The 64,188-nt window shown below is 63.4% G+C and overlaps 8 protein-coding genes across 14 annotated transcripts; 5 read left to right on the top strand and 3 right to left on the bottom strand.

Annotated features, from left to right (window-relative positions):
* Window positions 1–6,930: 6,930 nt before the first annotated feature.
* Window positions 6,931–10,493, bottom strand: ARL13A (ARF like GTPase 13A; the record flags this gene model as incomplete). Its single annotated transcript, XM_075162697.1, has 5 exons — window positions 9,127–10,493; window positions 8,067–8,137; window positions 7,556–7,805; window positions 7,115–7,220; window positions 6,931–7,044 (listed from the first exon to the last, which is right to left on the bottom strand). Coding segments are annotated over exons 1-5 (600 nt in total), but the record flags the coding sequence as incomplete, so codon positions are not given.
* A 7,248-nt stretch (window positions 10,494–17,741) lies between these two features.
* Window positions 17,742–24,716, top strand: XKRX (XK related X-linked). The gene is made up of 3 exons (XM_075161985.1): window positions 17,742–18,082; window positions 20,256–20,515; window positions 21,988–24,716. Exons 1-3 carry the CDS (start codon window positions 17,784–17,786, stop codon window positions 22,731–22,733), a joined length of 1,305 nt encoding a protein of 434 aa, XP_075018086.1. The 5' UTR covers window positions 17,742–17,783; the 3' UTR covers window positions 22,734–24,716.
* On the top strand, window positions 24,239–28,948 carry NOX1 (NADPH oxidase 1). Of its 4 annotated transcripts, none has more exons than XM_075161981.1 (13): window positions 24,239–24,283; window positions 25,303–25,398; window positions 26,004–26,114; window positions 26,198–26,282; window positions 26,360–26,505; window positions 26,584–26,765; window positions 26,995–27,127; window positions 27,187–27,321; window positions 27,491–27,726; window positions 27,807–27,969; window positions 28,097–28,243; window positions 28,457–28,581; window positions 28,765–28,948. In XM_075161981.1, exons 1-13 carry the CDS (start codon window positions 24,239–24,241, stop codon window positions 28,889–28,891), a joined length of 1,731 nt encoding a protein of 576 aa, XP_075018082.1. In that variant the 3' UTR covers window positions 28,892–28,948. The 4 variants fall into 4 exon arrangements, with proteins under 4 accessions (XP_075018082.1, XP_075018083.1, XP_075018084.1 ...); XM_075161982.1 differs by having other exon boundaries at window positions 26,995–27,133; window positions 27,229–27,321; XM_075161983.1 differs by lacking the exon at window positions 26,004–26,114 and having other exon boundaries at window positions 26,995–27,133; window positions 27,229–27,321.
* Window positions 28,949–29,913: 965 nt separating this feature from the next.
* Window positions 29,914–37,156, bottom strand: CSTF2 (cleavage stimulation factor subunit 2). Of its 3 annotated transcripts, XM_075161978.1 has the most exons (15): window positions 37,032–37,140; window positions 36,812–36,890; window positions 35,870–36,039; window positions 35,424–35,560; window positions 35,187–35,306; window positions 34,929–35,084; window positions 34,677–34,800; window positions 34,298–34,360; window positions 32,917–32,976; window positions 32,158–32,299; window positions 31,641–31,792; window positions 31,064–31,341; window positions 30,512–30,637; window positions 30,242–30,367; window positions 29,914–30,118 (listed from the first exon to the last, which is right to left on the bottom strand). In XM_075161978.1, the coding sequence occupies exons 1-14, from the start codon at window positions 37,087–37,089 to the stop codon at window positions 30,245–30,247; spliced, it is 1,788 nt and encodes a 595-aa protein (XP_075018079.1). In that variant the 5' UTR covers window positions 37,090–37,140; the 3' UTR covers window positions 29,914–30,118; window positions 30,242–30,244. The 3 variants fall into 3 exon arrangements, with proteins under 3 accessions (XP_075018079.1, XP_075018080.1, XP_075018081.1); XM_075161979.1 differs by lacking the exon at window positions 32,917–32,976 and having other exon boundaries at window positions 37,032–37,156; XM_075161980.1 differs by lacking the exons at window positions 31,641–31,792; window positions 32,158–32,299; window positions 32,917–32,976.
* A 175-nt stretch (window positions 37,157–37,331) lies between these two features.
* TYW2 (tRNA wybutosine-synthesizing protein 2) lies at window positions 37,332–40,958 on the top strand. Its single transcript, XM_075161977.1, is given in 8 exon segments — window positions 37,332–37,823; window positions 37,826–37,931; window positions 38,121–38,268; window positions 38,347–38,536; window positions 38,625–38,775; window positions 38,853–38,962; window positions 39,812–39,969; window positions 40,041–40,958. Coding segments are annotated over 8 exon segments (1,395 nt in total). The 5' UTR covers window positions 37,332–37,738; the 3' UTR covers window positions 40,488–40,958.
* On the top strand, window positions 39,882–50,200 carry SYTL4 (synaptotagmin like 4). Of its 2 annotated transcripts, none has more exons than XM_075161974.1 (17): window positions 39,882–39,969; window positions 42,984–43,145; window positions 43,308–43,523; window positions 44,042–44,151; window positions 44,313–44,427; window positions 44,592–44,699; window positions 44,984–45,107; window positions 45,215–45,305; window positions 45,498–45,601; window positions 45,711–45,797; window positions 46,142–46,320; window positions 46,521–46,623; window positions 47,536–47,697; window positions 48,448–48,553; window positions 48,943–49,042; window positions 49,556–49,764; window positions 49,885–50,200. In XM_075161974.1, the coding sequence occupies exons 2-17, from the start codon at window positions 43,036–43,038 to the stop codon at window positions 50,025–50,027; spliced, it is 2,067 nt and encodes a 688-aa protein (XP_075018075.1). In that variant the 5' UTR covers window positions 39,882–39,969; window positions 42,984–43,035; the 3' UTR covers window positions 50,028–50,200. The 2 variants fall into 2 exon arrangements, with proteins under 2 accessions (XP_075018075.1, XP_075018076.1); XM_075161975.1 differs by lacking the exon at window positions 39,882–39,969 and adding an exon at window positions 42,010–42,044.
* Window positions 50,201–50,558: 358 nt separating this feature from the next.
* On the bottom strand, window positions 50,559–55,849 carry SRPX2 (sushi repeat containing protein X-linked 2). Its single transcript, XM_075161801.1, has 10 exons — window positions 55,780–55,849; window positions 53,802–53,888; window positions 53,517–53,708; window positions 53,212–53,388; window positions 52,723–52,849; window positions 52,500–52,621; window positions 52,203–52,382; window positions 51,928–52,061; window positions 51,730–51,851; window positions 50,559–51,399 (listed from the first exon to the last, which is right to left on the bottom strand). The coding sequence occupies exons 1-10, from the start codon at window positions 55,847–55,849 to the stop codon at window positions 51,219–51,221; spliced, it is 1,392 nt and encodes a 463-aa protein (XP_075017902.1). The 3' UTR covers window positions 50,559–51,218.
* A 1,531-nt stretch (window positions 55,850–57,380) lies between these two features.
* On the top strand, window positions 57,381–62,882 carry TSPAN6 (tetraspanin 6). The gene is made up of 8 exons (XM_075161800.1): window positions 57,381–57,533; window positions 57,638–57,826; window positions 58,023–58,097; window positions 58,688–58,786; window positions 59,061–59,216; window positions 59,919–60,002; window positions 61,830–61,929; window positions 62,130–62,882. Exons 1-7 carry the CDS (start codon window positions 57,447–57,449, stop codon window positions 61,896–61,898), a joined length of 759 nt encoding a protein of 252 aa, XP_075017901.1. The 5' UTR covers window positions 57,381–57,446; the 3' UTR covers window positions 61,899–61,929; window positions 62,130–62,882.
* The last annotated feature ends 1,306 nt before the right edge of the window (window positions 62,883–64,188 follow it).

Below are 64,188 nucleotides of genomic sequence, written 5' to 3'. Positions count from 1 at the left end.
CCCTATTCAAATATGCAGTGACTTACAGAGTGATAATTTATGAAAGAGAAAGACTACCAATTTTAGTTAACAGAATTTCCTTTTTTTAAAACAAGCTTTTTATAAGAGGGGGGAAAAAAAAGCAAGTATATTTGGTACATGATGTGACAAATCTATATACCTCAGATTCCAGCACGTTCCCTTGCGCCCTGAGAAAAATACATCCATTAAATAAATTTTATTACATCCTTCCTCCTCCTGCCAGCAACAGTGTCTTCAACAAGGCTCATTTAACCTAGAAATGGGAAGTTTTCATATTTTCTTAATTTCAAATCCTCGTTATCTTCTCTTTCCCTGCAAAATCTTAATAGCCTCTTTCATAAAAATCAAAAGAAGCTTGGGGAGTTACTCTCACCTAATAAAGCCTTGTTTTTTCTAACAATTCTGAAGAATACATGACAGCAAACACTCCAGCTCTCATTTTTAATGTAATACAACAGAGGATCTACAACTGATAACAAAAACCCAAAAGAAACCCTGTGCATGGTTATTCATTATTCAATGTGCGCAGCCTCTGAGAGCTGGAGGGGAGTGAAAGCTGCCTGATATCACATGCTGGCATTTTTAAGCTCTATATTTTGAATGATCTCAAGGAAATCAGCTGTGCCTTAGTGTGCTTACCCAGAAAAAATGAAAGTATTTCCCAACAATTCCTTTTTCTGACTGAGCTAGGAAACTGCCATAGGAGCATGCTGGCACCCAGCCCACCTGGGTCAGAGGGTAGGAGCTGCAAGCATGAGAAAGTGTACATAACAATCAGCTCCTCAAGCTCAAAAAAGCCATCCACTCCAGGCTTTTATCAACCCAAACACCCATTCCAAGGTTTCAAATCCACTAACCTTACTCATGTATGTTTATTTAACTATATACATGCTGTAACCAGCTTTCAGCAAGAGTGTAACCTGAGAAAGAGCCCCACACCTCAGCACTGCCTGATTATCACATTTGTGGGACTTCCAGCCCTATCCCGAGGGATGGCAAAGCCAGGGCGCAAAGGCTGCTCACCTCCCCACCAGCCACCGCTGTTGTGAGGCAAGAAATTTTTTATTAAATTTTTTACCTTTGGTCCAAAACACAGAGAGGAGACCTGCATGTGAAAGACCTTCAGCACCCCAAGCCCCAGACTCTGTCTCCAGGAAAGCTCTGGGCTCCCCATGGCTGTATATATGCCCTACAGCACGTGATGGAATTTACAGGGAGGCTGGCGGGGAATAAGGAGCACCTGCAGGCACTCCGCAGGATGCGACCCGTTGCATTTGCCTTGCAAAACACCCGTTAGTAAGGATCACTCGCACTTGCACTTAATTGCCTCTACAGCCCTAGATCAATGTTCAAATGCCAGTGTCTGGGATGCTCTCTCAAAAACCGCTTCCTGGCTCCTTCTTCTGTAATTTGGGGTTAGTGAAGGAGTGGACAAAGAACCATCATGTTTTTCACACAATCACAAATCTCTGTCTCTTTGTTAAGTTGTTTTCCCTTGTCAGGCCCAGCCCTGCTGGGTCATACCACCCCATGGCTCCCCAATATGTGGAGCACCCCAGGGCCGGGCTCACCTTCCCCGTCCTGCCCCTTGGAGCGTGGCACATCCTCGCTGCAGGCATGAGGAAGGCTGACTCCCAAAGGATCTCTGCATCCGAAAGCTGGAAATGATGGTGAGACCCACAATGGTTCACACTCCCCTGGAAAGGCTTATATAGGGGAAAAAAATACACAATCGAATTTTTATTAATAAAATATGACAGTGGGTGTACAGCAGGAGAAATACCCGTGCATCTTAACGCCAGCTTGCTGTGGGGGGACCTCCTGCCTTGTCCACACTTGTGGGACAAGTCAAGGGCTCTCAGAGAAGCTCTCAGAGTCAACGTCGCCTTCCCCATCCCCTCCTGGGGGTAGAGAGGAGCAAGGAGGGATTAAAAAATAAGTGTAATTGCTGGCTAAGCCCAGCCAGTTGGCAGAAAGCAAAGCGTAAAGAAGTGGGAGAAAGCACAGCAGGGCCGTGGGTGCAGCCGGAGGGGCCGGCAGCCTCGCCACATAGTCCCATCTGCCAGGATCTCCTCCAGGTCTTCCCGCTGCCTGGAAAGCCCGGTGATGTGCTGTACCCGGGAGGGCTCGGCAGCTCTTTTAGCACTGACCAAGCAATGTTCTTTCCACCCCTCTTCTCAAAAGAGCAGTAGTCTCTCTCCTACCCTCCAAATTTCAGCCCACGCAGTTAGATTTTGATAGCGATAACAGGCACAGGAAAAAATCCGATTGCGCAAAGCAATGTCGGTATGAGGAGGTGGGACCAGCCGTGCCCCGGTGTAGGTGTATGCCCACAGGCACTCGCTGAAACATCTCTTAATCTCCTCCTGGCACTGTACAAACCATCATCAACTTTTGCAAAGCTCAGACAAGCATAGCCTCCCTCCCTCCTTCCATCCTTCAGGTTTAGAAGGACACCTGCCACGGAGAGAGCTGCTGGTGGGAATGCCGGCAGCCGCAGTTCCCCGAACGAGCACCATCAAGGTGAAGCGGGCTGCAGACATGCAAAACTCACACACGCTTCCGTGTCACCAGTTTGCAACAAATGCAGCTGCAGCCCAGGCTGAGGCACCACAAAAACACTCGTGGAAGCAGGAACCAGGTTTTGCCTAACCCGGTCCTCCTAAGACAGCTCCTCTGGAAACTTGAAAAGAAGGACATGTTAGAAAGTACAAAAACTACTTAAATACAAAGTATAGTTGTATCACCCAGCTGGCTCCAGTCCTCCGCGCAGACAATGCTATTGATACCGTTGACTTTCTGCATCAGTAGGCAGGAGATGGGTCTCCCCGGGGTGGTTGCTGTTGCATCGCTTTGTGCTTCTCAGCACATTTGGAGCTCCATGCTTTCCAACAAACCCAAGATTCATGGGAGGGTGCCACTCACCACCACCTCATTTTTGGGGACGTCTCCTCAAGGCAAGCACCGGTGCTGGGCACCATGCCTGGCCTCGGCTCACCCGCCAGCAGATTGGATGCACCGGGACCGACCTGGGCAGAGCTGCACCTCATCCCACTGGCAGCAGGCAGTGCCACCGAGGACCATACCTCCCAGAGACCTCCTTCCCTTGCTGGTTATTCAGCTATCGGGCTGTAAGATGAACAGCAGCAGGAGAATGATGGAAAAAGGAGCCCTGCCCACCCTGCCTGCCCCAGGCGTGCACCCCCTGCTACAGCCACTGCTTTTCACGCATGGCAGGAGCAGCCCAGCCCGTTACCCCATGGCATGGAGTAGCCATTAATTAATATATTTCAGTTTATCTTTAATCACATAGATCTCAAGATTCATTTCTGAGAAGTTTCTGGCTTTGAGATAGACCATTTTTAACACAGAGTTGTCTCTGCTCATCTTCTAATGAAGATAAAAGTCATATTCCTGGTTGGTGCAGACCAGGATTGTCTCCTGGCTGTAGTAGGGATTAGCTGCTCTACAGCCATGGAAACACCAGGATAAGGGGGTTCGATTTTGAAATATGTTTGAACCGCCTGTCTGCACCACTCCCTTGAGATCATTAGGTTAGGGGAAAGTGCGTTGGATCAACCTCACTGGTTTCTTACAGCTGGCTCCCAGGGAAAGTTTCATTCAGCTGCCCAGCAGCACCAGCAGGGCCAGTTCTGCTTTTGGACTTGTCTCGCTGGCTGTCTTCTCTGGCTTTGGGTGTCACACAGGGGACACTGTGTCCCCGCGTGGCTGCCGGTGCCCGTGCCGAGGAGCTGCACCGCTGGGAGCACCAGAGGGAGCTGGCTGCCGGCCGGCCATGCCGGATGCTCCCAAACCCGCTCAGCTCCCGCTCCCCACACAATTTCGGAGCTGCGGCGAGCGAGGCTCAGCCCCTGCACGGCCGTGGGCTGGTTTGGGGTGCCGGCTGTTTGGGAGGGCTTGGCCTCCTCCTAGATCTGGTGGGCGTGCGAGAAGTGGCCGTTAGAGAGGATAAACTTTTAACGTTTCTCTCCCCGTGGCCCCGCGCACATCCGTGACCCCGGCGGAAGGAGCCTGGCTGGCAGCCCGGACCAGCCCCCGCGGGGGCACGCGTGGCCCCGACCCACCCCAGGCGAAGGGGCTCCTCCGCAGGAACAGGTCCCCGCTTTGCCCTCCCACATCGCCCACAGGACCGGCACCGCAGGGATCTCCACCAGACAGAGTCAAGGGTTTACTAAAAGTGCTGTATTTACAGGCCAGTATTAATTTGTGCTCTTGTTATTTACAATTTATTTATAATTAATCCCTATAGTCACTGACAGTTGAATCTGGCAGAGTTAGGCAGAACTTTACAGCAGACTGGCAAGGCAGAGTAGCCAGAGTTTCTCTTCTTTTCCCTTTTCAGCCCTGCCGAGGGAAGGGCTTTAGTGATTTTTCTTCCCCTGGACAACAAAGGCATTGCCTGTTAATCAGTAATCACGGGAGCAGAAGTGATTCACGCTCTGCTGCTGAGCGCGGTGCAAGTCCTAACGCTGTTGCAGCCGTGAAGGGAAAACTGCTGCGCTCCTGATTTCATGTGAAGTGTTTCCAGGGCTGACGGTTGGTTTCCCTGCACGTGCACCCAGCCGGAGCCGGGCAGCACGAGCCCTCCAGCACGGCCCAGTCCCCGCCACAGCGCGGCTCTGCCAGACACGGTGCGTGTCGCAGGGCGGTTGTGTTGGGATGCGGATGGTGCTCATTCTCCCGTCTCAGAGCTGAGCTGAGCACAGATCAGGGACCGCCCGGGGCTGCAGGGTGCCAGGCTGGCAGTGACACAGGAGGATTTTGTGTCACCTGCAGGTCACCGCTGTCCCTCCTGGGAGGATGGCAGGATGAGGAGGAACGCTCCTGGGGAAGGAGCCTCCAGCAGCCTCCACCACCAGCTGCCATTGAACTAAGCCTTCACTAACGGGCTGCAAGGACGCACAGACAACATGGGCATCACCTTCCTCCACCATGCAAGGGGACTCCTGACAGCCCTGCCAGGTGTGGCTGGGGGCCGGGTGAAGTTCTTCCGCAGACCACCCGTGACTGGCCTCCCGCCTTCACCAGCAGGAAATTAGACTTGTCCAGGCAGCAGCCAGGGACTGAATGAGGGGCCGAGTCAGCCCCTGGCCTGTGAAGACAGCTTTGCCTGGGCATAGGTCAATCCCAGGCTTTTCCCCTGGGATATTTGCTGCGATCTTCCTCTCTTCCACAGACTCGGTCGGATTCAGACCAAGTCTTCCACAGAATACTAACACGGGGTCGGCAAGTGGCCGCTGTTCCCTTTTCAGACGGGTTTGCAGCCCAGCTGCCAGAGAGGCATCTTACAAAGGGGCTTTTGGCTCGCTCCTGCAGATCCCTGGTTTTCAAGCCATGCAGAGGACAATGATGCTGTTCATGCCCCAGGACCCATTGCCCAGGACTGCCAGCCCTGGCCAAGCACCCCAGAAGCCCTGCACGAGCGTGGGTCCCACCTGCCACAGCAGTCTGGGGTCTCCTGGGACGACACATCCCTTGGGATGTGCCTTCCTGCTCAGGGGACGATGGCGGACTGCTGCTTCCTCTGCTCCTGCCTCTTCTTCAGAGCCAGCATTGCCCGGCGGTACAAGTCTGGGGAGGAAGGGAAGCGGTCAGGCACTAACACAGGGGCTAAGCTCTGGGGTCCAGCCTGGCAGCCGGCACGGAGCGAGGGCTGCAAGGACACCCCAGCCTCCAGCACAGTGCACTCGCGTGGCCTCCCCGCATCCCACCCAAGGCAGAGGCAGCAGCATCTGCCTCCACAGCAGCCCCCACCTTGCCCTGCAGCAGCACTTGGTTGTGCCCGTGTTCCCACGCCAAGCACCCCATGGCCAAGGGCTCCTGCACAACTCATGCCCCGCTGCCAGCAGGCCAGACCCCCCGATGCTTTTCAGCAAAATCTGTCCTGGGAAATACCAACCAAAGGTGCTTGAGACCTCCTCACACTGCTGTTCCATGGCAGGTTCCTGCGACTTGATTTTATTCTTGATTTTCTTCTTCTTTTTCTTTTTCATGCCCTGCGCTGGGTGGAGAAATACAAAATTTCAGGCACCACATCTGAGCAAGGATGCAATTGTCACCAAACCAGCTGAGAGGACTGCTGCTGGCGGATCCGCAGTCCTCCATCACCTCCGTGCACCCTGAGGAGATGCTCAGAGATGTCTCTCCTCTTCCCTGGTCGGAATCCTGTGACCCCGCTCTGTGCTCAGCTGATCTGCAAGCAAAGCTAATGGAGGTGACGGGGACCGGCGGTCCAGCACACTGCCGTGTTGCAGGGTCCCAAAACCGCCCCGTAGGGTGGCTCTGGGGGTCCTGATGTGCTGGTGCTGGCAGTGCTGGCAGCCCCTCGCAGCCTCCTCTCACCTGGGCGGAGGGTGGCCATCCCGGTGGGCACAGGCTCCTCCTGCCCGACCTTGTTGGGGGGCAGCAGCCCCCCGGTAGCCCCCGCTCGGCTGTCGCCCCCTCCTCCTGGTTCCTCCGGCTCCTCGGCTGGGCTTGGCTGCCCCGAGCCCTTCTTCCTCACCTTCACCTTCCTCTTCCTCCTCCCGGGGCCCTTTGTGCTCTCCTCCTGGGCAGGGTAAGGGGGATGAGGGGAAGATGGCAGGAGCCCCCTTCCATCCCATCCCGTCCCATCCCTTCCCATCTCGGGGCGGCTCACTCACCAGGGGGAGGAGGCGGTGGATGGGCCGCAGCGGCCGGTGCTCCCCCATCTTCCCCGCGCCGCCTCGGGCATCCTCCCCGGGGGACGGCGGGTCCCTGTCGGGGCGAGAGCACGGCGGTGTTGGGGGCGACCGCCACGGGGGGGGACGGGGGACGGGGATGGGGATACGCACAGCCGGAGCTCCGCACCCACCTGCGGGCGGCCGGCCGGCCGCCGGCTGCCCTGGGGCCGGGGCCGGGTGACGGAGCGGCGGCGGGCGGCGGTAGCGGGGCGGCGGTGGCGGCGCGGAGGAGCCAGCGCAGCCCCTGCAGGGTGGCGCGGGCCGGGCCGGCGGGGAGTCCCCGCTTGGCAGCGCAGGGCTCCTGCGGGCGGAGGGGAGGTCAGCCCCGGAGCGGGGAGCGGGGAGCGGGGAGCGGGGAGCCCCGCACTCACGATGCGGCAGGGCGAGCGGTTCTCGTTGACCAGCCGCTCCAGGGACAGGTGCTCGATCAGCTCGCAGGGCAGCAGGGCGGCCGCCGCGTCTTGCTTGTTGGCCAGCCTGGGGCGCGGGGAGAGCGGAGCGCGGCCGTCACCCCGGCCTCCGGGCGCCGCGCCGTACCACGGCGGGGTAGGCTGGATGCTTTCCCCCGGTTTGGCTGCCATTAGGCAAAGCATTGCCCCGGCCTGTACCCGGCGCTGGAGCCCCTTCCCCAGCCCCTCTCCAGGGATGCTCCCAGCTCCCAAGCACCGCTGGGGTCCCCATGTCCCCCGACAGCCCCCTGGGCACCACATTCCCGCAGAAGCCCGGCCACGCTCCCCACAACCCCAGCAACAGGTTCCCACTCCCTCCCCACCCCAAACCCTACAGGTCACATCCCAGGGACTCGGCCTTACAGTAAGATGGGCTTCCCGGAGATGTCAGGATGGCTCAGGACACGGTTCAGGACCTTGCGGGCCTCCTCCATCCGCGCCAGGTCACTGGAGTCCAGGACGAAGAGGAGGCCGTGGGCCGCGCTGTAGTGGCTGCGCCAGGCGCTGCGGGAGCGCTGGCCCCCGGGCAGGTCCACCAGCGTCACCTCGAACCTGTCCACCCGCAGGCAGGTCTGGCCGGGCTGTGCCGCGGGCAGCACCTCGCCAGCCAGCGCTGCGTGTGGGGAGAGGGCAGAGAGCTGGCACAGCGAGCCTGGGAGCATCCCTGCAGCATGTGCCTCCTCCTCCGCCGGCCACATCCCCGCTCCCGCTCCCAGGGCTGCCCAGGGCACAGCACAAGCCCCGCACGCTTCCCCCAGCCCAGCAGCTGTATTTCAAGTGTCTCGGTCCTTCAAGGCTCAGGCACTTGGTTGCAAAGGACTGTAAAGCTGCTGCCTCCAGCCAACGCCAGCTCTGGGGCTGTGCTGCTCCTCACCTCTCTCTATGTCCATGATGACAGAGGTTTTCCCCGCGTTGTCCAGCCCCACGACAAGGAGGGTCACCTTTCTGGGGAGCAACAACAGCGGGTGAGCATCCCAGAGAAAGGCTGTGCTCCCTGGGGATCACTGACCACTGCTGGCCCCGGGGCTCCCAGGCGAGGGACCCTGTGCACAGCGGCTGTGCTTCGGCCAGGAGAGGGGCAGGATGGTGACACAGGCTCTGGCTGAGCTGGGGACAAGGGCAGGGCCAGTCCCTGATGTCCAAGAGAGGGTGAGGGCAGGCACAGGCACCGTGGGGCAGCTGCACTGCGGAGCCTTCAATGCACTTCCTATGGCAATGCTTCCTTTTCAGATCATACAGGATTAAGCAATGATATGCACAGGCTAAAATGATTGTTCCTTATATGCAAACAGTTAATGATTGCTCTTGTGGTCCTTCCACGTCAGTGAGTTCTGTGTATACATGGCTAGGGAGAGGTAGCGAGGACATTTTATGAGCTTCTGCCTGGACTCAGGAGGTTTTTCCTGTTGCTAAACAGTCCTGTTTGGTCTCCAGCGACATGCTCCACCAGAGCCACGCGCAGAATGTTTTCCCTGTGGTTGACAAGCCACAGTAGTCATTCACAGTGTCATTTTCTTCCTTAAACATATAGACCAGGCTGCGTGGGCGACGCAGCTCCACCTCCAGCATTATGGCAACGTGTCCTTGTCAGCAGGAGAGGACCATAAACCCCCTCACTGCCTGCAGTGCCTGCCCAGGCTGGTGCAGTGCCGTCCCCAGGGAATTAACCCGGGTCTCCTGACACACGCAAACACGGTAGGTGTTTCAGTTCATCCTCCCCAGCTTTCTTGGAGATGCAGAGAGGAAATCCAGCTGGGAGCGTCCCCCCCATGTGCACCGCTGCCTGCCCTGCTCCCCTCCCTGCCTGGTTTGAGGATGGTTCCTGCAACGGGCACCGCTCTCGCAGTGTTAACACACCAGTGCCCTCACCGGTAAACATGCGGGTAAATGTTGTGCCCTCCGGGGACCCCCGAGGAGCGGGCACGGAGACCTACCTGACGGGCTCCTGTATGGCCTGCAGCCACGACCAGCAGTGGGAGAAGAGGTGGAACATGCTCGGCAGCCCCGCGCGGAGGGATGGCCTCTCTTCAGCACCTACAAAGCGAGCAGCCCGGTGTGTCTCCGTGCTTCATCCTCCTGCCCGTGCCTAGTTCCCATGGCGGGGAGCATCTCACCCAGGGGTGCCCCAGCCCAGCACTGCTGCTTCCAGCCTGATGCGCACAAGCCAAGCCGGGGGACAAAAACCAGCCCCCCAGACAATACCCCACGCACGTGGAACCCCCGGCCAGACCCTGCTCTGGCAGCCCCTTCTTGCATCGCCAGAGCGTCAGGCTCTCACCCGCTCGTCCCCGCCATGCGGCCCCTGCTCACATCCCCTTTGCATAGCAGCTGCTTAAATCTAATCTGGATTTAAATTACTTACTCCTCGCAGCCTCCTTAATCCTGGTGGGTCAGCCCAGGCCGGTGGCCGCTGGGACATGGAGTGCCGTGGTGCTGCTCGCCGCACCGGGCGGCACAGCACGGCACTGCATTACCCAGCCGGCTGCACCCACGCATCGCTGGGCAGCCTCGCACCTCCGTCGCTGGCTTAAATGGCTTGTGGTGGGGACATCGCCTGACAGCCCACGTGGGGCTTGCAGCTGAATTAGTGTCTCCTCTAACGAATGGCGTCCCTGGCTCCTCGCTGCCTAATCCCTGCGCAGACGTTTCTCCGCAGCCCCTGCAAGAAGCAGCCCCTGCACGGTGTGCACGGCTCTGCTGCCTGCCCAGGCGTCCCCTCTGCGTCGGGCTGGGGGACATTGCCGCTCACTGCTGGTATTTCGTGCCCTAATGAGGTACCCCCTGAGCAGCAGCAGGTCCTGTGCTGCTCGGAATACAAATACCAACCAGCCCGGGCAGGTGCCTGGCCGGGAGCAGGGGGGCGGTGGGGGCCCTTGGACAGCAGGGCATGGAGCGGAGCCAAAAGAGCCCCAACTCCTTGATCTGCAGTCCCGAAGCTCTTATCTTGCTCCTCAGGTTTCCTGCTGCTTCCCCCAGCCGGGGCTGCCCTCCCTGGCACGCTGCCGCTGTTGTGCGCAGAGGAGAGGCCGCATGGGGATGTCTGAGCCGCAGGAGCTTTGGGTGAGGGAAGTGGGATCCAGAGGGATGAGGACATGAGACCCACCAAAAGCCACACTGGGGAGCAAACAGGGATCCTGCTGGTTCACATCGGTCCGTGCTAAATCACCCAGCGCCAGCAGCATTACCTCGACCAGCCAAGCCCCAGCCATGAGCCAAGGATGCCGAGATGCTGCCAGGCATCCCACATCTCCGGGGTGGCCCTGGGGGTGCAAGCCCGGGCTGGGCACGGCCCCTCGCTCCAGTCCTGCACGCTGCTGGGAAGCTCGGGGCACCCGCCCCTGGGCAAGGGAACTGCGCCGGAGCCACGCCATGGGCAGGGAACCACGCGTGGTTAATGATTGATGGAGCGAGTTTCCGTATCGATATCACGGCCACATGCAACAATATTTGGGGTGACTGTTCACCCCCACACCTCTGACGGTGGGGCAGTGGCTGCACCCCAGCTCCCTTAGCCTGGCCCAGGGACAGAGCCCTGTCCCCAGCCTGACGGCCTTTCCCGGTTGCTCCTGTGCCAGCAGCGTGCTGGGACCAGCAGCAGTGCCAGGTTTGCAAGCAGCACGGGGCTGGGAAGCCTTTTGCAGAGGTAGCCACACCAGAGCCGAAAGGACTTGCCGGAAGCATCAGCGCCTGCCTCTGTGCCTGGGGGTGGCACTGCCAGGGGACGGCTGGGCAGGGGACAGGAGGAGGCACGACCACGGGTGCAATAAACAGGGAAGTGCCATGTGGCAGGCAGCCCTGGAGGCAGCGGCACAGCCTCCCCGAGGGGCAGCGAGAGCCGGTCTCCCTCCGGCACCGATGGATGTCCAGAGGTCTCCGAGCACTTGGGGCCCTGCCGCTTTTAACACAAGTGTCCAAAATGCCAGGTCAAACCGGCACCAGGGACCGGGAAACCCCCCGGCAGCCTGAGACAGCTCCAGGTCACCCCTCCCAATGCACACAGACAAGGCTCGACAGCCAGAAAATCCTCAAAATCCACCCCAAATCTGGTGAAAGCCACACTCGACTCCGGAGAGCGGACGCGCGGGCCAAGCCCGGATTGATGGGTGTTTTGCCGGGCCTGGGCTCGGGTTACTGCACGGGCGGCTGGCCCCTCGCCCGCACAGCCAGCCAGCCGGGGTGCAGCCGGAGCCCCTCTGCCAGCACCACAGGGACCCCCCGGGCAGTGCCAGCGGGGACCCGCAGCAGCCGCCCGGGTTTCCTTGGTGACTGTTGCCAGGTGAGAAACTCTAAGGCAGAATTTATTATCTTGGCGGATAACCGGAGATGTTCCTTACCGGAGCTGTTACCGGACCGTGCCCCGGCACCGTGCCGGGCTGGACCCTCTAGTGCCACCGGTGCCAGCGGGAGCCCCCGAGGGAGGGCTGTGCCAGGGGCGCCGGGGCTGCTTGGCCCCTGGCATCGCTTCCTGGAAGGCGGCACGTGTTTTGGGGCTATTTCTGCCCGCTGGAGTGTCGCAGGCGAGGGAAGGAGGCGAAACCACAGGGACCGCGGAGAAGTGCAGATGGACGTGGGCTGGCGGGCTGCCCTGCCTTGGCTTCCCTAGACCCTGTGAGTATGTGCCCAAGCTGGCATCAGGCACACCGGGACCCCCTGCCCGGGACCCCTGGGATGAGGAGCAGACTGGGGGGGGACGGCAGTGGCAGGGCTGGGGGAGTTTGCACATGGGGAATGACAGCTTGCAAGGGAAAGAGAGCTATAGGGGCTGCCTATAGCATTTACTGAGAGCCTTGAGCCGGAAGGGCACCAAAACCGAGGTGATGGCAAGGACCAAGAAGTCCCAGCAGGAATATTTAAAAGTCCCTGCTTTGCTTGGGACCTCATTGTCCCTGCCCAAAAAAGCATCTGCGGCAGGGAGAGGACATGCACAGGCTTTGAGGAGGGACTCATCTTTCTATTTAATGCATCGGATGATGGCGGCAGCACGGTAGATATGCAAATAGCCGCATCGTCCCTTTAAATCCCAGCACGGCTCTGTTGGCTAACGATAACCCCAGATCATACGAGCTCCTAAATCCCAAGAGCTAATTACAGGCGAACGCCCTGCGGTCAGGCTGGAAATGCAAGATAATTACAGCCTCTGCCGTGTAGACCTGTTGGTGATGAATGGGGGCACTGGGAATGTTTGCTGGCCGGCTGGTGTGGCGGCAGGGAGTGCGGCTGGTTTGCACCGCGGCCTCCGCGGTGCAAACCGGCCGTGCTCCCCGCTGCCAGGCCAGCAACCATTTTGCAAGCTATTTTGGGTATGGGAGATTGTTTTTCTGGAGCGCTCTTTGCCCTCCCGCCGCCGGTACCACCACCCTGCGGTGAACACAGAAGCAGGGAAGGAAGCATGCAGGGAGCTGGTTGCTTTTCAGCCAATTTCTGGCTGGCTGCTTCCCAGCCAGAGCATACACAAATTCATGGGAGAGGCTTGGATTTCAGCACAAAGTCCTGTGCCGGGGTTTGCTCTGCTCCCTGTTGCACGGGGAAGCTGCCAGCTCACTCCTGCGCCATGCACGCAGCTCGGTGATGCCCCTGCGATGGCTACAAGCCCTCCCCAGGCTCCTACAGTGGTTTTGCTGAGAGCATTACGGTGCTCCTGCTGCTTTCCTGCAGCAAAGCATGGGGGAAAGGAGAATGTAAACCATCCCTCCTGCCTGCCAGAATGCCCGGGCACGCGCAGTCGCAGCCTGGCTGGGTTAGCACGCTGCCAGGGCTGTATACTCTTACAGCAGGTGGGACCGGGGGAATCAGTTAATTAAAAGTAATTTTAACCCTTCCTGCCTGGTTTAGTGTTACAGCATCACCTGCTGTCTGAGCTGGGACTGTAGCCAAAGAGGCATGACTTCAAAATGTATAATTATGACAAAGACCTATAAATGCACCCAAAGAAGGTAACTGCGTTTTCTTGTTAAAGAATTTAAGCCGTGAGGCAGCAGTGGCATGGCCCATGCCAGAGGAGGAGCACCCTGGCTCTGGCAGCACCGAGCCTGGCGGTGGGCTCAGCGCAGCCTCCAGCCTGCAGTGAGATTTAGAGGAATGAGGTGCTCAGGGTAGACACGAGTTTTTTTCCCAGCAGGATAAGGGAGCGAAGCTGGACAAGGAAACGGAGCGGCAAAAGCAGTCGCACGATGAAGCAAATGGAAAAAACATTTCCCCAACCAGAAACTATTCCACAGGCTGCTGGAGCAGGAAAAAACACAGCTGAGTTATTGAGAAAGCAATGCAAAATCCAAACAGTTCAGGCTGTGAAAACGAGTCATTTGCAAAGCTGTTTCCAAACTAAGTAAAAAGTTCCCGGCTCACAGATTCCTGGGAACTCCCCAGCTGTCAGCCCTGCCGGTCGGGGCAGCGCGGCTCCCCGAGTCCCCTGCTCACTGCACATCGAGCTGGGGAACACTTTGTGATTTCCATTTTATCCAGCACACGGGGTCTTTTGGGGATCGACACATCCCCACCATCGCTCCGTGCGGCTGAATATTTAATCCTCAGCACAAAGCGGGGAGGTTTCAGCCCCGAAGGGGCAGCGGGGGGGGGAGCACGGCCGTCCCCGCACCCCGAGCAGCTGCCTCCAGCTCTGTGTGCAGGGCTATATTTGGGAAGCCGGCAGCGTGCGCTTGGCATGTCCCATTGGCATGTCCCAGCCAGCGCTCTGGGTGCGATGTCTGCTCCGGGTCCTAGTGCAGTGGCAGCACCCTGGGGAGAGGAGAGCTTGCGGGAGCGTGCAGGCAGTTCTCCCCACCTGGGCTCTTTAAGGGCTTTGGCACGGAGCTCCCTGCCATCTCCAAACAGCTTTTCTCTTCTCCTTTTACAGGAGCCGAGCCGCCAGGCGGGCATGTGTAAAGCAGACATGGCTATTTTCAGAGTGAGAGCCGGTGAGGGAGCCTGCTCCCACCCCACGTACAGCCCGGGCTCTCACACACAAATGCGCGTCTGCGGGCATGCAAGGGGCTGGAAAAACTGCACGGCAAATCCTGCGTTTCCCACGGTGGGCAGCTACCACTGCCATGGCCCTGTGCTCAAAACGCATTGTGTGAATACTGGGATTAAAAAAATAATGAAGGCTGGGATTAAGAAAATAATGTAGCTGGGATGCCCTCCGGGATGGGGCAGACATTTGTGGGAACAGGAGAACTGACATCTGCACGTGGTAGCAGGACTCGGGCCGGTGCCTTGGGCATCCCTGGGTGGGGGTAGACTCCTGAATGCTCTGGTGCCTGCAGCAAGGCATGGACTCAAGCGGCACCGTGCCACCCTTGTGCAGGGAAAACTGTGTTTTCTCCTTCCCTCTGCCTTGCTCTCCTATTCCAGCTCCTGACAGTGAGGTCTGCAAAACACGTGAGCTTCTGGGTGCTGCTGTAACATAAATAACCCGCCACTCGTCTAAACCCCCTCACTTTCCTAAGTGGTCCCCCTCCGTCTGGCACCTTGGGTTATATCCTGACGGGCACTTCCATGGCAATTTTGCATTGTATTGGAGGTCACTTCACCCCACCCAGCCCAAGGGCTGTTCTGCTCCGGGAGGGCTCAGTGCGAGGGCCGGCCAGCAGCTGCCCGCTCTGCTGGCCCAGGATCGGGCCACTGCACATGGGAACACCCGGGTGGGATGTCCCCAGCGCCCGGGCAGTCCCTCCCGGCTTGCCGCAGCTCTGGGTCAGCCGGCGCTCTGTGACAGCAGTGTCACAGGGTGTCTGTGCAGCCCAGGCCACGCTGGGTTTGCAGGCGGAGGCAGGCGCTGAGCCGGCAGGGAGCGGCGGAGGCAGCGGGGGCAGGATTCTGGCTGATGCTATCTGTGAGCAGATCGCTTTTATGGCCCGGTGTTTATAGCGCTGGGCTGCGGACAGGTAGGGTTAGGCTCGAGAGGTGACTCACAGCGTGAACCAGAAAACAGCCCGTTGCCTTTCCATGCTTGGGTCAGACAATGGGATAATAACTGATGTGGGAAGCGCTGGGAGGCTTCGTCCCTCCATTCCCCTGACGGTTGCCGGGGCTCCCGGACGCAGGACTGGAATTCTTGACTGCTTAAACAATTGCTCTTAAGTATTTCATCATAAAGCAGGGCAAGATGAAATTAAAAATATGATGAGTCGGAGCCCAGGCATTGCTCAGCCGAGGGCTTGGTGACCTGCCAGGCTCCTGGGGGATGCTTTTAATTTGGATAAATGGAAGTTGCATAAATGGTATAAATTGCACGTTGCTCTTGCTGCTAATACAGAGGTGTGGGCGCAGTTGGCAGCCCCACACGATGTGCCATCACCGGCTGAGTGCCCAGCCAGGCTGCGTGCTGGGACCGGCGTAGCCATTGCCCATGCACAGCTCCCACTCCGGGTGTCTGCAGGAGCCACCCGGCTGGTGGACAGGCTCCTTCACTTGGACGCTATTCCCTTCGCCCTTTGCCCTGCTGGGTTTTTTTTGGGAGAGGCTGTTTTCCAAAAACAGCTTGAAAATATGTAACTATCATACCAGAGCTGAGCGGTCACACGTAGGTCTCCCATCCCCACTGGTCAGGCCAGTCCTTATGAGCTCATGGTGTTTGTGGTTTCCCAAAGCAGCTGTTCCGTGTTGGAAGGAAAAGCGCTGAGCAGCTGCAGACACTGCGATTGCTTCTGTGCGGCAGCTGCCGTCGGGGAGACGCGGCCTCCAAGGTCTCAGGCAGTTTTATTCCCAGCTCTGCTGCTGATAAGCCCGATAGCCCTGGTAACGCTTCCAGCCTGGTAAAATGGGGGAAAGAGGGGTTTGGGGGGGTTTCATGCTTTTGGCTTGCACGGGGCCAGGCAAGCGATGGACACAGCGTCCCTGCTGTTAGTGTGGGCACCTCCTTGCGAGCTGGCCTGGCTGCCAAGGGATGAACACTGAGTGCCTTTTAAAAGTTACCTAAGACTTCCCGGTCTGCCTAAACCAAGGAAAACTGGCTGACCTCAAACACTCCCTGCCTTGTCCCATCTCTCCCAGCCAGCCGGCATGTGCCCAGGCCGGACTGAGTAATCTGGCAGGCAGCGTGCGCGCGGGCGAGACGGCTCGCGTGCATCGCCGCGCCGGCAGCTGCCTGCGCTCACACCGCGGCTTGTGGGGGAAAGGCAGGCAGGGCTGGTGCTGGGGCCCACCGCGTGTGGGCAGAGCAGGGAGCCCCACGACCATCGATGCGGGGAGCAGCCCAGCCAGCCTTGTGTTCCCACCGCCATGCTGGTGACCGAGGTGTGGGGCTGAGCTGGCCTCCCCGGGCCTGGACCAGGGGTGGGACAGGCAGGAGGGGACGTGGGGCTGAGCAGCGGGCTCAGCGATGTGAGGTCTGGCTCTGGCAGCGAGTTCATATGTCCCATCACCTTGAATGTGGGTCCTTGAAGGCGATGGGAAAAGCACGCTGTTGCTCAGCTGTGAGCCAAGGAGGTTTTCACTACCTCCTACCCAGGTGCAGGAGCATCCAGGATGCAGCCACATCTCCCCTGTGACGTTCTACCCAATTCTTGAGGCCAGCCCTGCACACACACACCAGCCGCCCGCCGGAGCCGAAGGGGTGCCCCTGCTGCAGCTCGGCTTGCGAGATACCAAAATGCTCCCTGCCTTGGCACCACCCTTCCTCCCACACGCTGCCCCACAAAGCTCAGGGCCAAGGGCTGGTGGGTGTCCTGGCCCAGCCCCACGCACCCTTCCCTGGGGCTGGAGCTCGGGGCCAGCCCTGGAGCTGGGGCGGCAGTGGGTGCAGGCAGCGCTCTGGCAGATGGCTGGTAAAAGCCACCGGCCTGGCTGTGGGCAGGGCTGGCACCCACACTGCATCCCCTCCTGCCCCATGGCGGGACCCCAATGTCCCTGGGGCTGCCTGACACCTCTCCCCTGGGGGGACCCCCCACGTTGCTGTACCTTGGGGTACTTGTAGCTGCCAGGGCCCAATTGGGCCGGGACTTGGCGGAGGGGTCCTAGGGAGGACCCCAGAGGCTCGGGGGCACACAGGGTGTAGCATGGGGGCTGGCAGGGCGACGGCTGGGGGAGTGGGGGGTCCTGGGGTGGGTGCTGCAGGGAGGTCCTGGGCTGGCAGGGGAGTCTTGGAATGTGGGTTCTGGCCATGTTGGGGGTGTCCTGAGGCATGGGTTCCCGGCAGAGACGGGGAGTCCTGGGGTGGAGGATGCTGGGCAAAGACAGGGGTGTTGGGGCAGGGGTGCAGGTGGGGTGTCCTGGGGCAGGAGGCCCCACGCCTGGTGGGGACTGGGCACAGCAGCGGGGGGGTCCCGGGGCAGGGGGGTGGCGGGCACGGCGGGGATGCCCGGCCGGGGGACCCCGGGATGGAGGGCCGGGGCCCGGCGGGGAGTCCCGCCCCCTCTACCTGCCGGGGCGGGCCCGGAGCGCTGCCGACGCGGCCCGCCCCCGCCCCGCCGGGGGACGGCACGGCACGGCAGGGCTCGGCGCGGCGCGGCGGGGCCGGGCCAGCGCTGCCCGTCGGGGCGCCGTGCGGCGGGGGCGCCCCGCCCCGCCCCGCCCCGCAGCGCGGCTCTTCTCTCCGCTGCAGCCCGGGATGGCGCCGCGGCGGGGCTGAGCGGGCGGGCCGGGCCGGGCCGGGATGGACGGCCCGAGCGGGGGCTGCCCGCCCGCCGCCACCGCCGCCCCGTCGCGGGCGAAGCTGCCGCTCGGCATCGTCTTCTCGACGGCGCTCTTCTGCGGGGAGGGGGCGGCGGCCGCCGTCCTCTGCCTCTCCTACGACCACTCCGACGACCGCTTCTGGCTGGCGCTCACCATCTTCTTCGTGCTCTGCCCCTCCGTCCTGGTGCAGCTCACCCTCATCTTCGTGCACCGCGACCTCAGCCGCGACCGCCCCCTCGTCCTGCTCATGCACCTCCTCCAGCTCGGGCCCATCATCAGGTGAGCGCGGCAGGGACGCGGGGACCCCCGGCGGGGACCCCCGGCAGGGACGCGGGGACCCCCGGCAGGTCCCGCGGGTACCAGAGCAGGGACCGGGGGCCGGGCGGGGCGGGGCGCTCCGGGCGCTGGCTGTCAGAGCAGAAATCTGTCCGTGCAGCAAACCCCGGCGTGCCCAGAGCTGCTCCCACCGGCTCCCCGTCCCCCTCCTCCCCGGGGGCACTGCTGCTCCCGGCCCGCGGGGGTCTTCTGCTCCACCGCCCCTCCCCAGCGCTGCCGCGGTCCTGCCGGCGGGGTCCTGCCTGCTCTCCTGCCTGCTGGACCCCCGCTCTGGGCAGGACTTGGCTCTGCCAGCCTGTTGCATCTCAGCTGCTGAAAAGGTTCCTCGCATGGTCGCTTTCTGCAGCCAGTGTTTCCCTCTGCCTTTGGGTTTTGCCATCGTCTTGCTTAGGCTGGGAGCACAGATGCGCATCCCACCTGGGGTGCTTGGGGGTGAATAGGAACAGGGGTTCTGCCCCCTGGAAAAGGTCCCCGGACCTGGGACAGGGAGGGGTTATGGGACATGGAGGAGAGGAGCTGGGTGCAGGAGAGGGGCTGGCACGGGAGCTGGGGGACTGCTGAACCCTGCCGGGGAGAGGAGAGCGAGGGGGTGGATGTTGCACAAGCTGGAGAGGTGCTGATCTCTCACTCCTTGGGAATGCTGCGGTGCCTCCCTGGGCTGCCATCACCCTGGCCATCCCGCTCAGCAAGAATGCACAGGGGGTGCAGTGAGCAGCACAGCAGAGCTGCCATCTCCGCGGGGCTCCTTCCCCGAGGGCACAACAGCAGCCACGCTTCAGGGCACGCCATACCCGCAGAGCTGCAAAAACACCGCGGCCTGCACCGCACTTCCTCTGTCACCGGAAACAAGCAGGGTGCTGGGGGCATGCTCGTCACCACAGTTCGTCTTGAGACGGCCGGGGAGCCTCACCTCGGCACCGCCAGCCGTTGGAAGGGCTGCGGGTCCACCTCAGCCCGCGCTGGCCCACGGTGCTGTCGCAGCTCTCACTGCACTGACCACGGCTGTCTGAGACGGTTATGATGGTGCTTGGCCGCTTGCAAGTGCCAGTGAGAGCTGCTCGGGGGGGGGCTCCTCGGGCTGGAGACGGAGCCCAGCCTGTTGAGAAGGTCTGGCAGGGCACCGGGAGCCAGCTGGGACTGCCCTTGAAGCTGGGCCTTTTGGATGAAACTGTTTTCCCGTTAGAGTTTGCAATAAGCCATGAGCGCTGGCCTGGCAAGAGAATTTAGCCAAAAACCTCATTCCATTTGGGTCTGAAACAGAGCAACTTCTGCTGTCCTAATGAATGCTCATAAATAAATACGTCCTGTTGGTCCCAGAGCCAGCTCGTCCCCGGGCGGGAGCCAAGCCTGTCGAGTCCTTCTCTGCTGATCGCCCCTGGCCCACGCACACCCACCTGCATGGCTGTGTGTGGAGGGGCTGGGGGTCCCGCTGCCCGCTGGCCTTGCAGCGGGGAGCAGCGTGGGAGAAACCCGCCTCCCCTGCCCGTACGTTAGCGTGCCCCGCGGGGAGGGGGCTGCGGAAGCGCTGCCTTATCTGCCCGTGTCACACCCGGCTTCACCCTGCGCTCCCCTTCCTGCTGTCCCCACCAAGAAGGAAGCGTAGAAGACTTCTGCTCAAAAGGAGAGATCAAAGACGATATCAGAAAGTTTCTCTTGCCTCTGCTTAGAGGAAGAGATGCGATTTCTGCCAGTGGGGAAAACAGAGCCTGAGGGTGATTAACCCCTTCCTGTAGCTCTAGCTCCAGCAGCGCTGAAGTTTCCATACCCTGGATGCTGCACCTCTTGCAGCAGTTATTGCACCCCTCGCTGGGGCCCTCGCCGTCCCCCTGCCCCACACGCTTCACCCTGAGTGCCAGAGCAGAGGAGCGGCCATCGGGCACCCCCATGGTCCTGGTGTGGCCCTACCCTCATCCTGGCATCCCAGGATCCTGCCCTCATCCTGACATCCTCGGGCCAGGGACTGCAGTGCTGCTGAAGAGTTGCCCAAATCAGTTGGGCTGCACCTGGCAGGAGCAGGGTCCGGCCAGCACCGGACGAGGGGGGGCTGGAGGTGCAGGGAGCGGGGCCGGGGGGCAGCGGGGAGACTGGTGGGGTGACGGCTGCCGCGTCCCCGCAGGTGCGTGGAGGCCCTGGTGGTGTACTGCTGGTCGGGGAAGGAGGAGGAGCCCTACGTCACCATCACCCGCAAGCGGCGGCTGCGGAAAGGCTATGAGGTGGAGATGGAGCAGGAGGTGGGCCACTCGGTGCGCCGGCTGGCCACGCACCGCAATGCCTTCAAGCGCATGGCGGTCATCCAGGCCTTCCTGGGCTCCACCCCACAGCTCACCCTCCAGCTCTACATCAGCATCCTGGAGAAGTACGTCCCCGCCGCCCGAGGTAAGGGTGCCTGGCACGTGGGCTCCCCCGGGGCCGTGCAGGTAGGACCCCACCAGGCACAGTGGCAGCTCCTTAGCATCCGAACGGAGCTCTGGGGAGTTGCTGGGGGCACGGGTGCCACCGGACTCTCCTAAACATGGAGCGCAACCCGCAGAGGTTGGGCACTTGTCTGTCCCCTGGTTTGCTTTTCCCATGCCCAGCGCCCTGCTTTCCACCTTGGAGTGAGGCTGGGGAGAGTGGGGAGAGCTGGCTGTGACCGGGGCACCGGGCTCTGCTCCCAGCCCCGGTGCTTGCAGACATTTGCCCTACAGAGCCGTGCCATCCACCCAATGCCCTGTCCCATAAAGATGCCGTGCCCCTGCCCCAGTCTACTCCAGTCTGCATTAGTTACTGGGTTTTTCAGGCTAGCCGTGGGCTCTGGCTTCCCTGTGCTCCCTCTGTCAGATCTATTTCTGCCCCTTTCCCAACAGCCGGAGCTCCCAGCCAAGCGCTCCCAGGCTCCCTCGCCTGCTCCCAAGGCATTTACATGCTCTGGGGCTGGATGTGCCGGAGCAAGCTTTTAACTCCCGCTTCAGCGTGCTACCGAGCCGGGCGCGCAGGGGTGCTCCTGCACCTTTCCGACTCTAGCGCCCGGTGAAGGAGCTGCCCTTGCCAAGCCTCGCCCGGCTGTGCTGGGAGCCCAGGCCTTGCCCTCTGTGCCCACGGCAGGCGCACGGAAAGGGGAACACGGGAGGTGCCCCATAGAAACCCCCTCCTTGGCCATGGCCCCCTGTGAGGGTGTTTTGGGGAGTAGGAACAGCAGAGGCAGGAGGACGAGCCCGGACGGAAGCAAATCCCGGTTTCAGGTGATTCCCTCAGCCCACAGCTCATAGCCACCACCGCCAGCACGGCGTGACTGGCACCAGCTGCACGCTTCCCTTTTTCTCCATTGCAGCTTTCCTTGCCGCGCTGAATGCGAGCAGCCGCCGGTGTTCCGTATGGATGACCTGGGCTTTGCAGCCCCCGGATAAGGGTGGCTCTTGTGATGCTCCCGCGAGGAATGGTGGGCTATGGTGGTGCGGCTCTTGGCCCGGGTGAGGCAGAGGGACGCTTGCAGCACAGTCTGTGCCCCACTCGCCCCTGAGCAGCATTTCTTGCACAGGGCAGGGGAGTTGGTGCCTGGTTCAAGCACAGGAACAGCCCTTTGGCAAAGGCTTCTGGATTATTGGTGTAGGTGGAAAATCTGGGAGCAGAGCCTCCTGCTGCCTGCAGTGCTCCCCCACAGCCACCCCATCATGAGGTCTGTCACCACCAGCCACGAGATGTCCCAGCAGTGCTCACACTGAGCCTCCTGCTGCAAGCCCCAGCACTTGGCACCCTGCACTTCACACCCAGGGCTGTCACCCCACACTTTGCACCCAGGGCAGCCGAGAGGCCGGGCACACAGCCCGGTCCCCGGCACTGCCTGACTCCCCGGCTCTCTCCCTCTGCAGCCGTTCTCATGGGCATCTGCCTGGTGTCGGTCACCTACGGGGCACTCGTCTGCAACATCCTGGCCATCCAGGTCAAGTACGATGACTACAAGGTCCAGCTGCGGCCACTGGCCTTCCTCTGCATTGTGCTGTGGCGCAGCCTGGAGATCTCCACCCGCGTGACCGTCCTCGTGCTCTTCAGCACCGTCTTCAAGCACTGGATCATCCCCATCGCTCTGGCCAACCTGCTCGTGGTCTTCTTCTTGCCCTGGGTGCAGTTCTGGCGGAGCGGCACCCGCCTGCCTGACAACATCGAGAAGAACTTCAGCCGGGTGGGCACGGTGGTGGTGCTCTGCGCCTTCACCCTCCTCTACGCCAGCATCAACATGTTCTGCTGGTCGGCCGTGCAGCTCAAGCTGGCTGACCGGGACCTCATCGACAAGTCGCAGAACTGGGGCCGCTTGGCCGTCTACTACATGGCCCGGCTGGCGGAGAACACGGCCCTCGTCATCCTCTGGTACTTCTTCAAGACGGACGTCTACGAGAACATCTGCACCCCGCTGCTGGTGGTGCAGCTGCTCCTCGGCTACTGCCTGGGCATCTACTTCATGCTTCTCTTCTTCCAGTACCTGCACCCCTGCCGCCAGCTCTTCCGGCACAACGTCGCCGACTTCCTGCACTGCGTCTGCTGCCGCCGGCACCTGCCGGGGACCCCCCTGCGCCTCCAGGCGCCCCACGAGCCCGGCGTGAGGCACAGCATCGTCTGAGGCACGGCCAGCACCCGGCTCCTCCAGCCGGCTACGGACACGGGGACGGGCAGCACCGAGCTGCGCCGGCAACCGGAGGGGGCTCGTGGCACAAGCCGTGCCAGAGGCAGGCGCTCCCTGGCCCCGCAGTGGCAGCGAGTCCCAGCGCGTCCCCGTGGCGTCAGGGGGACAGGAGCGTCCGCATGGACGCGAAGGATTTGCCGCCGCAAGCCGGCTGCTGTGCGGTGCACAGACCCTGGGGTGCCCCGACACCCTCGCCCGCCCGCTACGGTACATACGGTAACCTCGGGGCCACGGGTGCCGGCGGGACTGTTTTAAGCAGTAAAGAAACTTTGCTGTGGCTGTGCGTCTGGGTGCTGGCGGGCAGCCGGTGACTCACGCGGAGGGTGGGGACTGTCCCGCCGGGGCTGGCATGGGTGCGCACACCCGCTGCCCACGTAGCCCTCGCAGTCATGGGCGCCGAGCCGGGGCTGCGCCAGCGGGAAGTGGGGATGCGGGGAGCCCTGCGATGGAGCCGATAAGATGCAGGAGCATGGCGGGATGGGGGCCGGCCTCATCCTGCGCCTCCGCCATCATGGCCCTGGCTGCGGGCCAGGAGCAACCCGGCACGCCAGCAAAGAGCAATCCTGCCCAACCTGTTCCTCCAGGCGGGAGGCCCCGGCACCGGCTGCTGTTCCCGGCAGGAGCAGTGGGTGCCGCAATGCCGGGCACCGCGGAGCTCGGGAGCCTGCAGCAGAGGACAGGCAGGAGAGGAGGGTGGCTGGCACAGCGATGGTGATGCTGATGGGACCCAGGGTCCTTAGCCCAAACCAGGAGCGTGACACCCCCCCCCCCGAAACCGTTTGTGGGGTCAGCTCAGTTTGGAGGGTGCTGGGTGCCAGGCGGAGGGTGCTGAGCACCCCGGGGTGCCCGCGGAGATGCAGCACCGCTGGTGCTCAGGCAGTGGGCGCTCAGTCTTAATTCACCCTCCCTGGGGTGGCTCTCCAGGCTGGATCCTGGCCCCGACGCCGTGCTGTGCCCGCGGGACGCTTCTCCTCCCTTGGCAGTTCCCCTGGCAAACAGGGGCAGCGGAGCTGGCGAGGGACGCCAGGGAGGGGGGCACAGGACGGACCCTCTGCAACTTCCTCCCATCAGGAAATTCCTACCTTAAAAAAAGCCCGGTTTTGTCCCCAAATATTGCAAAAAACCCAAGAGGAGCAGCCCGGTGCCCTGCAGCGCCCGGCCGTGGGGCTGCAGGGGTCCCCTCAGCGGGGGGGCCATGCCCGGCCGGTGCAGGGGGCTGGTTTCCAGGTTGGCCGCTGGGGTCAGCCCTGCCTTCCTGGAAGATGGCCTTTGAAACCATCCAGCATTTCCTCAAAGGCTTCTCAGGGGAAAGTCCCCGTGGTGCCATTCCCACAGCCGGGGCTGCCGCACCGCCTGCCGCCTCCATAAAACGGCGAGCAGGCAGCGGCGGGCAGCGGCAGGCAGCGGCAGGCGCGGGCAGGCGGGCACCGAGACATCGCACCATGGGCAACTGGCTGGTCAACCACTGGTTCTCAGCCGCCGTCCTCGTGAGTGTGTGGGCTTGGGGGGCTCATCCGCCGGGAGGGGCTGGGGCGATGCGGGGGGGTTACGGGGGGGCATGGTCTGGGCACGGCCCTGGGGGGCTCGTGGGGGAAATGGGGGCTGAGGGGCTGTCCTGGGGCTGGGCTGCAGGCAGGGACAAGCGTCCCCTCTGCTCAGCCGACCTGCAAAGCCCCGGCGGCCAGGGCAGGGATGGGGTTCGGAAAACTTAAGTCTTAAGGAAAACACGATTCAAAGGAAGGCGGGGGGGGTCCCGCTGCAAAATTTAAAAATGCTGCTGCTTTTCCCGGCCACACTGGCCAGGAGCCTCCCACGTGCCTCTTCTCCCCACGCGACAGCAGGAGGCTCCCGCGAAAGCCCACGCCGGGGCGAGGAGCCCACGCCAAAGGGACGATGTGCCGGTGCCGTGCTGCGGCGTCGCTGGTGCTGCAGCTGCTCGGTGCTGCGTGAGGAGCTGCAAATGCATGGGAAAATGGGGGGTGGCAGAAAGTTGGGTTATTTTCATTTTTAAAATTATCTTTAAAAAAAAAAAAAACCCACAAATGCAAGACAGAGTGGTTTTGGGAGCTTTGCAAAAAATTGATGGCTGTGAGAGGGGTCAGTGTGGGGTGCTGCAGGGTTAGACAGGGCACGGCAGCGCGGTGGGGCTGGGAGAGCCGGCTCCCTGCAAAATTTCCGCCTCCTAGAATCTTCCCGACGCAGCCCCGACCACCCCCCGGATCTCCCGCCCGCTGTGCAGGCGTTGCCTGCACCCGCCTTTCCTCCTTCCTCGTGCGTGGGTGATGCACAGGGCCGTGGGTGACAAGACAGTTATTTTGCAAGACTCCCACACCTCTCCCCACCTTTGGCCCCGTGTCCCAGCCCCGTGCGTGCTGCCGCAGCTCATAAGGAAGGAGGAGGGGACGCGCTGTCCTCATGCCCTCCGGCTGCACCCACACCTGAGTGCTGCGGGGTGAGGGGGGTCCCAGGTCGGGGTCCCTCACGAGGCTGCGGCTTCCCCCCGCAGGCGGCCTGGCTGGGCATCAACATCTTCCTCTTCACGTACTACTTTCTGTTCTTCGACCGGGACGAGCGGTACTTCTACACCAGGGCCATCCTCGGGGTAAGGTGCTCCCCTGAGGCACCCTGCCTGCCCGGGCACGTGTGCCCCTCGGAGCCCGCCAGTGGCGGGGTGGGGGCTGCAGCACCCCATGCCCCTTCCTCGTCCTGTCCTCTTCCAGCCCGCCATCGCTCTGTCCCAGTCCCCAGCCTGGCATTCCTCTATGCCAGTCCCCATCTTGGTCCCTGTCCCAGCCCAGCATCACCACACCCCAGCCCAGCATCATTCCCTCCCAGTCCCCCCTGCTCTCCTGGCTCAGCATTACCCTCTCCCAGTCCCCAGACCAGTCCAGCATCGCTCCCTCCCAGTCCAGCATCACGGCCTCCCAGTCCCCCTCCTCTCCTGGCTCAGCATCACTCCCTCCCAGTCCCCAGACCAGTCCAGCATCGCCCCCTCCCAGTCCCTCTCCTCTCCTGGCTCAGCATTGCTCCCTCCCAGACCCTAGTCCAGCATCGCTCCCTCCCAGTACCCAGCTCAGCGTCGCTTGGCTCCATCATGTCCCAGTCCCAGCACAGCACCATGCTGGGCAGAGCCGTGGGGGGCAGCGGGGCTGCCGGCAGACGTACCCCATCTGCAGCACAGGACGCTCACCCCCCCCCTCTCCCCAGTCCGCCTTGGCGTGGGCGCGAGCATCGGCCAAGTGCCTCAACTTCAACAGCATGCTGATCCTGCTGCCCGTCTGCCGCAACCTCCTCTCCTTCCTCCGCGGGACCTGCTCGGTGAGTGCCCCGCGGCGGCACGGCCGTCCCCGTCCCCGTCCCCGTCCCCATCCCCGCCCTGACCCCGCCGCCTCTCCCCGCAGTGCTGCAGGCGGACGCTGCGGAAGCAGCTGGACCACAACCTCACCTTCCACAAGCTGGTGGCCTACGCGCTGGCCCTGCTCACAGGTATCGCCCCGCGCCGGGCTGGGGCACGGTGGGGACCGGGAGACGGGCAGGCGGGTGACTGCCTGTCCCCTGCCCAGCCGTGCACACCATCGCCCACCTCTTCAACCTGGAGCGCTACAACCACAGCCAACGAGCCACCGACGGCAGCCTCCCCGCTGTCCTCTCCAAGATGCACCTGCAGGGCAGCGACAAGTGGCTGAACCCCATCCACTCCAACCAGACGGTGAGCACCGGCCCTGGCATCCAGCCCCCCACCGCCGCCTGTCCCCTGCCCCCCTAACCCATCCTGCCGCCCCTGCAGACCGTCGAGTACGTGGCCTTCACCACCATCCCGGGGCTGACAGGGGTCATCATCACGCTGGCGCTCATCCTCATGGTCACGTCCTCCACCGAGTTCATCCGCAGAAACTACTACGAGGTCTTCTGGTACACGCACCACCTCTTCCTCGTCTACTTCGCCGGCCTCGTCATCCATGGCATCGCGTAAGGCTCCTCACCGCTCCCCGAAGGCAGGACAGCGAGGGCCAGCGGCCATGGACCCCCAGCAGCCCTGCCTGCCCCGGGGGAGCGGTGCAGCCCCAGGGAGGGTCCAGCGGGGCTGTGGGCTCCCCATTCCCAGGGCTGGCTAGCCCAGCCAGCCTCACACAGTGCGGCTCAGCCCTGGCCGGGGGGCAGGAGCCGGCCCCTGGGCTCACCCCTCATCTCCCCGCAGCGGGCTGGTGCGCGGGCAGACGGAGGAGAGCATGAAGGAGGTGCACCCCCATCACTGCGCCCACTATCTCATGCACAAGGACGAGGACTGCAGCCACAACTGCTGCAAAGATCCAGAGTTCGGGAGCATCCCCGCCGAGGTAGGGCAGCGGTGGGACGGCTGAGCCCTTCCCTTGCCCTTGGGATGCTCCAGCCCTGGCCCTTCCCCACCCTTTGCTCTCCTCCATCCCCGCAGTCCTGGAAGTGGGTTCTGGCCCCCATCCTCCTCTACATCTTCGAGCGGATCCTCCGGGTCTGGCGTGCGCGGCAGAAGGTGGTTGTCACCAAGGTGGGTGGTGCAGGAGCCCGTGCCTACCGCCAGCTCCTTCCCTCGCAGCCACCGGTGCCGCAGCTCCTTGCCGGGGTGGCCGTGGGGAGGCGGGCAGGGGCCGCTGCCAAAGCCCCTTGCCCAGGGACAGGAGCCAGGCTGGGCGCTGAGCCCCGTCCCTGCCCCGCAGGTGGTCATGCACCCTGCCCGCGTGCTGGAGCTGCAGATGCAGAAGAAGGGCTTCCGCATGGAGGTAGGGCAGTACATCTTCGTCAACTGCCCCGCCATCTCCCTGCTGGAGTGGCATCCCTTCACCCTCACCTCGGCGCCCGAGGAGGACTTCTTCTCCATCCACATCCGGGCAGCCGGCGACTGGACGGAGCATCTCATCGACACCTTCCAGCAGCAGAAGCCGGAGATGCCCAGGTAGGCTGGGGAGCACCTGAACAGACCATCCCAGGGATTTGGGGAAGCCGTACCTCTTACCCAGGCCCTCCCTCCGCCAGGATTGAAGTGGACGGCCCCTTCGGCACGGCCAGCGAAGATGTGTTCCAGTACGAGGTGGCCATGCTGGTTGGAGCGGGCATCGGCGTCACTCCCTTCGCCTCCATCCTGAAGTCCATCTGGTACAAGTTCCAGCAGGCTGACCAGACCCTCAAGACCAAGAAGGTATGGGATGGCCCATGGGACCAGCCGTGGGTTTCTCCATGCTGGGCTTCCCAGTCCTTGACATTACATCCTTCCACCCCTCCTGCTCTGCTCCACCTTGAGCAACCCCTCTCCCCCTGCATCCCAGATCTACTTCTACTGGCTCTGCCGGGACACCGGAGCCTTCGCCTGGTTCAACGACCTTCTTGCCTCGCTGGAGCAGAAGATGGCCGAGTCGGGCAAGGCAGACTTTCTCACCTACCGTCTCTTCCTCACTGGCTGGGACACCAACATCGTGAGTCGGCCACGGGCAGGCATGACGGCAAGGGGGGACACGGGGTGGCCAAGTTGGGCAGGAGAGGCAGGGCAAGCACGTCAACGGCTTGCAGGCAGAAAGTCCGGGAGCGATGTTTGGTGGTCATCAGTAATGGATGCTTCTCCGTGGTGAGGGACTGGAGGTGGGCTCACAGGTGGTGGCTGGGGTCCTCACTGTCGCTGCTCTGCCCAGGCCAACAACGTGGCGCTCCGCTTCGACACCCCTACGGACACGGTGACGGGCCTCAGGCACAAAACCATCTTTGGGCGGCCCATGTGGAACAGCGAGTTTGCGGCGGTGGCTGCAGCCCACCCCAGGTGAGAGCTGGGCAAGGTGTTCGGGCTGCCGGAGCTGAGAGGTGCCCCCTCCTCCCCGGCACCCAGCGCTGGCTTTGGGCGCGGCGTGCTCATCCCCTGCAGGTTGCAGAGACCCCAAAAAGCTCTTAAATCGCTTTTCCCTGAGCTGCCTGCCCAGTGCTGATGTCCCCGCGCTGTGTGCAGGTCGGTGGTCGGCGTGTTCCTCTGCGGGCCGGGGGCCTTGGCAAAGAGCCTGCAGAAGTCTTGCCACCAACACTCCAGCCTGGACCCCAGGAAGGTCAAATTCTACTTCAACAAGGAGAACTTCTAAGTGGCAGCCAGGCTGGGACCCCAGCGGACAGGGGACCCTGCCGGTCTCGCCTCAACCCCAGAGCAAGTCGGCATGGCCAGGGATAAGCACCCGCTCAAGAGTGCGTGCGTGCGCAGATCCGGGCAGGACACGGCAAGGTACGCCTTCGCCGTGAGAGACGCCAGGTTCAAAGACCGCTGCCTTCTCAACCTGGTCTACAAGGGGTGCCCGTGGGGGGCGTAGGCCTGCAGCTCCGCACGGCCCCCCGTCAAGAAACCAGAGGCACATCCTGCGATGATGCTGCTGGAGCAGCGGGAAGCAGCGGGAGCGCCCAGCGGGCTGGGCAGAACCACTGATGGGGATGGGGATGGGCGGGGGGCACTGGGAGCCAGGGCCTGCCGAGCAGGCACTGGGAGCCAAACGTGCCCCTCTGGGTTGAAACAGTCCTTTGCATAAAAGGGTAAATTAAACATACTTTTCTTTGCAATAAAAGCCTCCGTGGTGACTCAGTCCGTGCAGGTGTGAAGGGAGCCCACTCTTTGTCCCCTCGTAGGGCTGCAATAAAAAAGCTGGTTCATAGCAAACCCGCTGGGTGCAGGGTCAGGTTCTCCTCCGCGGGGGCTCGCTGCCACCACCCGAGCCGGCCTGCACTGCCCGCCAGGCACACACCAGCGCAGAGGCCAACTTCAAACGCAGCTCACGCAAAGGCAACCAATTCCGCTCAAGCATGTGCAGAGAAGAGGGGAAAACCGCCCTCCCCGAGCAGGCCGGCATGGTAAGCGATACAGCAATCGGATACGGAGCCCTTCCCGCCCGGTTGGCAGGGACAGAAAGCCGAGCTCCCCGTCCTGCCCTTCCCTTACACCCCTGTGAACAGCTGTGAACAGCACGGCATGTAAAATCCCACGAGCAGATCTCGCCCTGGTGCTGGGGAGAAGGCGAGTGGTTTGGACTAGCCCGGAGCCAGGCCAGACTGTTCCCAGAACCCAACAGTCCCACTCCCGCCTCCACGAGAGACCAAACAAGGCAGCCGGAGACGTGGCTTTACTCAAACCCTCCTCCCACTTTATTTCAAACATCATAAAATATACATACAGAAAAAAGGATGAATGGGAGGGGAAAACGTTAAGGGGGGAGGAGAAACCTCTCCCAAAACACAGCATCAGCTCAGACAGCAACGGGAAGCAGCTGCCATGGAGCATGGCCTCTGCCCAGGCGGACGGCACCTCCACCACGCGCCTGCCAGGCCTGTGAGAAGGAAGGGGAGGAGAGTGAGCCCCGGCACGGAGAGGAAAAGCAGGGCAGAGCCCCCTCCTGAGCAGCTCTCCGATTTACTGAAGGCACAGGCCGAGGCTGGGTTAAGGACCTCACCTGTCAGGGTGCCCCCGTGGACTTCTGGATTTGCTCCTTCAGAATGAGGATGCTCTGCCGTTGCTCCGGGGGCAGCATGGCGATCTGGTCCGCCGTCAGCTGCAGAACCTGCATGATCAGGGCTGCCTGTGGGGAGAGGGGGGAATCAGAGACGTGCCCCGCCAGAGCAGCCACGCGTTACCAGAGCCAGGAAGGGGCTGTTCCCGCCTCAGTAAGGCATGGAGGAGCTGCTGCTCCTGGTGTCTCACCCTTTCCCTTTTCTCCTCTCACCTTCTCGTGATCCTGGGGGGTGACCTGGCTCTGTCCAGGGCTAAAGCCTCCGGGCTGACCGGCTCCTTGGACTCCTGCCCCAGGAATGCCTCCTCCCTGCATGCCTGCCCCTGCCATGTTAGGAACCTGCGGGCACAAGAGAGGGGGTAAGGACCAAGAGGTCTCTGCACTCAGCCATACAGACGCAGGAACGTAAAGCAGATGATCAGATGGATGCCCCCACAGCCAGCCTGAACATGCCCGAGCATGAAGAGAGACAGGCTACCGTACGTTTCACGTGCTCTCCTCTCCCTCCAACTCCTGCACTCCTTCCTGCGCATCAGGAAGAGGTGGAGAGAGGCCTGAGCTCGTCTCGTCCCCAGCAGATGGGCAGTGCCTGGGGAGATGGGACAGATGCCCCAAACCCCTGAGAGCCGCTGACCCAGGTCTCGTGCTTCTGGAGGCGCCGCCCTGCAGGACGTCCTCCCCTCCCTAGCTGCTGCAGGACGTGATCGCACCCCCCACCCAGACCCTGTCGGTGCCCAACCAGCCGAGCAAAGACATTGTATGTACCTGGCGGGGCCCCTGCGGGCCACTGGCTCCCATGTTAAGCGGCCCGGGACCCTGTATCCCACCAGGCATGGGGCCACGTGGGTTGGGACCTGGCCCTCGAGGCTCCAGGCCCCGGGGCTCCATGACCCTGGCCTCCATGGCCCTGGCTTCCAGCACTCGTGGCTCCAGGACCCGCGGCTCCAGGCCTCGTGCCTCCAGGGCTCGCGCCTCCATCACCCGGGGCTCCAGCCCTCGCGGCTCCAATCCTCGTGGCTCCAGCCCTCGGGGATCTCTTCCGACTGCAGGGGAAAGACAAGGCAAGCTGTTGAAGGGAGCAGTGCCGCAGGGAGCGTGGGAGCGAGCCCGCTGCCTCCTTTGCCTGGGGGCTAGCAAATGCCTGGAAGGTGCAGAGCTGGGGGCAGAGGGGACATGCCTGGAGGAAGTCCCTTGCCCCGTGGGACTGTCCCTCCTTGCCCTGGGGGCAGCTGTTTCACTGCCCAAACCCCCTTCCTACGCCTCGCGTCGGGGCAGCGGGCTCCACTCTGACTCCTTGTCTGTACGCTTTAAGCCACCCACTATTTCATGCCCCCTCTCTCACCTCGAGCATCCATCAAGGGCCCCCGCGGCTCTCCCATCAGTGGTCGGGGTTCTCCCATGGGTCCCCCCCTCATCTCATGGGGGGGGCCACGGCTGTCATGACCAGGCATATGGTGCATAGGGGCTCCCTGGTGGGGCGGCCCAAGGTAACCTCTGACGCAGAGAGACGAGGAGAGCAAAGCAGGAGGAGGAGAAAAAGCGAGAGAGTGTGAATCAGACGCTGGCTTGGCACGGTCTGGGCAGAGCGCTGGGATTGCCCCCGAAGCCGGCCGCAGGGGAGGAGGGCGAGGCTGGCACAGGGACGGGTGCTGTCGGCCCCTTGCCACAGGGCTGCTGCCATCACCCCGGGGATGCCCCGTCCCCGGGGAAACAGGCCAGCCCCCGCGGTCGGCAGCACACAGGCCTCCGACCAGGCAGCGGTGACTCCCGGAAGGCTGGTGCCATCCCTGTCCTCAGCGAGAGGTCACCCTTGGGCAGGGGACAGTGCCAAGGGCTCCTCTCCTTCCCTCTCCCCTCACCTGGGCTCCACTTCTCCAGTGACTGAGAGCAGGGTCCCTCCGCGAGGGTCATTCGGGGCATCTCCCAAAAGGCCTCGGGGCGGCGGGCCACTAGCAGGTAGAGGTCCACGCTGCATAGGGGCCCTCGGGTCTGGCATGGGCACTGCCAGGGAGACACACAAGAGCTCGTGAGGATCTGCATGACCAGTGCCGTGCTGTCCCCCAGCCCTCTCGGGGCTGGGGTGCGGGGCGGCCTCGCTGCTCCCCGGCGCGCAGGCGGGTGAGCCATGCTGACCGCCGGGGCAGCAGCCCCTCAGAGAAGGCCGGAGCGCACCAAAGCCCCTTCCCTGGCTGCTGATTTTATCCCTCTCTTTCCCTCTCTGGCTCTACCTCAGGCTCCGTATGGCACCAGGTGGCCAAACCAGACATGGATGCCCCCATGGCGATCCCTATGAGCACGGGCATCAACACCCTGCCAACGTGGGGCCAGGAGCAAAGCAAGACCTGGAAGGCTCCTGGTAGCACGGTGTCAAAGGGGGCTGGATCCTAGGCAAAGGACCTCTCCGAGCAGGCTCTCCTTTTCCACTGGTGGCTCTCTGTGCACGGCGCTAGCCTGTTCTCTCCTGAGGCCCCGGAGGAATCCTGCCTCCTCCTAACCCTGCCAGGCTACGCAGAGCGATACACCAGTCCCCGGCCCTGAGCACAGCAGGGTGAAAGCTGCGCTCTGCACACTCCACAACGAGCTCCACGGGAGGAGGGAGCTGGCGGGTGCCGGGATACCTTGGACGCGTTCGATAGACGCAGGCCTGGCAGGTCCCACGGGCGAGAGCTGCAGGTTCCCTGGGCAAGCAGCAGGAAAAGAGGGAGAAGAGCAGACACGTAAATAGTGTATGCACACATGCACTCAGCCTTGGGGACAGCACTGCCTGCAGGATCACCTCCGCTCCCTGAAGTCCCCCGGAAAACCTACAGGGAAGATGCTGCCTGCTGCAGGTCTGGCTTTATCAACCTCTTCCATTAATGCCACCTCTGCCACCACAGGCGTGACAGCCAGCTTGGAACGGCCCTTCCCTCGCTCACCGCGTGAACGTGCGGGGCAGGAGGACGTCCTGCCGAGAGAATCGGCATTCTGCGGGGCCACGCTGCGCCCCACAACGCACAGCCGGTCAGCTTCTGCTTCTGCCCCTGCCCGCAGCTCCCCACGGCACTCCCCAGTGCCAGCTTTCTGTCTGCTCTCCAAAACTTCTGGGTACCAGCGGAAGTGCCAAGAATTGCCGAGTTGCTCTCAGGAGGATGGTGCCCACCCCAAAGAAAATAAAGAAAATGAGAGTCAGCTTCTCCTAAGATACCTAAGGCCGGCGGATCTCAGAACAAGTTTGCCACGTTCCTGAAACAAGGCCTACGATACAAGTCAAGGCAATCGTGGTGTCAGCTATGTGCCTTGTTACTGGGAGAACAGGAACGCCTTGGTTGTGTTAACTGTGGCGCACGACTTGACGGGGCGGCCACGCAGCATGTGAACCGTAAGGAATCCGGCTCCGGGGCTGGGCCGTACAGACCGTGCCTGCGGAGGGAGAGCCAAGCAATCACTCACCGGGAAATTCCCTGCCAAGCCTCGCACTCACTGTGGCAAGCAAAAGCGAAGTCCCAGCTCCCTCTGCCGGGCACGACGCAGAGAGCACTGGGAGACATGGGCAGACATGGCGGCAGCACAAGCTGCTTCCCAGCACCCAGGCAGCAAAGGAGCAGGACAGGGACCAGAGAAGAGCAAGCTCTGCCCGCCTGCTCAAGCACAGGGACAGACAGGGCTCACAGAGAGATGGAAAACACAGGCACGTCCCGCTCGGTGGGGCTCTGCGGGGACTGGCAGCTCTCCTGGCTTCCAGGGCACATCTGCACAACACGGTGCAGAACAAGCTGGGAGCAAACTGGTGCGTGGGCTGGAGCCCTGGAAGCAGAAGAGCTGCTACCACAGCCTTGCGCCTAAGCGAACAAACCCAGGCACAGCCCAGCGCTGCGGGAGCTGCCCGGGATCCAGGGACGGCAAGGCTGCAGGGAGCTGGCAGGGGCTCTTGGCGCAGCACTGCTCAGCACCCGTGGCCTGGGTCCCTGCTGGAGCGAGGCTCACGTAACGCACAGCACTAACCCTCCTCTGTTTTACCTTGTCCGCGCTCCAGGGGGACAGGCCCTCCGCCCGGCATCCCAACCTGCGGCTGCATCCCACCTGAGGGGGAACAGGCAGAGATCAGGTCCCTCCCCAGCCGTCCCTGCACCACTAACAGATTCCTTTGGCCTCAGATACCTCCCCCCTCCCAGCTCCTGGGGGAGCATCCGAAGGTTTATTTTCTTGGTGTTGGTTCCCCACAGAGATAAGCCAACTTTCTGAACCGCCATTGGCAGCAGCCACAACCACGGCACACGGTACGGGACTACGTGTGCTCTCACGGGGCCAAGCCCTCCGATTAAGGGGAAGGTAGAGTGGGGCTGCCTGCAGGACCCGTGTGCCCAGGGCACCGTTCAGCCAAAACCCGCGCACTCACCTCCTGGAGCCATGGGGCCAGGGCCCGGGCCCTGCACAGGGGCTGCCATCTGTCCTGGGGCCGGCACTCCTCCCTGCATGGGCGGCTGCATCAGAGGAGGAGCGCCGTTTACGTGCATCCCACCCTACCCAGGAGAGAAACCGGACCTCAGGGAAGCCCCCTCACCCCGGCACGGACGCCCCAGCTGGGAGAGCTGGAGCTGGCAATGCCCATCTCTCCCCCACAGGGCACCTGGGTCGCGTTGGCTCTTACTATGGGCTGTGGCTGGGACGAGGGGGTATTCTGCGGGTTCAGCTGGGCGTTTGGCCCTGGGCCAGGCCCCGGTCCCGGTCCAGGCCCCGGCCCTGGCACTGGCTGCTGGTTGCCTGGGATCAGAGGAGGAACACTGGTCTGGCGATGCAGGATTTTCTAGGGGCAGAAGAAGGAGAAAGGAGTTCTCTTCCACCCCCCCGCCACAAGAGGCTGCCACCGATATCCTACCGACCCCGGACGAGGCAGCAAGGGACAAACCAGTGCGATCTCTGGGTCGACGATCCTCATGACCACCTGGGCCTGCAGCAGGGCATAAGCCAGCTGGGGGTTCTGGAGCAGCATGTTCCTGGCTTCCTGGGGGCTGTTCTGGACACACAACTGGGAAGACACACGCAGATCAGAGCTCTGGCAAGGCGCGACAGGGGCTGCCAGGGCACGGGCAGCAGTGGTAGAAGCTGTGCTCACGCAGAGAGCGCAGCGCTCCACTCCACTCACCTTCATCTGCTTCATCAGCTCAAACATCTGCTCGGGCGGCAGGCTGGCTACGGCCCGGCTGATGGACTCGGGGGCGTCTTCAGGATTGACAGGGTCCCCGTAGGGTGACTCTATGATGGGTGCGCCTGTGCCCAAGCCTGCAACAGAGTTTGTGACCTCGTACGGCAACGTGAGCGGGCCGTTTTTAAACGGGCTCATCAGAAGGGGAGCACCACGCCATTACGGGGAAAGGGAGGCAGTGAAAACAGGGAGATCATCTGGGAGAGAAGACACAGAGCTGAGCCCACGCATCCCTCTGCAAAACTACTTGCTACACCGCTTGGAGCAGGTCAGCTCCGCGAGGTCTCCACCTCGCCAGCCTCGCAGAAGAGGCACGTTTTCTAACGCTGAAAAGGCCAGGCCCAGCACGACACCAGTGCGCTCTCCACCACAAAATTCAGACTCACTCTTCAGCTCCTCCTTGTTCTTCTCGCTGGCCGCGTTGTCGACGCGCAGGGCCCTCCCGCTGAACTCTCGCCCGTTCAGGTTCCGCATGGCACTGAGGGCCGTCTCCTGGTCTTGGTACTCACAGAAGCCATAGCCCTTCGGCTTTCCTGTCTCCCTGTCATACACCAGCCTGCACAGCGAGGAGGAGAGAACCACCACCGCTGAGGGCAGCGCAGGCACCGTGCAGTGCCCACAGCTCCCCAACACTGAGGAGGAGGTTATCGGGGTACACTGCACAGGAGCGTTGGGGAGCAGAGTGAAGGCACTAGGGTTGGGTCAAGGCGCGCAACAGTCGGCCCGAAGCCAGAGCCAAAAGGCCTCCTGGATCCTGGCCGATGGGTGTTCCCAGAGCTCTGGTGTCCGGGAAAACCATCAGCGTGAGCGCTGTGCTTCCCACAACCCTATAAAGGCAGCTCGTGGGGGCACAGGACTGGACTGGCTGCTCCTGGAGCTCCCAAGCCCTTAACTAAGAGTCCTCTGAAGCCTGGTGCCAAGCCAGGAAAAGCCTGGAATGGGAGTGCTCTGCACTCCCGGCTCTCTGCACAGAGCCGGATCAGGACCTGAGGACTTATCTGCCCCAGCTCCACGCCACAGCAGGGCAGCTGCCTCCAGCCTGGAGCAGCGTGCCCACGTTCACGCTGTTGTGCTTGGGCCACTACGCTCTACATCTCCAGGCGACCTCGGCACAGGACCTCGGTGCCTGCACCCCGAGCGCAGCTGCCACAGCCTCACAAACCCCCCAGCAGACGCGCCGCTCTGCGCTGCCTTGCCGCTGCCCGTCGGAAGGCTGGCTCTGCAGAGCACGCCCCTGCACAGCCCCACGCCACCCGCGGGGCTCGGGGCAAGATTTGCCCGCGCTTCCCCGGGGAACCGGGGAGGGGGAGGCCGGCAGCCATTCTCACCTAAAGCTGACCACAGGCCCAACCTCTGAGAAAATGTCCTTCAGCTGCTCCTCTGTGGCTTCGTACGGGATGTTCCCCACTGTGGAAGAGAGACAGCGGCCGCCGGTCAGCGCGGAGGCCGAGGGCTGCACGGACACCGGCCCCGAACGGCGGGGACGGCTCGGCCGGCCCCTCCGTCCCCCCGCCCGCCCCCGGCCCCGGCGGTCCCCGCGGCGCTCACCGAATACGGAGCGCAGGGAGCGGTCCACGGCGGGGTCCCGCACCGACAGCCCCGCCATCCCGCCGCCCGGGCCTCGCCACCGCTTCCGGTCCCTCGCCCCACACTGTCCCTCCGCTTCCGCTTCCGCCCGCGGCCTGGCGGCGGCGCAGTGCGGCGGGTAAGGCGCTCCGGCGGGAAACGCGGGCCCACGCCGCTGCACTCTGCGAGCCGCGGTCGGTAGGCGAGGGGAGCGGGGCGGGGGCGGCCGGGACACCCGGCCGGGGGGTGCTGGGTTCTTGGGGAGCCCTTCCCGGGACAGCCAGCCATGGGGTGCCGGCTCCCGGGGCAGCCCCGCGGCCTTAGGAGTGCAGTCCCGGGCACCGTCCCTGAGGCGCAATCCCCCGGGTATCCCGCTCCTCACACCCGGGCAGCCCGCTCCCAGGGCACCCCATCCCCAGGCACCCCATCCCCCTAATCCCCTGGGACACCCCACCCCAGTGTACCCCACCTCTAGAGTACCCTACCCCCCCCCACACACACACCCCGGGCACCCCAACCCCTGGGGTACCCCATCGCCGGGCACCCCATTCCGTGGAGCACCCCATCCGCAGCCCCCACCCCAGGGCACCCCATCCCCTGGGCACCCCACCACCCCGGTCACCCCAGGGCAGTGCCAGGGCAGCCAGCCCCCTGCCCCGGGGTGCAGCCGGCACCCCGATGCCCCCAGCATGGCGGTGCCAGGGACCCCCACCCGCCCCGGCTCCCTCCTGTCCCTTGCGAGCCTGACACCCTGTGCCCGCCTGGCAGGCGGCTGCGTCCTGCGGGACGGTGACGTCCCCCCGTCCTGGGGATGGAGGCAAGGGATGTCCCTGTCCCCATCCCTGCGCTGGCCACGGAGCCGCAGTTCGCCCAGCGCCTCAGGTGAGCCTGCGAGGGGGAAGGGGAGCCCTGCGGCTGCTCTGGCGGGGTGCGGGCAGGGTGCGGGCAGGGTGCGGGCAGGGCTGGCGGGGAGAGAGCTCAGAGGGCTGGCCCCGCAGCCGGGGGGGCTCTTCTCTGCGGTGGGGTGGGCTGCGGGGCTGGGGAGGGCCTGACCATGCCTTGGCCTTGCAGGGAGCATTTGGAAGAGGAGCAGCTCCTGGACGGGCGCTACCGGCTGCAGGAGGTGCCAGGGGGCCGCGTGGCCCTGCCTGTGCTGGAGGAGAAGCTGTCCCAGCTGCAGCTGCCCCGGGAGATGCCCTGTGGGCTGGTCCGGATCCAGGTTGGGAGAGACCCCCCTCCCTAAGTCCTGCCATGGGGCGGCGGAGTCTCAGCCCCACGTGCCACATCGCTCCTGCAGGACCCCGTTCCCTCCAGGGCAGCCCGCCGGCAGACGCCTGCCCAGAAGCTGCGAGATGAGCTGCGGCGGCTGCTGGGTGAGAGCTGGTCGGAGGAGCTGGAGCGTGACGTGCCCCGCGCCTGGCAGCGGCACGGGGATCTGGTCCTGCTGAGTGAGGACAGCTTCAGGGCTGCGCCGTGGGAGAAGCTGGGTAAGGGGGAGTGGGGTCTGCCTGCCCAGATCCTGCCCGCAGAGCTGCCCTGGCCTTTCCCAAAGCTCCCGGGATGGGTGCGTTGCAGGTCTGGTGCTCTGGGAGACGGTCGCCTCGGCTCTGGGTGCCTGGCGGCTGGCCAGGCGAGGACGGGTGTTGCCGGATGGGATGCGGTCCCCCAGTGTCACCCTGCTGCTGGGCCAGGATGGCTGGGTGGAGCATGTGGACAACGGGATCAGGTAGGCAGGAGCCGTGGTGCAGGGTGCAGCCGGTGCAGGGAAGGGGCTGCCCTTACGAGGCCGGCGATATCTCCCAGGTACACATTTGACGTGACCAAGTGCATGTTCTCACCGGGCAACATCACGGAGAAGCTGCGGGTGGCCTCGCTGCCCTGCTCCGGGGAGGTTCTGGTGGATCTCTACGCAGGTAACGGGGATGGCAGAGGGATTTGGCAGGGCAGGCTTGAGGAGGCAGGCAGGCAGAGAGCAGTGATGCAGGTACCGATGGCATCCAGGTGGATGTGAAATGTCGCTTCCAGCCTGGACTGGAAAAATACCCAGGCTTAGAGCTCCTGCCCTGTCTGTGAGCCCTCAGCTAACCTGGCGCTGCTGCCCCTCCTGTGTCCCTCTTGCCTTTGGACACTCAGGATGACCTTGCACTCAGGCTCTGCAGAGCACTGCTCTGTACCTAGTGCTGGTCATGGGAATCATTTGGATCCGTGGAAAAGATTTGCCCTTGGTACTCTTTCTGAAAACCTCCTGTAGCTGTCCTGCGCCTGAACTGATGCGCTTTCATGACAAGCTGGCGCTAACTGAAGTGTCCTGGGCTGAGAGATGAGTGGGGAGATCACGTCAGGTGTTTGCATGTCAAGAGAGCTGCTGTTTTGTGCTTAGGGAAGTTGGTGCTTCCGATCTGTGCCACACAGAAAGGATGTGGCACTCACAAAACTGCTCTGGATTAATCAAAATAAATGGTAGCCCGGGCACTTCTGCACAGAGTGGAAGCAGGGCAGGGCAGGTCTTGAGCTAATGGCCAAATACTGAAAGTAAAATAAGCTCCTCTGTAAACATTTTTCAGGACAGATTTTGGTTTTGTGGAGGCAAGGGGGGATGAATTTCCATTTTCCCAGCATCTGGGCTTGTTCCGACCTGGAGCAAAGCAGATGCAAAGAGCTGGGGCAGTAATCGTCATCCCGCCCTGCCTCCAGGGAGGAGCGCAGACCCTCGTCGGTGCCCGGACCCTGTCCTCAGCCACTGCCACCTCTCCTGCCCCCAGGCATCGGCTATTTCACTCTGCCGTACCTGGTTCACGCGGCAGCCGCCTTCGCCCATGCCTGCGAGTGGAACAGCCACGCCGTGGAGGCCCTGCGGAGGAACCTGGTGCTGAACGGCGTGCAGGACCGCTGCCGCATCCACCACGGGGACAGCAGGCAGGTGAGCAGTGCCGAGTGGCCCCGGCCCCCCGGCCCCGCGCGGCATCCCCCTCACCTCCCCTCTCCTCCCAGCTGGAGCTGCGGGACGTAGCGGATCGGGTGAATCTGGGACTGATTCCCAGCTCAGAGGAAGGCTGGCCGGTGGCCTGCCGCGTCCTGAAGAAGGGCACGGGTGGGATTCTCCACATCCACCACAACGTGGAGACTCTCCCCGCGACAGCCCCGCCACAGACCCCAGTCCTGCGGGCTGAGCGGGGGTCTCCAGAGGGAGCCATCTCTGAGGGAGAGGCGCAGCACCCAACGGAGGACGGTGGGAAGGAGACATTGGGGGCCAGGATCAGACCTGAGTGGCAGAGGTGGGCTGAAGCCACGGGGGCACGGATCCAGGGGCTGCTGGCAGAGCTGCATGGGCAGCCGTGGCGCACCAGCATCCTGCACATCGAGGCAGTGAAGTCCTACGCGCCCCACGTGCATCACCTCGTGCTGGACCTCGAGTGCCGGCCGGCGCTGCCCACCTAGCTGGCCACGGGCCCCGGCTTGGCTCCAGCTCCCACGAAACGGTGGTGTTGGAGCACCGGTGGCAGGGAGATGCTGCCAGCCTGGATGCGCTTTACGTCTCCTCGTTCCCAGGTGGCAACACTGCCCAGCAGTGCCTCCCCGTGCCGGGGGCACCAGGGATGCTCTCCCACTGGAGATCCCTCCAGGAGCAAAGGGTGGGGCGAGCTGGGGCTGAGCGCGCCTCGAGTCCTGCCCCAGCTCTGCCTGTTGCTGCCCAGATCTTGGACATGTGGTGGCACTTTCAGCCCCATTTTCACACAGGAGAGAGCCACAGGGCTGAGTAAACCTCGGATTCCTGCTGGGCTTTGTTTCAGTGAGTCAGGGGCAGGCTTTGTGCTCATATTTACCAGCACGATGTTTTATTGTACTGGAAACAGCTCTGTTCATCTCGGTTTCTTCTCACCTTTTTGCAGAAATAAGGATGTTTCCCACCTCTCTGGTTGGCGTCCAGTTAAAACGCGAACACTGGTGCAAGCGTGGGGGTCCTGCCTGGGGACACTGGGTCCCGGGGCGGGGCGTGGAGGGGCTCAGGTAGCAAAGCCTCTGCCTGCATTCTCTGCCCGCAATTCTGCCTGTAAGCCTAAAGCCCTCTTACCCCTGAGTAAGAGAAACCACCACTTACGCAGCTGTGTGTACCCCTGTTGCAGAGAAACCCCTGCCTGGGGAGGGAGCTCCCACTGGCCCTTTGGTGTCCCTGGGTGCCCGTGGGTTTTCCCCCATGTAGGTGTCCCGTCTCCTCCCGCAGGGCTGGGAACCTCTGGCTCTCCCTGTCCCGTGGCAGGGAGCCCCGGCGCGCAGCCGAAAGCGTGGGCAGAGCCGCGTCCTTGTGTTCGCTTCGGGGCTGCTCCCAGCTGGCCTCCCACGCGGCCCCGCTGTCCTGCGTGGCGAAAAGCCACCTCCCCACGGATGTGAGCCCCACGCCTTGTCCTGCCACCTGTGCTCGTGGTTTTCCTGTTGCCTGCGCTGCCGTGGGCAAAGTATGAGGAGCTGGGCCTGGACCATATCTCTGCCCACGAAGGACAAGGACAGAGGCTGGAGCCTTGCGGTGGGGCCATCCTCTGCTGCGGGAGAGCTGGAGGCACTCCATGGCCGTGCTGCTCGAGTCTCAGTCCCTCACCCACCATGCTGGGGACCCCGGGAGGGCACCCCAGCAGTGCGGGTGGCTGTAGACTTTGGGCTGGCTTGTGTGTGCTCTTTGGGAGGAGCTGCCTTCCCAGGTGGGGCTGCGGGGGAGCAGCCCAAGGGAGCAGCCCGGGGAGCCGGGGCAGAGCGCCCAGCTCCCGGCACCGAGCCGGGCCCTGCCCAGCCGTGCTGGGGGGCGAGCAGCCCGCGGGACTGGGGCCACAGCTCCAGCGCGGGGGCTGGACGGGGCGGGCACCGCCTCCCGCCGGGGCCGCCCCGTCGGTGCCGCAGGTGCGGCGGGCGCGGCCCCTTTAAGGAGGCGACACCGCCCCCCCCCCCCCCCCCCCCCCCCACCGCCCCGCTGCTGCCGGGAGGCGCCGGCCGGAGCCGCGGCAGGTACCGGGCGGCCCCGCGGGGGGGGCGCTGGGGGGGTCCCGCTGCTGGCGGCGGGGCGGGGGACGGGGCCGCGGCCGCGGGGTTCCGGGGGCCGCCGGAGCCGGTAAGGCACGGGGCTGCCGGCGCGTCCGCGCCCCGGTGGCCGCGCTCCGGTGGCCGCGCTCCGTCCACCGCCCGTGCCCCGGCGGCCCTGGACCACCCCCCAGCGGAGAGGAGCCCGGGGTCCGGCCCGTCGCCCCCCTTGCCCCCGGGCGACGCCGGGGCGCGGCTGCGGGGACAGGAAGGTCCCTCCCGCCGGGCTCGGCAGCGGCCGCCTCCAGCCGCCATCCGTCCGCCGGCTCGCCGGTGCCGCCGCCCCGGGCGGGGAGCGGGGGGCGCCCCGCGGGCGGGCTGCGGACCCCCGAGCGGGTGCTCCGGGAGCGCGGCTCTACCCGGCCCCGTTGGGGCCGGAGCTGCCGCGGCCGCCCGGGGTCCGGCTGTCAGCGCCCGCGGCGCCGCCGGGCCCCATCCTGCTCCTGCCGCTGCTCCGGCTGCTCTGCGGGGGGGACGTGCAGCTTTCCGAGCCTGGGGCGCGTTCGTGGGTGCAGCAGCCTGGGGGAGCTCCTTTCTCCCCAGGGGTACCCGGGGGTGCTGGGCGTCAGCCCCGGTCCCACGGAGCCGGCTGAAGTCACCGGGGCGGCGGGGCTGGCAGGCGGCCGACAGCCCAGCCCTCGGCAGCGCCGTGCCCTGGGCAGGGCCGCGGAGGTGGCGGGGCGGGCTGGGTGCGGGCGCTCGGGGCGCCGGCCGCGCCGAGGCGGTGTCTTGGGTGCGGTGATCCGGGCCGGGGGGCGGCAGCCGGTCCTGCCCCGGGGTGCAGGCATGGGGCACCCAGCAGAGCTGGGCTGACGTGGGGCTGCAAGCCCGTGATGCGGCTGTGCTAAGGGGCTGGCTTGCTCCTAGCACGGACGCGTCCGGCTGCGTCTGGAGAGAGCGAGCGATCCCGGGCAGAGCGATGTCGGAGGCCGTGGATCTGTCCTTCCTGTCGGATGCGGAGAGGGATTTGATCCTGCAGGTCCTGCAGCGCGACGAGGAGCTCCGCAAAGCAGAGGAGAGGAGAATCAGGTGAGGACGTGGCTGGGGCCGGGCAGGGCACTGCTTTCCCCGCTTTGCTCTAGAAGCGGCTGGAGGGGCGCAGTGGGGGCGACGGGGCTGGAGCGGCAGCTCTGCCCCAGCCCCGGGGTTCCGGTGCGGCTCTGACGGCTCCCGGTGTTGGGGTCCGAGCAGGCGCCTGAAGAACGAGCTGCTGGAGATCCGGCGCAAGGGGGCCAAGCGGGGCAGCCAGCGCTACAGCGAGCGGACCTGCGCCCGCTGCCAGCAGAGCCTGGGCCGCGTCAGCCCCAAGGCCAACACCTGCCGGGGCTGCAACCACTTGGTGTGTCGGGACTGCCGTTCCTACAGCCCCAACAGCTCCTGGCGATGCAAAGTCTGCACCAAGGAGGCGTGAGTACCTGGGGCAGGGACCTTCTGCGCACTCCTCCTGTCCCCTTCCTCTTCCCAGTCACCCTAGCTTGATGGCCAACCTTTCCTAGCCCAGCTGGTCTTCTCCAGCGCAGGGCAGCTGTTTCTGCTGTCGCTTCCCGGGGTGGGCAGCCATGGTTGGGTGATGGAGAACTGGGTCGTGCCCCACTCTTGGGTCTTCTTCATGCCCACCCCACTCCTTTTCCCCCCTTACTTGACTCCGGCATCCCCCCGTGCCCCTCGCGCAGCCTGTATTTCAAGCACCCCGGGTTTCCTCCCTCTTGGCCTCCCCTGTCCTACAAAACTCGTCTTGCTCCTGTGTTTGCTGGAGATGTAGCCGGGCCCGTCGTCTGCCCAGTGCATCGTCTCTGCCCAGCCACCTGCCGAACGTGCCCACTGTGCCCCTGCTCTCCTTGGCTGGTGGCTGAGGGTGGTGTTGGGGTGCAGGGAGCAGCCCCCCACTGCCTCTGACTGCCCCCCACTGCCTCCCTGCCCTGCAGTGAGCTGAAGAAGACGACAGGCGACTGGTTCTATGACCAGAGGGTCAACCGCTTTGCCAACCGGCTGGGCAGCGACATGGTGCGGCTGTCCCTGCGGCACAGGTCGGCAGGTAGGGGTGCTGCAGCGATGCCTTCTCCCGCAGCCCGGCCCTCCGGGATGCTCCAGCTTTCCCCTGTGCGCCTCTGCCCAGCGCGGAGTTGGCTGGGAGCAGCCCCTGCTCCAGGCAGTGGGTTTGGAGCAGTGGTCCTCCTGATGCCTCTCTCCTTCCAGCCAGCAAAAGAGAGACCGTAGGACAAACCCTCCTCCAGAAAGCCCAGCTCGGTGAGCCCAAAAGCTCCTCTGCAGCCCAGCAGCAGAGCCCCCCGGCACCCCAGGAGGGGCCCAGGTGAGGATCCCTGCTGTGTTCCCCGCTCCGGGTGCCAGCCCTCGCCTGCTGCAGGGATGGGAGGGACACTGCCGCCCTACTCGGATCATTGGTCGCACAGAAGCTCTCTCTCAGACCGGCCTCCTCGCCAAACAGGACATACCTGTGGTTTTGTTTGTCTGCAGCGTGTTTCTGGATGCCTCAGACCCTCGGGATGGTAAAAGCGACACAGAGTCCATGGAAAACATGAGCCTGGATGGGTACAGACCTAGTCCCGGTGGCGTGAGGGGCAGGTGAGGGGCTCCCTGGGTGGTTTGTCCTTGGCAAGGCTGGCCTGGCAGAGGATGAGGATCTTCATCTCAATTGAGTTTTTCTCAGTCTAGTGAGGGGGAGCTGGTTCCTCTGGCTGGGCTGAAACCTGTCCCTGGGCAGGCAGGCCCTCTGCTCCCCAGGCTGGGGTGCTTCGGGGAGCTTGCGTGGTTCTGGGGAGCTTGTGGGGAGATGGCGCTTCCTGGCCAGTGCTTGCTCTCCCAGCCGTGCCCTTGGCCTGGGACAGACCTTTCTGTGTCCTCCGCAGGAGTAACTCCCTGGAGAGAGCCGCCCCTCTCAGAGATGGAAAACAGGTTGCTGTGCCAGCAGGACCTGCTGCCTCCAGCCTGACCCTCCCTCTCCGCTCCAAAAACGCGTTCTCCGACGGACGGGTGCGTGCCGCTGCTCCGGCAGGCTCAGCCCTGTCCTGGGGCGCGGGGCTGGGAGCCCCGTGGGGTGCCCAGCCCTGCTCTGCTCTGAAGGGACCTTTCCTCCCCAGGATGCCGCTGTGGGGAGCCGCAGCAGCGCCTTGGTGGACGAGCATGAAACGATATTCAAGAAGAATCCCCGGCGGGTGGTGAGGCCTGCGGGTGAGAGCTGCGCGGGTGCAGGGGGGTTTGGGTGCCAACATGGCAGGGGGTGGGTGGCCCCTTCTCCCTGGGCTGTGGCGGGCTTTCGGTGCAGATGGGAGAGGCTGGGGCCGCCCCTTGCTTGAGGGAGCAGCAGGGCTCTGCTAGTCCTGCACTGTGCCGCTGCCTCCTGCCTCACCATCTCCCGTGCAGACTACACCAAGTCGGTGATCGACCTGCGCCCGGAGGACTTTGCGGTGGAAGGCGGCTCTTTGGGGGACAGGAGCAAGTCGGTCCCCGGCCTCAACACGGAGCTGGTGAGACCCTCGGCGTGCCGCGGAGCCGGCTGCAAGGTGGAGGAGCCGGCAGCCTGGCTGGCCGTGCCCTGCTGCTCCCCACGCAGGTGGCTTGTCTCTCTCCTTGCAGGAGGAGGAGGAGGAGGACATCGATAACCTGGTGGAGATCCATCGCCAGAGGGTGGCCCGGGGCAGCATGCGCAGTGGCACCTCCTCGGTGAGTCCCCGCGGCATGGCTGTGCTCTGCTCCGCAAGAAGAAATGATGGAGAAAGGCAGTGCCGGCTGGTTGGGTGGGAGGGCGGCAGGGCGGGCAGCTCCTGGGGTGCGGGGGCAAGAGCATGGGGCGTGGGGGCTTCCTCCCCTTGAAAGGAATCGAAACGCGGAGACCCAGCTCTCTTCCAGGGAGCCTGCGTGTGGGTGGGAGGCACTCCGCGGCCATCCCCAGCCACGGCGGGGTGAGAAAGGGACTGTGCGGAGGAGGTGTGGGGAGTAGCCTTGCTGAGGATGAAGAGGGACCCACCAGCGATGCTGCCCCAGCTCTGCCCTGCCGTGTCTTCCAGAGCACGCTGGGGAGCATGGTCAGCATTTACAGCGAGGCCGGTGACTTCGGCAACGTCGCGGTCACCGGGGGAATCTCCTTCTCCCTGAGCTACGAGCAGAAGACGCAGACCTTGTTCATTCACGTGAAGGAGTGTCGCCAGCTGGCCTACGGGGACGAGGGCAAGAAGCGCTCCAACCCGTGAGAGCTGGGGGGACGATGGCTGGTGGGCACCGCTGGTGGTGCTCAGCTGGGTTGTGGGGTGCCCACCAGAGATGGGAGCTGTAAGTGGGGTTGGGGTCTTGGCGAGGCAGGAGGTCTGGGGTTGTTGTGGGGGTTGGGGGGGTGATTGGTTAGTTGTGGGGAGACCCTGGTGAAATGCTGCCTGCTCCTCCCTTCAGGTACGTGAAGACCTACCTCCTGCCCGACAAATCCCGGCAAGGGAAACGCAAGACGACCATCAAACGCAACACCATCAACCCCCTGTACAACGAGCTGCTGAAGGTGAGTGGGGATGGGCTGGGGTGCAGCCCGCTCCCCTCTGCGGAGCAGGGCAGGCACTTGGCCCTGGGGATGCTTCTGGAACAAACCAGGGGACAGATGGGCTCCAAACCCTGGGGTGGGGGCTCTGCAGAGGACCCGTGTCCAGACACTGCACCCTGAAGGCAGGAAAAACCCACTCGCAGGCTGGGTCACGGCTCTGATGTGGCTGTAGTTCAAGCCCCAGGTGCCATGGTGGGGCAGAGACACCTGCAGATGTGGCATCCCCCAGAGCAGGAGCCTTCTGCTTATCCCTGGACATTGCTTTCCTGTGAAGAAGGCTCCTGGGCCATTGCAGGCAGGTTGCAGCAGTGGGACGGCGGGCAGCGTGGCTGCAGGGGCAGAGATAAGGCAGTTCTAGGCCCCAGGGCAGAAGCACTTGGCACTGCCCTTCACGGTCCCTGCTGCGGCCACCACAGGGTGGTGGGAAGGGCTGGCTCCATCCCTGAGCCTGGCAGCACATCGCTGAGGCCAGGCACTCTCCAGACAGGAGGGAAGTGGGAACTGTGGTTGGGTTTCCAGGCTCCCACAGCCCCGGGTTTGCTGAGGTTTTGCTCTCTGACCACCTGAGGCTCAGAGCGCTGGCAGAGCTTCGCCTGTGTGGGATGGGGTGGGGTGGCCGGATGCCATGAGTCCTGGTCCTGGCTCTGCACAGGCTCTGAGGACCACTTGCCTGGAGAGCACGGGCTCCTGCACCACTGCCCCAGGACTTTGAGGTTTCAGCAGGCTTGGAAAGGAAGACAAACAGTCTCCTATGTGCATCCATTGCTCCTCAAACCCGTCTCCTCTCCTGCTCGAGAGCTGATGGTGTATGCCAAGCCCGTCCCCTGCCTGGCGCTGCCTGCTCATCGGTGGTTTTCCTGTCTCTCTTCCTAGTACGAGATTAACAAGTCCCTCCTGCTTGCAAGGACGCTGCAGTTCTCGGTCTGGCACCATGATCGCTTTGGCCGAAACACGTTCCTGGGGGAGGTGGAGGTCCCGCTGGACGCCTGGAACTTCGAGAGCCACCTGGAGGAGTTTCTGCCCCTGCATGGGAAGGTGCTGGCCCTGCCACCCCAGCCCTGCTGCCCACAGCAGCCGCCCTTGCCTGGCCCTGTCCCGGGGGTGACCCTCAGTGGGCTGAGGGGTGCAGAGACCTCATCCAAGAGCTGCCCAAACACTTGGCCCAAGTCAAATCTTGGAGAAACAAAGACCCCAGAGCAGATAGCAGTAGTAGTAAAAAAGGGAAGATCTTCTGCCTTAAGCTTCCCTCCTCCTCGTCAGTACATCCCCTATGGGATGCAGTGGGATGTCTGTGCTGCAGCAGGTATTTTCATTCTGCTTGCTTGATTGCTCCAAGAGTGCAGCTCTTCCCAGCTCCCTGCCCCGTCCGGGAGGAATCGGAACCAACTTCAGGGAAACAAATGGAAATTGGCCGGGCAGCGAGGGCCTTCGTGCAGCTCAATGGCAACAGCAGATGCTGCTGCTGGACTTACAAGTCTGGTACTCTTGTCTAGCTTGTACCGTGGGCTCAGCCCTTGGCATTGCTGGGGCTTGAGCAGCCTGTGGAAACCCCTAAAGAAGGTTTCCTAAGGGAGCTGGTTGAGCCAAAGTAGGATCCCAAAGGAGCTGGTCTGAGTCTGACCTGGTGATGCTGGGGAGGGCCTGCAGGCATTTGTGCTGGCTAAACCACCTCTAGGACAAGCCAAGCTCTTTGGCCCAGCATGGGGAGGTGCTGCACGCAGACCAGGCCATCCCCATGTCCGCTTTGGCCTCTCTAGCAGAGTTTGACAAGCCTTGCCTCTGCAGATTGGGGCGGATGCTGCTGGTCTCCACCAGTACAAGGGGGAGCTGGTCGTCTCCATGAAGTACATCCCATCTTCCAAGCACCCTGGGGCTGGGAACAGCAGGAAGGGTGAGTGCTGGAGCTCCAGGATCTCTGTGTAGCCTGCGGGACCTGCTCGTGGTCCCGCGAGCTGAGTCTGAGTGGGTTTCTTGGGTGGTGCCACTGCAGCCCTCTCCTCTGCAATACCTGCAAGGCTGCTCTGGGTCAGGGCAGTCCTCAGGCTGGCCGAGTGGTCCCAGTGCTTTCCTGGGGCTGGACCAGGCTGGACCGTTGGGCCCCGTGTGGAGCAATTGTTTGCCTTCGCCTCAGCAGGCAGGGCCAGAAAGGGAGGAGGCGGGAGGAGATACCAGCTGGGGATCTGTGCCTGCCTCTGCGATGAAGGCTGTGCAGCAGGACCTTTCCACAAGTTAGCAGTAGTGGAAATTAAGGCTGATTAATTCTTGCTGGGTTTTTTCCAGGCAAAACTGGGGAAAGCGGTGAGCTCCAGGTCTGGATCAAAGAAGCCAAGAACCTCACGGCTGCCAAATCCGGGGGGACCTCAGACAGCTTTGTCAAGGGGTGAGTGTGGGTCCTGGGTGGCGGGGCATTGGAGGGCACTGTCCTCCCTGGCCGCATCCCCGAGCCGCCTCGCGGAGGGACGGGTCTCTCCGCTAGCTGCCCCACGCTGCCTGCGATGGTACCCTGAAAGTCACTGTCTGCCTGGAGATGAGATGCTCGTGGTAGCAAACGCTCTCCTGGGTTTTGGCCGGCTGAGAGATCGCAGTGGGAGGCTGCATGCAGGGCAGGGCTCCAGCTGCCATCAAATTGTCTTCCCAGAGGTCACCAAGCCACTGGGCAGCATGGCTGGGGGCGAGCAGGCTGCAGTCCTTGCCCTCTCACCTCCTTAGACCACCTGCAGTCTGCCGAGCGGCTTTTCAGGAGTTGGGACAGAGATCCAGATCGTGGCTCTTTTTTGGGCCATGTCAGGGAAGGTGGGCTCCAGACCAGGTCCTGGGGTGCTGAGGTGCCCCAGCCCCTGGGGCAGAAGGCAGTTGCACACATGCTGCTAACCCAAGGGGCTGCTTCCCCCAGCTACCTCCTGCCACACAAAAACAAAGCCTCCAAGAGGAAGACGCCCGTGGTGAAGAAGACCCTGAACCCTCATTACAACCACACCTTTGTCTACAACGGCATCAGCCCCGAGGACCTGCAGCACATCTGCCTGGAGCTGACGGTCTGGGACCGGGAGCCACTGTCCAGCAATGACTTCCTCGGGGGTGTCCGTCTTGGGGTGGGCAATGGTGAGGAGCCCTGGGGTGCTATCAAACCCTGGGGACAAGCAGCCTTGCTTGGGGCTGCCTTGCTGCGGGCAGGAGGCTGCTCCGGCAGTGACTTCTGCCCACGTCCATCCTTTCTCCCAGGCATGAGCAACGGGCAGGCTGTGGACTGGATGGACTCCATGGGTGAGGAGCTGAACCTGTGGCAGAAGATGTGCCAGTACCCAGGTTCGTGGGCGGAGGGGACGCTCCAGCTCCGCTCCACCATGGCCAAGCTGAGGCCATAGGCTGCGGCACCAGCACCGTGACTTGGCCGAGGGCTGGCACCACTGCTCGAGAGCTGCACTCGCAGCACAGCCCGGCAGGGCTGCCAAACATGGTGTGTTGTTTTTTTTTGCTTATACTTTAATAAACATGACCTTCTCTAAACAGGCTTGGGCAGAAAGTCTTCTTGGCCTTGATTTGTTTAAAGGGTTTTCCTTTTGTCTTAGGCTTTGCACTAATTTTCAAGCTGGAGTCCTTGTGGACCCTCCCTTCTTCCCCCCCAGGCAAAATGCTTTGAAATGTGGTTGGGTTTTTTCTTCTTTCCATTCTTCTTCCTCCCACCCCCTCTGTTTCACAGTCTGCTCCCTCCTTGTCTTCCCCACCCTCCTCCCGCGGGATGCTGCCGGCTCCAGGACTGGGCATCCGTGCACAGCCCAGCCCCGGCTGCGGGGCCAGGATGGCCCAGGATGGGGGGGCTGGGGGTAGCGCCTCCCAGGAAGGATTTGTTTCCCGGGCCTCTCCGCAACACAACGTCTGCCAGCACTGACTTTTATACAAACTTATTTATTTTGAGTTAATATTCTACAAAACACTTCCCAGGAAGGGTTGCCCCGTGGCTGGTGGAAGGGGAAGTGAGGGGTAGGGGGGCATGGCGAGCCCTCGGGGGGGGCTGCTGCTACTGGCTTTGCTGAGCGCGGGGCCGTTTGCTTTTGCTAAAGGCTTTCTGGCAGGACCCTGGCAGCAGCGCCTGCCTGGCAGGGCTGACCCCAGGTGGGGAGGGAGCGGGCTCGGGTTGTGCACGGGGTGAGGACGGCCGCGGGGAGGGTGAAGCTGCTGCATTAGAGGCTGTCGCCCTGCGCTGCCTGCCCTGCCCGCTCTCCTCTGCTCTGGCAGCCCGGTGGCTGGCTCCCCGTCTCCCCCCTGCCCTGGGGTTTGAGCAGAGGCACTCCGGTGTCTCCCACCATGGTCCTGGCTGGGCTGAGCCATCCCGCCCCGCAGCCGGAGGCTGCTCCTGGTTGCTGGGCAGTGGGGACACTGCCGGCACATGGCCCCTGTCCCTCTCCGTGCCAGAGCAGCTGGAGAGGGGCTCCCCTTTCCTGGAGGTCCTTGGCACCCTGGTCCTCCTCTACGGTGGGCGACTAGAAAAGCAGAAAGGAAGGTGTCCGTGCCCTGAGGCCGGCGGTGGCGGAGGGAGGGGTCTCCCCGGTGCTGCCTCACTCGCAGGGGTCCCCGCTCTGCGCCCGCCGCGCCGCCTCCCGCTCGCTCAGCAGGTAGGTGTCAATGAAGACGAAGAGCTCGTCGGGGCTGACGGGGGAGATGTAGCGCTCACGGTCGGCGCCCGCCTTGTCCAGCAGCACCGCGTTGAAGTGGGAGCGGGTGAGGTGCAGGAACTGCCTGGGGGTGCAGGGGGGAGCCGCCGGTCAGGGCTGGGGGGACTGCGGGTTGAGGCTGAGCCTGCCCACCCCATGCTACCGAGCTCAGGTCCTCCTGGGGTGGTGGCTCCCACCTCTTCCTTGGGGCTGTGAGCTCTGGGAGGGTCTGGGGACACTGTATTTGGACTCACCGGGGGTGTCCCCACATTGCACAAGCCCCTCCAGTGCAGCAGGAAGGGGCTGTCTGTGAACCCAGCTGCAACCTCATGCCTTGCCATCCCTGGAGGTGCCCCTGTCCCTGCTCCCCTCCCGCAGGCACCGGGCTTTGCAGGACAGCCCCCCGTCCCCCTACCTGAGCTCCTCGATGATGCTGAGGGACAGCTGGTGCTCCCGGATGCGCCCCACCTCGTGTGGGGGCTGCCCCACCAGCTCGATGGTGGTGACGTGACGCAGGTCCAGCCCGCAGGCAGCTTGCTGTGGAGAGGGGGGGTGGTGAGAGGGTGCTGGGGGGGGGGTTATGGGAAAGGGGACGGCGGGAGGGTCTCCTCACCTGCAGCATGGAGATCTGCATCTTGTAGTAGCGGTTAGAGGGGTCGGGGGCTGAGATGACGAGGAGGCGGCGTTTCTCGTGGAACTGATCCAGCAGGCTGGCGGCCGAGTTCACGGCTGTGTTGATCTGCATGGCTGGGGCGAGAGGCCAGCGCGTGGGGGGATGCCATTTTGCAGCCCATCACCCCTTCCCCACCCCTTCGCCCTGCCGGGCAGCATCTCCCCTGGGTGCCAGGCATCCCTGTGGGCAGGTCCTCCCCTGCCCCCACCACTTACGTGCACAAAGGGGCTGGGAGCCCGTCCACTGCTGGGTGGACTGGCAGACCCGCAGGGAGGTGCCCTGCCGCTCGTAGCCCCCGTCGCACAGGTACTCGCAGGTGGCACCGTAGTTGTTGCCGTCGGAGGTGCAGGAGAGGTAGCCGTTCTGCGGAGGCTTCAGGACAGGGCAGCGCCTCACTGTGAAGAGGGAGGCTGGGTGAGAGCTGGGGGTGATGGGGCACGGCCCCGGCCGTGGGGTGCGGAGCCCGGAGCCGGGGGGAAGGCAGCCAGCAGCCCCAGGGGAGCCCACTTCACCTTGGACGCGGATGCTGAACTTGCAGCTGGCTCGGTTGTACGCCTGGTCGTGGGCAGTGTAGCGGATCACGTGCTCTCCTTCGGGGAATTCGGAGCCGGGCTCCGGGCCCCGCAGCATCACCCTGCACCCAGCAGATGGGTTTCTCCATCAAGGCCCCGGGAGGGGGCACCCAGCATGGCCCCCAGCCCCCGCCGGCGGTGCCCGCAGTGCCCCTGCCCTCACCTCTTGATGATGCCGTCGGCGGAGTCCTTCACGCGGGGGGGGTCCCAGTAGACGGTGGCGGTCAGCTTGCCTGGCTCGGCTATCCGCTCCCGGGAGTCCGGGCAGCGGATCTTGGGAGGCTCCATATCTGCCCACGGGGAGGAGAGGGAGTCGGGGAACCTGCGGGACCTGGGCACCGGCCCCGGTGCTCAGTGACCCAGGGGTGCTGTGCACAGCTCGGGCACCCCGGGGCCAGCAAGACCTGCTGTAATGCCAGCACTGCGTGCCCCTACCAATGTGCCCTGCGCCAGCCCGTGCTTCAGGGCTAACGGCACCTCGGGGAGCAGCCGGGACAGGAGTCCCAGGGCTGGGAGGTGCAGGAGCCGGCACCTGGCAATGCCCGGGTCGGGCGTGGGGGTGATGCCTGCAGGCACCCCAGGGATGGAGGGTGGCCTGCCCTTGCGTGCCCCAGCAGCGTGGGGCTGGGAGGACGGTAGGGTGAGAATTTACCTACACAGATTGGCTCGGTCCCGCTCCAGCGCCCATCTTCCATGCAGACGCGGCTCCGGTCGCCCTCCAGCTGGTAGCCAGGCAGGCAGGTGTAGTCGCAGCGGGAATCCATCTGCACGCCGGCCGAGCACACGTAGGAGCCCCGCAGCACCGCCGGCAGCACGTGGCACCGGATTTCTGGGACGGAGAGAGCAAAGAGGGGAGGGAAGCGGCTGCCCGGCCGTACTAGTGGGCAGAGCACCCAGGACTGGTCGCTGCGGGTGCCTGCGGGGACGCCGGCAAGCCGATGGCCGGGGCACACTCACGTCGGCAGTACGCCATCCCGGACCAGTGGCGGCTGGGCAGGCACTGGACGGCACCGGGCCCCACCAGCCGGTACCCGCGGGCGCAGCTCAGCTCGCAGCGTGTCCCCAGGCTGCTGCGGTAGGACCCCCCCCGGGGCGAGTAGCAGGTGGCCTCTCCGCGGTGGATATTGAGCGTGGCACACCATTGGGGCACTGGGGGAGAGAAGGGAGGTGAGGGGGGCACCCGGCCCTGCCATGCCTCAGTTTCCCCACAAGGACCTGAGGGATGGGCTTGGGTGCCGCTACCTCGGTGGTAGTCCAGGGCAGGCTCGGGGGGGGCTTCTTCCACGTACACTTCATTGGTGTGGCTCTCAGCGGCGTAGTAGCCAGACCCTGGGGAGGAGGGGAGAGACAAGGGGGCTGCGTGACGGTTCATGGCCGCAGCAGCACCCAGGTGACGATGCCTCCCTGGGCACCTGCACCCTCCAGCCCCGACACATCCCGCAACTCCCAGCAAGCGATCCCCATCCCCGGGCAGACCCTGTCCTGCCGTCCTTGGGGCTGCCATCAAGGGTTAAGCCGGGCAGACAGCGAGCCCAGTCCCCAGCGACATGGTGTGCGCTGGCACCAGCCCGCAGACTAAACAGTGGCAGGAGCAGCCGCGGTTATGGCAGGAAACGGGTGCTGGCGCAGAGTGGGCTGGCACCGACCCCCGGCTTCGCGCTGCCGGGAAGTCCTCCTTCCACCCGCTCCCACGGCACCATCTCTGCCACCGGGCATCCCAAGGGAAGGAAGAAAGCTGCCCTCTCCTGCCTGTCCCAGCAGAGCTCCTGGCCAAGGCAAGGAAGGAGAGGCGTGCCGCCCGGCCGGGGGGCTGGCGGGGGTGCAGCCCCTCGCTTGTGAGCCAGGGAAGGATGAAGCTGCTGGAAGGACGGTGCTGGAGGGGCTTGGCCGGGGCTGCTGGCCCCACGCCATCCGTGCTGTGCAGAGGGGCCCCTGGCCCCACGGGCAGGGGGAGGACAGCCTTGCGCCATCCTTGCGGGCCACCCTCTGGCCCGCACCGTGTCCCCATGGGCAAGGGACCCGCAGGCGGGGAGGGAGCCGTGCAGGGGGAGAGGGCTGGCGTCCTTCCCCGCGGCCCCTCGGCGCCTCGGCCGGCCGCGGCATTCCCCAGCACTGAGCTCACGTTTCCGCCGCGTTTCCGCCAGCCCCCGCCAGCGCTGCCCCCTCCTCGCCGCCAGCCCACCCCTCCGCAGTCCCCGCTCCAGCATGGCGGGGATGCTCACCCTGGGAAGGGACCCCGGGCGAAGCGGCAGCCCCGCTGCGGTTGCACCCATCTCCCCTTCCCCCTGCTGCGGGTTTTAGGAAGGGGATATCCACCGAGGCCAATCCCAGCTGCAGCCCCGCCGTCATGGGGAGGAAACTCCATTACAAATCTTTCCAACATGAACTTTACTACAGAGCGACTCCCCACGGCTTCCCACAAGCTCCATGAAGTCGCCCACTCCTTTCCACAAAGCCTTTTATCCCGACGCCCTTCCCACGCTGCCATGGCTGCCTTGGGGAGCAGAGGGGCCCGGGGTGAACGCAGGGCTGGCATCTGTGAGGCCGGTGGCAGGGATATGCTGGCGACCTGGCGGGCAGGGCTGCTTCCCGGGAGGTTGCCGAGCCCCCCGCCGGGACCTCGGGGACGGGGTGCGCTCTGTCCCCGCAGGCAGATGTGCCATTTAATTGCAATGTTCCCTTTTCGTGCAGGCGCTGCCTTTTTCTTCTCACCTGGGGCCAGCTCGCAGCCCCGGCTGCAGCGGGCAGGAGCATCCCCAGCCAGCCATGCTGGCAGCACAGCAAGAGGATGAGGACGGGAGCAGGGAAGGGGGAACCCCCCCAAACGGGGCAAGAGCTTTTGATCCTTGACCCGGCTGCCTGCTGGCCACGGAGGGCTTTGGATCCGAGTGCTCTGTCCAGGCAAACATCTGCCGGCCGATGACCCCCACGGGAGCGAGGAGTCAGCGGGAAAGCTGCGCTCCCGCAGGCAGGGGCGTGATGGAGAGGCTGGTTTTCTGCTCCGCTCTGGACGCCTCCCAGCACCCCCTCTGCTCCTCCCTGTACCCCGCAGCGCACCCCTGCAGGCACCCCATACCCTGCAGGCACCGATGCTCTCCCCGGCATCACCGTACCAGGGCACCCCTCCCTCCCTTCCCACCGCGAGCCCCCCGAGAGAAGCGGGACCCTGTGGGCTGCCGTCCCCGGGAGCCCCGCTGTGCCCGCACACCCCAGCGCTCACCTTCGTGCCACGTGGACGACACCAGCCTGGCGAGGACAACCAGCAGGATGGGGGCCGCCTCCTGTGCCATGCCGGGGGGCCGGGGGCTGGCCAGCCCGCCTGCCACGCCGGGTCCGGGGGCAGCCGCGAGCCCCGGTGAGGTTGGAGAGGGGCTGGAAACAGGACGACAGCCCCCTCCGTCGCCTTGCCACTGCACAGACTCCTGACCCTCCTGCCCGTCCTTGCTGCCTGTGCTGAGCAAACCTACTTTTCCCTTCTTCTGCCCGTCCCAAACATTCAAAAGCCGTGAGTCAGGCCCAAAATGATGAGATGGTCAAAAATAATAAATCCCAGGATTGCCCGTTTTCCAACGCACCTCCTGCTTCTCCGAGGCTTTAAAAGGTTGTCAGATTTTTCTCTTTGCAAGCAGAAGAGCCAGGAGCCTATTCTGACACAGGAGAGAGCGTAGCCAAGCCTGTGCCAGCCCTGCCGGGCTCCGGGAACGGGGGTCCTGGGGGGCCAAGGACAAAACCGCGGGAGCCGGGACCCTTTTTCTACCTCCTGCCAGGAGGGAGGGAGAGACCTCGCTGCAGACGGCAGGCTCTGAAACCAGTCCGGAGGCAAGTGATTCCAGCTGGGGTCTGTTTTCCAGCTGAAGTTCAGCCCCCGCAAGGCAGAGGTAATGAAGCGCGTTCGTTAGGACCCGCCGCCCTGCGTCCCACGGGGTCGGGCGGGAGGCGAGGCAGGAGCCGGAGCCACCCAGGGGTTTTGGCTCTGGAGCACAGGACCGCATGGGTGAGGGGATACGAGGGACGAGCCTGGCGTGGACAGGTAGGAGACTTGGCGTGGGGCGGTGGGGGTTGACGTGCTGCCTGAATGCACTAATTATGTGGCGGCCAGGCCGGTAAGCACACTAATTAATAACACAGCTGTCCTGAGCAGGAGAGGGCTGCCAGGAGGCCACTGCGCGGGGCTGCTTGCTGCAGGGTGTGGGGAACCCACAGCCCCCCGCAGCCCAGGGATACCCTCAAGGAGGGGACGGGGTGCTTGCCCCATAGCGGGCAGGATGCCCGTCGCTTCCTGGCATGGCGGTCGTGCCATGTGCTTGGGGGCAGGGTGGCTTCTCCAGCTGGTCCCTGCTCTGCAGGGGGACACCTCCTGGGCAGGGACTGGGGGGCCACGCTGGGGCTGGGGCTGCATTGCCCACCGCTGGGGCAGGAGGGCAGGGACTGGGTTGCACGGTGCAAGCAGGAGCTGGCACGGGGGACCGGGGCACGGTGCAGGCAGGAGGTGGCACGGTGCAAGCAGGAGGTGGCACGGGGGGACCGGGGCACGGTGCAGGCAGGAGCTGGCACGGGGGACCGGGGCACGGTGCAGGCAGGAGGTGGCACGGTGCAGGCAGGAGGTGGCACGGGGGGACCGGGGCACGGTGCAGGCAGGAGGTGGCACGGGGGGACCGGGGCACGGGGCAGGCGCGAGGTGGCACCGGGCGGGCAGGGGGCGCCCCCGCTGGGGAGGAGCGGCGCGCTTTCGGGCACGCTCGGCCATTTCCGTGAGCGCTCGGCAACCTCCGCCGCCGCTCGGGCACCTCCGGCGGGGCGGGGCTGGGCCTGCCCGGCGGGGCGGGGAGCGGGGGCTCGGCGCGGCGCGGCGGGGCCCGTCCGGGCAGGAGACGGCCCGTGTCGGCCATGGCGTCCCCGTCGCGGCGGCTGCAGACGAAGCCGGTGATCACCTGCCTCAAGAGCGTCCTGCTCACCTACACCTTCGTCTTCTGGGTGAGCGCCGGGCCGCGCCGCCCCGCCCTACCCCCGCGACATGTCGCGGCCACACCGCCCTGTCGCGACAGTCGCGAGCCACGGCGGCTTTCCCCTCTTCCCAGGTGTCGGGCATCGTGCTGCTGGCCGTGGGCGTCTGGGGCAGGGTGAGCCTAGCCGTCTACTTCTCGCTGCTGGATGAGAAGGCCACCAACGTCCCCTTCGTCCTGGTGGGCGCCGGCACCGTCGTCGTCCTCCTGGGCACCTTCGGCTGCTTCGCCACCTGCCGCGGCAGCACCTGGATGCTCAAGCTGGTGGGTGGCCCTGGACGGGGCGGGATGGGGTCCCATCCCCTCCTGACCCATCCCGACCTGTCCTGACCCATCCCCGCACGTCCCATCCTTCCCCATCGCATCCCAACCCCATCCCATCCCATCCACCCCATCCCATCCCATCCCATCCTACTCCATCCCATCCACCCCATCCCATCCCATCCCTTTCTGCCCACAGTACGCCATGCTCCTGTCCCTCATCTTCCTCATCGTCCTGGTGGCTGCCGTCGTGGGGTTCGTCTTCAGGCACGAGGTGAGTCTGGGTGGCCGGTGCTGTCTCCCAAGATGTTGCAGAGCGAGTTTGATGCTGGTCTTAACCCAAATGCAGTTGCAGATGTCGCTGGAGGGACAGAGGTGCTGCTGGGAGCGGTGCTCAGTTTAGCTAAAATGGGGTTAAAATGGCCCGAAGAGCTGCTTGGTTCCCATAAGGACCCATAATGTCCCCATAAGGACAAGGCTGGGTGCAGGGTCTGCCCGGCTCGGCACGCTGCCCCTCCCCCAGAACAGGCGAAGTAGCCCCGGACTTTAACTTCTGGCTTTGGTCTATCTTCTGCAATAATTTCTGTAATTAAAGCTCCTCTGAGGGTTCCTGCGCCACGGAGCAGCCTGCTTGGGGGGGAGTTGGCACCGCACAGGTCCTTGTTATTACACACACCATCCCTGCTGCCACAGCGCATCCCAGCCCGCCCTTTAATGCAGCGTTTAATTGCCTGGGTGGCCGGGGAAATGTCTGCTGGCCACCGCCGGAGTCATTCCTGTCGTCGCCGAGAGGTGACTAATGCGGGGCCGCGGTCCCGAAGCACAGGAGGGGACGGCACCGCCGCAGAGACCTCTCTCTTGCAGATTAAGACAAACTTTGAGAGTAACCTCAACCTGGCCTTGAGGGACTACAACGTGACGGCGGATTGGCACAGCGAGGCCGTCGACACCATCCAGAGAACCGTGAGTGCCCCAGGCTGGCGTCTGGATGGCGGCGGGTGGGTACGCTCGCCTCGCCCCGGGGTGTCCCCTGGGACCCCCTGCGGTATCGGCATCCCCGTCATGGTGCTGGGGGTCCTTTTGCACCACGGGCTTTTGAGTTTGGGAGAAGATGCTGGGTGAGATGGGGGCAGTTCCTAGAGAGGCGAGGGCAGGGGAGCCGTGGGAGTGGTGGTAGGACTAAGGGGGGTCAGTACCCTGGTGTGACCGTGCTCCCCAAACGTGCTTCCCCCTCCAGCTGCACTGCTGTGGGGTGCAGAACTACTCGGACTGGGAGAGGACCGATTACTTCGCCCAGAGGGGCATCCCCTGGAGCTGCTGCAAGAGCCAGGACGACTGCTCGGAGGAGGATCTGAAAGACCCGAGCAAAGCCAAGCTGAAAGTGTTTGTGGATGTAAGTTAAGCTCAGAAACCCCCTCCTGCAGTCCTGGAGGTGGGGAGGGCAGAGCTGGGTGGGTGGAGAAGGGCTTGCCCTTCCCTGGGAGACTTGAAAGGAGAACTGTTCTCTCGATGCAGACACCCTGTAGCCCAGGGACTCCCCTGGGTTGGAGGTAGGGGAAGGGTATGGAGGAACGAGCCCTCCCTCATGTCTGAGGTCCACCCCCACCCCGTCTTTGGAGGTCAGGGACCAGCCAGACCCAAGTGTTTGTGCCCAGGGCTGTGTGTTTGGGAGAACAGGTGAATAAGGACGTAATTTCCCGGTAAAATTAGTTTTGGCAGTGCTGACGTCTCTCGACGGCCGTGCAAAGTCCTGACCCGGTGGTGAGCGCGGGTGACGTCATCAGGCAGGGACGGCCGGGTGATGCAAGGGACGTTCCTCTGACGAGTCACCTTGCTCAACCCAACGCTCCCGTTGGGAGCAGCCCAAGGGCAGCGCTCCCCTTGATAACGCGGCTGGGCTGGCAGGCTGGTTGGTGCCGCGCTGATAGGGAAATGACTTGGCCGAGGTCGGGCAGGAGGGTGGCGGGGAGAAGCCCTCAGGTGCCCGCGCGGGAGCATCTTCCCCTGGAGCTGCCGGTGCTCTGGGAGGTGCCGGTTTTTGCTCCTGCGGGGCGAAAAGCACTGGACCCACGTGCTCGCTTTCCCTCCTCTGCAGGGTTGTTTTTTCCTGGTAACGTCAACGATGGAGTCAAAAATGAGCATTGTGGCTGGAATCTCCTTTGGCATTGCGTGCTTCCAGGTAACTCTCCCTTGCTGGCTGGCACAGGAGTGCAGAGCGAAGCTAGCGTGTCTCTGGAGGTATTTAATTTCTGTCCAAAGTCTGGTGCGTGTACAAAAGGCACGGCCTGTTTCAGCCAGAGAGGAGCAGCTATTCTGCAGATTCCCCTTGAATTTAATTTCACCACTGTGCCGTCTCCAGTCTCTTAAACCCAGGGCTGTAGCACCAGCTCTGTTTCCGTGAGCCCAGGTTATTTGAGAAGAGCTCCTGTCTGAAATAACTGACTTTAAGAAAACCCAAATGGAGCCTGTGCTGTGCCAGGCGAACTCCCTGCGTTCGCTGTCGGCAGGGATCAAATCGCGCCCTTCCTTTTCCTACCCACCAACCTTCCTTTTTACTAGCGAGGCGTTTTGGCATCGCTTCTGCGTGGCTGGGTCCCTGTGAGCACCCGTGGGGCACCGCTTGTGCTGGCGGCTCGCACCCCACACAATCGCTTTACCCTGCGATTGCTGCCTCTCCCTCCCGCTCCCCAGCCTCTCCCTTACTTTATCCTGTAGGACGCTTCCTGCAGGAGCCGCAGCGGCGGCGTGCTTGCTGGCCCCTGCTCCGGCAGGCTTTATCCGGGCAGGAAACGAGAGGCCCCTGCCCCCAGCTCGGCCACGCTGGGCGTTGGGCACGCTGACGGCGCGGTGGGGTTTCCCGAGGTGCCGAGGGTTTTCCGATGCACCGCAGCGGGAACCGCAGGATGCGCAGCTTCAGCTGGTTTGTGGAAGCTTGCTGGGCTCTCGGCAGTGAGCAGCCGCAGGGCGAGCTCGGCTGGGGCTTGAATTCACCCTCCCTTGATCCGGCACGCAGAGGCCGTGGTGTGAGCTTCAAGGCGCTGCCCCCTGGGACCACCGGCTGAGCGCGCCGGCACGGGGAGAAGGAACCCCGCCAAGATATTTCTCCTGTAACGAGCGTGTCACCATGCGTTTCCCGTCACGGATGCACTAAACTGGGGGAGAGGCGAGAGCCTACAGTCCCTGGCTGCAGCGTGTGCTACCAAGTGCTTTCGCTTGCGGCCGGGAGAGCCCGAGAGCCGGAGCGGCTCCGCCGTGCCCAGCTGCTCGCCCCAGTCTCCTCCTCAGTTGGGCTGTGCTCCCCGTGGGGTCACCGAGACGTGACCGACACACAGACGGTGAGCTGCATACTCCCAGCCGTGAAATTATCTCAGCTGATGCCAGGCTTGGGAATTGTAACCGGTTCCTGGCTTTTATCGCTCTTTCACAAGCCTTGCTGCGTTGGGCGGCCGGCAGGGACCCATCACGCAAATGTGCCTCTACCTTGGCTGGTGTGGGTCAGAGTCCTGCAGGATCCCTGGCCCTAAATGTCTGCGCGGGGACTGGGAGGCCGCGTTGTGATAACAGTAGCGTGTCCTTCGGATGCTGATGCAAAACCAGCAGCCTTGCTTCCCCGCTGTCCTTGCAACAGGGAGAGGTGGCTGCTCTTCTCTAGTGGCTGTGTAATTGGCTGTGACGCTCCTGATATCTGTGTAATCTCCGAAATTACTATAAAACAGCAGATGCTTCCTGAAGCAAAATGTAACAGGACGGGACGCGGAGCATCTCTTGCGAGGAGCTTGTTTGGCTGGTGCCCGCCAGGATCCTCCGCTTCAGCCTCTTGGTTACCCCAAAGCAGGGCACAGCAGCCCGTGTTGTGGTTTGTAAATCCCACTGTGGATTTGTAAATCCCGTCTTTGGATTTTATAAAACTGATGCTCTGGAGCAATTTGTTAAGCTTTTCCCCTAAAACACCGTGTCCTGGTTTTGCCTACATCTGATGTGTGGGGCTTTTTTTTCTCTTTTTCAGTTGGTTGGCATCATTCTTGCCTGCTGCCTGTCCCAGTACATCACGAACAATCAGTACGAGATGGTGTAGCTGGCCGCCGGCACGCTGTGGCTGTGGCCGGGTATGTCTGTCCAGCGGCGTAAGCTCGGTGGGCTGCCTCTGCTCCCTGGCTGCTGCCTGGGGACCTTCAGCAGGGTGGCGGGTACCACTTTTGGGGGCATGTGGGGATAGAGGGCAACCGCAAGACCGTGTCTGCTACATCATTTCAAGCTGTGTATAAATCCAGCCTTGTCTGTTAACGCTTTGTCTTGTGCGTTGCAGGGTATGCTCTCCGCAGCCGGGGAGGATGCCACCACCTCCAGTTTTCCTCTGAACGCCGCTTCGTGAAATCTTGCTTTAAACTGACTGATCTTCTTCTCAACTAGCTCATAGAAACGAGCGCAGCAGCTGTCCTGGTGCGCTCAGGGACTTGTCCTAACACTACTCTGCTGTGCCACCGCGTGGGATAATTAGTGTAGCTGCGGTGGTTACAGCAAGCGCGCTCCCCCGGGCGCCGCAGCCCCCGGCTCTTTCCTTGACGGCGCGCTCGAGTGCCGTGCCGAACCGACCATGCTGGCGGCCTCGCGGGACTCCCAGTGCTCGTCTTCAGTGCCTCCATCGGGAAAGCGACGCTTCCCCTCACCTCTGGCAGCCCCTCGACGTCCCCTCGCTCTCCGGATGTGGTTGCTCTGGAGATGGGGCTGTTGCCCCGTTAAAACACGGCCCTGCCTGCCTGAAGCCCTTGGCTCAGCAAGGTCTCGGCTTGTTGCCAAGCTCTCTCTCATCCCTACCCTGGGTTTTATATACTTTTTTATAGTTGTACTTTTTTAAGTACAGGCTGTAGTGATTCTTTGTAAGCTGTAGCGAGGTTTGGTGATGTAGCTCCTGGTGCCTTTACCTTGGTAGGTGTCCTTGCACCGAGTCAGCTGTGACTTGATTGTCAGTATTATATGCTGCTTTAACTCGTTTTGTGTATTGAGTAGAACTCTTTTGTCCTGAGACACAATAAATATTAAGATATTTTACTCTATGAAACTGCCTTGGCTTTTCTTTTCATCTCCTGGAAATTCCTCTGCTCGAGTCGCTGCAAAGAGCAGCGTTACCCTGGGAGGCAATCCGCTCGCCCCGGGCCAGCCAGTAACCTCTGGACCATCGCAGCTCGCGTTTCTCCAATGCTCACTGGTGCACTTGCGCTTACAAATAACTTCTGTAATTGAATTTTCTTCATAACAGCGGTTGTGTAACAGTGCTGAAGCAGAAGGCCTGGAGCATCCCAGCCCAGGAGCCGGGCGGATGGGTTCAGCCCCGTGCAAACGTGCGGATCCTCTGCCGGCCGGCCGCTCGGAGCCAAGGGCAGGGCAGCGCTGCTGGAGCTCCCCAGCCTCTCCCCGGGGCAAGAAACGTGGATTTAAGCTTTTGTGTTCCTTTGGTACTGCTCATCTTCGGGCTGTTTCATCAGCAAGCCTTTGCCTTACTGAGCCTGGTGCCGCAGTGGTGCCGAAGCTCCCCTCCCGCCCAGGTTGGGGGGTTTTTGGGTCTCAAGCACCAAACTCAGAAGAGCTGTGGCCTGGAGCAGCCGGCTGGCTGCCGGAGCTGCCTGTCCTGCTCCTGGGGAGGAGGCAGGCGTAAAAGGAGCGGTTAAGCCGCGGGGAGGAGTGGTGGCCCTTTGTCAGCGTCAGCCCTCTGGCAAGCGCTGCTCCGGTGCTGGGTGAGCTGCCCCAGCCAAACCGCCCCGTGGTGCGGCAAATGACCCAGTGCCGGGCAGCCTCGCTGCTGACGGAGGAACCCAAAGGGGAACGCCCGAAATCCTTACGTTGCGTTTAACCTGGGTGAGTAAATCAGGCTGTTGTCAGCGCCTGGCTGGCCAAAAGCTTCCTGGGTCGGGACGGCGAGGCAGAGTGCGTCAGAGCACGGAAACCGGGCTGGAGAGATCGGCCGACGGCAATTAATGATGGATGGAGACAGGGCAGGAACACGTGAGAAGCAGGGCCAGGTTTGGATAAACCCATCCTCATCAGAAAGCCTGCGCAGGGGGAAGCGACCATGCACTGGTCTGCGCCCCTGCCTCCGCGGGCAGCTTCCTTCCCGGGTGGATGGCGGAGGCGATGCCGGGTGGCGGAGGCGATGCCGGGCGGGGATGGTGCCGGCAAAGGGTGGCACGGGGAGCCTGGAGGATTCCGAGCTGTGGCAGGAAAACCGGCACTGACTGTCTGTGCCGACCCGGGGAGCGCGGTGGCTTGTCCAGCCTGCTCGTCCCCACGGCCAGTGACAGGCACTGCAGCCATCAGAGGGTGCAGATCTTATCTAGCTAAATAGTGCTGACGTAGACACCTCGCTTTCG

The sequence above is a fragment of the Calonectris borealis genome, chromosome 13 (genome assembly GCF_964195595.1).
Source record: "Calonectris borealis chromosome 13, bCalBor7.hap1.2, whole genome shotgun sequence".
Lineage (NCBI taxonomy): Eukaryota > Metazoa > Chordata > Aves > Procellariiformes > Procellariidae > Calonectris > Calonectris borealis.
The sequence above is the reverse complement of the archived record's forward strand: the minus strand, read 5'-3'. Positions and strand labels throughout refer to the sequence as shown.

Bases quoted from the DNA above. Each gene is read 5' to 3' on its own strand.
- XKRX (XM_075161985.1), top strand. From the start codon at position 17,784: ATGGACGGCCCGAGCGGGGGCTGCCCGCCCGCCGCCACCGCCGCCCCG. The intron at 18,083-20,255 runs GTGAGCGCGGCA...GCGTCCCCGCAG, and splicing joins CAGCTCGGGCCCATCATCAG to GTGCGTGGAGGCCCTGGTGG. The intron at 20,516-21,987 runs GTAAGGGTGCCT...CTCCCTCTGCAG, and splicing joins GTACGTCCCCGCCGCCCGAG to CCGTTCTCATGGGCATCTGC.
- NOX1 (XM_075161981.1), top strand. From the start codon at position 24,239: ATGGGCAACTGGCTGGTCAACCACTGGTTCTCAGCCGCCGTCCTC. The intron at 26,506-26,583 runs GTGAGCACCGGC...CCGCCCCTGCAG, and splicing joins CCATCCACTCCAACCAGACG to ACCGTCGAGTACGTGGCCTT. The intron at 26,766-26,994 runs GTAAGGCTCCTC...ATCTCCCCGCAG, and splicing joins CTCGTCATCCATGGCATCGC to CGGGCTGGTGCGCGGGCAGA.
- CSTF2 (XM_075161978.1), bottom strand. From the start codon at position 37,089: ATGGCGGGGCTGTCGGTGCGGGACCCCGCCGTGGACCGCTCCCTGCGC. The intron at 35,561-35,869 runs GTGAGTCTGAAT...ACTCTGTTGCAG, and splicing joins GAACAAGGAGGAGCTGAAGA to GCTTGGGCACAGGCGCACCC. The intron at 34,361-34,676 runs GTGAGTGCGCGG...GTTCCCCCTCAG, and splicing joins TGGCCCCATGGCTCCAGGAG to GTGGGATGCAGCCGCAGGTT.
- SYTL4 (XM_075161974.1), top strand. From the start codon at position 43,036: ATGTCGGAGGCCGTGGATCTGTCCTTCCTGTCGGATGCGGAGAGGGAT. The intron at 45,602-45,710 runs GTGAGACCCTCG...CTCTCCTTGCAG, and splicing joins CCGGCCTCAACACGGAGCTG to GAGGAGGAGGAGGAGGACAT. The intron at 49,043-49,555 runs GTGAGTGTGGGT...TGCTTCCCCCAG, and splicing joins TCAGACAGCTTTGTCAAGGG to CTACCTCCTGCCACACAAAA.
- SRPX2 (XM_075161801.1), bottom strand. From the start codon at position 55,849: ATGGCACAGGAGGCGGCCCCCATCCTGCTGGTTGTCCTCGCCAGGCTG. The intron at 53,709-53,801 runs GTAGCGGCACCC...TCTCTCCCCCAG, and splicing joins TGCCCTGGACTACCACCGAG to TGCCCCAATGGTGTGCCACG. The intron at 53,389-53,516 runs GTGAGTGTGCCC...TCTCCGTCCCAG, and splicing joins CGGGATGGCGTACTGCCGAC to AAATCCGGTGCCACGTGCTG.
- TSPAN6 (XM_075161800.1), top strand. From the start codon at position 57,447: ATGGCGTCCCCGTCGCGGCGGCTGCAGACGAAGCCGGTGATCACCTGC. The intron at 58,098-58,687 runs GTGAGTCTGGGT...TCTCTCTTGCAG, and splicing joins GGTTCGTCTTCAGGCACGAG to ATTAAGACAAACTTTGAGAG. The intron at 59,217-59,918 runs GTAAGTTAAGCT...CCTCCTCTGCAG, and splicing joins AGCTGAAAGTGTTTGTGGAT to GGTTGTTTTTTCCTGGTAAC.